The 67,962-nt window shown below is 40.4% G+C and overlaps 3 protein-coding genes and 1 long non-coding RNA gene across 5 annotated transcripts; 1 reads left to right on the forward strand and 3 right to left on the reverse strand.

The window, feature by feature from the left end:
• Positions 1–5,038: 5,038 nt before the first annotated feature.
• On the forward strand, positions 5,039–6,395 carry LOC26530514 (uncharacterized). Of its 2 annotated transcripts, none has more exons than XR_004303267.2 (3): positions 5,039–5,127; positions 5,959–6,036; positions 6,090–6,395. It is a non-coding gene; the product is annotated as an uncharacterized lncRNA (long non-coding RNA). The 2 variants fall into 2 exon arrangements; XR_001449943.3 differs by lacking the exon at positions 5,039–5,127 and adding an exon at positions 5,766–5,902.
• Positions 6,396–10,286: 3,891 nt separating this feature from the next.
• AOX1 (Aldehyde oxidase 1) lies at positions 10,287–16,482 on the reverse strand. Its single transcript, XM_002056246.4, has 6 exons — positions 16,238–16,482; positions 14,628–15,550; positions 14,280–14,513; positions 11,927–13,730; positions 10,775–11,395; positions 10,287–10,693 (listed from the first exon to the last, which is right to left on the reverse strand). The coding sequence occupies exons 1-6, from the start codon at positions 16,275–16,277 to the stop codon at positions 10,512–10,514; spliced, it is 3,804 nt and encodes a 1,267-aa protein (XP_002056282.1). The 5' UTR covers positions 16,278–16,482; the 3' UTR covers positions 10,287–10,511.
• Positions 16,483–18,298: 1,816 nt separating this feature from the next.
• AOX3 (Aldehyde oxidase 3) lies at positions 18,299–23,377 on the reverse strand. The gene is made up of 6 exons (XM_002056247.4): positions 22,967–23,377; positions 22,630–22,784; positions 21,819–22,553; positions 21,516–21,749; positions 19,420–21,223; positions 18,299–19,232 (listed from the first exon to the last, which is right to left on the reverse strand). The coding sequence occupies exons 1-6, from the start codon at positions 23,004–23,006 to the stop codon at positions 18,433–18,435; spliced, it is 3,768 nt and encodes a 1,255-aa protein (XP_002056283.1). The 5' UTR covers positions 23,007–23,377; the 3' UTR covers positions 18,299–18,432.
• Positions 23,378–24,751: 1,374 nt separating this feature from the next.
• Positions 24,752–32,687, reverse strand: LOC116650298 (uncharacterized). Its single transcript, XM_032433659.2, has 5 exons — positions 32,531–32,687; positions 31,720–32,454; positions 31,417–31,650; positions 29,321–31,124; positions 24,752–25,632 (listed from the first exon to the last, which is right to left on the reverse strand). The coding sequence occupies exons 1-5, from the start codon at positions 32,603–32,605 to the stop codon at positions 24,833–24,835; spliced, it is 3,648 nt and encodes a 1,215-aa protein (XP_032289550.1). The 5' UTR covers positions 32,606–32,687; the 3' UTR covers positions 24,752–24,832.
• Between the last annotated feature and the right edge of the window lie 35,275 nt (positions 32,688–67,962).

The following is a 67,962-nucleotide window of genomic DNA, read 5'->3' on the forward strand; positions in this document are numbered from 1 at the left end:
GTTCCAAATAACAATTAAGTAATCAAAAGAACCAGTTGAAGCGTTTAAGATTCGACATATCCTTATGCTCTGATCCATGTAGTGGGATATGTGCAGGCAGAAGGACGCATTCTTGAGACCTTAATCTTATATATAATCAAATTTCTTTCCATGATCCAGAACGGAAGCTGTTAGGAGTTTAATAGTTGACTAGTTTTCTTCAATCCCAAGTAGTATATATATTGTTGATCCGGAATGAGAGGAGAGTCTGTCTCTGTAAGCAATATACTCTCTAGTCATAAAAAGCTTATAATGATTTTATTTATAAATATAGATATTCAGCCATCTTTTGTGAAGCATATCTCTAGGAGCATAAAGGTATGCAACTTCTCATAAAATCGACACATATTGGGAATATCTAACTTTATAGAAACCCGAAGATAAAAAGAGTAAATTCGTATTATTTATCGGATGGATTTTAATTGAGATCTGAAAACAACTATTTTACAGAAAGACGAGAATTTTACTGGAATTCGTTTTAGTTTTTTGGCATTAAGAGGCTGTTTTTTATTACTTTTCCAATTGTTGATGAAGTTAACTAAGATTAAGTACGGCCTTAATATATAGAAAAGGGTATTCGATATTCGTTGATCTCTGGCGCTTTTTTTGTTATATTTCAAGTATATTTATGCTCTACATTTAATGGGCCACTTGAGTTTATCAGCTTATTAGAGGAATACATAAATTGTATTCCAATTGTAATGCTTGGACAGCATTCGGTCAGGAAAGGAAAGGAAAGGAAAGGAAAAGAAAAGCGCTGGAAAAGCTGATTGCCCTAACTTTTATGTGCAATTATTGTTGTTTTTGTTATTATTATTGTTATTATTGTTGTTGGCATTATGCGCTGCACTTTAATTACACACTTGCGGTCATTTAAAATTATTTGGCTCAAGTTGCTTGCCACAGCATCAACAGAAGCAGCAGCTGCCACAAATCGCACGCCCCACTATGAGGCAAGCCCCTACTCAACCAGCCCCCTCTTTTGTTATTGTATTTTCCGCTGGCTCGTTGCGCTTTGGCGCTTATCTGGCAAAATGAATAAAACCAAAGAAATGAAAATGAAAATGAGAATGAAAATGGCAAAGTTAACACTTGTTAAACTTTCGACAAGGGTCGTTGTTGCTGTTGCTGTTGCTCTTGTTGTTATTGTTGTTTTTGTTGTTGCTGTTTGCAAATTTTGTAAATTATACGAGCGGCGCAAACAAAGTTGCCCAAGAGTGCCTGGCGAATAATTAGCCCCGAATATAACCGTGGGGCATAAGTTCAAGTGCAACAATGTGCAACAAAGTTGCCCAGTTGCAGACAAATCAAAAACTAGTTCACAATGTTGCTACTACCACCCCCCTTCCATAACTCCCCTCTTTTCTCATGCCCTTAGGCAACCGTAATGTAATACGACTACAAGTCTCTCTTCTTTTCTCCAGCTCCGACAAACCTTGCCACTGCTCCAACGCAATTGACAGCAAATGCAAAGGCGCTTGGCATGCGCTGCATGTTGCCAGCGAGAGAGAGAGAGAGAGAGAGAGAGAGGGGCCAAGTTAAAGCTGTGGCAGGCAGCGAAGTAGACATCCCAAACGCATAAATTGTTTATAGTTTTTCACAAAACTGCAGAAGGTGGGCGCCACGCAGATTGCGCGGGGTGCAAGCGTGGCTGGGTGGGAGAGGGGTGGTGTAGCAACATTTAAAACGTGTCGCTGTTGACGTCTTTTGCGTTGGCGTTGAAGTTGCCGACACGTCGCTGCCGTTGACAAATGCCCCAACCACATGCGCTGTTAACTAAAAGTGTTGGCCCTGGCTTTATGACTTGGCCAGCCACCTATCTGGCAACTGCCAACTGGCAACTGGTATCTGGCATCTACCTACCTCAAAGCCGCCCAATCAATGCTAAATGCTTTGCAAATTTACAACAAATTGCACCTTATACACTTCCTATTGCTTGAATCCATCTGCAATTTGCCATCAAATATACACAACACGAAATACTTCAATAATAAATATCTTGATATGCAAACACATATTCTCTGTAATTGATATCGATTTCTGTAACCGATAACATGATATATGACGATAAATAATTAAAAAACCTTTATTTCTATTCATTGAATATCTGGATTATTGTTATATAGCTTGAATTAATTGAAAAGGTGATTTGAATCGATAAAGATATTTTGGGACTATGGCTGTCGATAATTGTTATCGATCAATGGAACCGATAACTTGTATACAGCTTAAAATAACTAAAGAATTAATTTAATTATACAATACTGTGGCTATCGACAAATGTCATCGATAACTAAAATAGATGGCTTGTTATAAAACTTTTAATGATAAAATATGTGATTATCGATAACTTGTTTAATAGCTTGAAATATATGAATCACTATATATTATTTCATATGATATTCAAAACTTGTTAAAATTGCGGTTAACGACTATTGTTATCGATAGGCAACGTTCAACTTATTCATATTTACCACATCATGATATGTAATAAAGGAAAATTGAATACTCGCTTCTCGCAATATACATTTGTAGTTAGAGTATTTAAGTTTCGGCATGTATTCACATTTACTACCACTGTCTTTGTTGATTTATTGAGCATTTCTTGTAACTGACTCTGCGAGGCAAATCAATGAACTGCCGTCTCCTGGGATTGCGTGATTATGAATATCCACTTAGCATTTGATTAGCAAACGAATGCGTGGAAGTGGAACCAATGGCACGTGCATTGAACGTTAGAATTATAATATTGATAGAAGAAGGAAGCAATCGAATTTAATGATACAGATTAAAAGGAGTAATTCCATCATAGTTCGTGATTTCCTTAAATTCACGAAGCCTTGCCTTGAGCGAATACCAGTAATGGACATGATAACACCTTTAGTCTTCCTGTAACACTCAGCTCTGAAGCATATATATAATTGAATTCTTTAAAATTTATATCGAAATAAATAGAAAAAATGTTTTCAAAAAAGAAATAGTAAAAATAAATTCTTTCCAATTTAACTTACGATGATTACTGTTCTTTCTTGTACTTATAAATTTTTGACTCTGTTCTTGACTTGTCTATAGCGAAAGCTAAAAGAAAAGAATCCAAAAGTACGAATTTATAGGCAACAGAAATCTAAATAAATATTTTGCTTAATATGTTTGTGTAAATGTATGTAACAGGCTGAAAGAAGCATCTCCGACCTCATAAAGTATATATATTCAAGAATATATATATATATACTGATCAAGATCAGCATCAACAGCCGAGTCGATCTAGTCATGTCCGTCTGTCTGTCCGTTTGTTTGTCTGTCTGTCCGTATATATAAACGCAAGAATCTTAGAACCTATAAGAGCTAGAGACTTGAAATTTTAGCTGTAGATCCTCCTAGTCCATGCGCAGATCGAGTTTCCGATAGTCGATAGATAACTCCGTTTCCAAGCAATCTATAAATAAAAAAAATAATAAGAGCTAGAGTCACCTCATTTATATGTTCCTTCTAGAATAGTATATACACATCAAGTATCTTTCATTTTATACCTATCGCCACCTACCCGCTACCACATCATAGCTATAAATCAAGTTAATAACCCAACATCTATTGCCCACCAATTTGAGCTACAATTATTAAGAGAATTTTGAGAATGAACAAATATTCTACGGTCCAATAAGGTATATTGTACAAAATTTCATTAAGATCGGTAGAAACACGCGTTTGCAGCAGCTAGCGCAAATTCCAAAAATTTCTGTATACATTATCACACACACATTCCTGCCCATTCGCTTCGAATTTTATCAACAACATTGCATTTGCAATTGTATATTTTTGTGTACTGTTATTTTATTTCGTTTTCATTATAACTTTTTTATTGGTGTGGCTGTTTAGTATAGGCGATGGCAAGTGGTCTGGTCTTTGGTGTTGGAATAAGAGAGTTCAGGGTATTCCCTAGTCGACTAGAACATCTTACTTGTTGTATTTTGTTCCGTTCAATTTCCGAGTGCTGCCTGAAACTGTGAATCATCTCTTATCAAATCAGCACATTTAGGCTAACCACCGAAATCCCCCCAAAAAAGTGAGGGAAAAGTGTTTAATGGAAAAGCCGCGCTCGAACCGCAAAAGTCCACAGCAGCTGTGGATGATGCCTCGAGGCTGCAGCCAGTCGTACGTGGGGAGCGACTGTCAAATTAAATTAATAAACACAACAATTGGCACAGGCCAGAACAGAGCAGAACAGAGCAGAGCAGAGCAGGTCCTGCACAACAGGCACCAACTGTCCACTCACACGAGGCTGACAATGGGAACCAGAGCGGGGAGCACGGGGCACGGGGCATGGTGCACAGTGTACCGCATTGGTGATGCCAATCGCAAATGAAATTTTTACTCAAATTGAGTTTGGGGCAAGTACTCAACTTCTGGCATGCCCTGGGCTCGAGGCAGCGTACATGTCGTGCCGGGGTAAGGGCGCGAATGGGAGCTGACGGCACTGAGTCTCGTCCATGGCATTTTGTATTAATTACAACATAGCCGGCGGTGCGAACGCTCAAAAAGTTTCAACATAATTGATTTCATTTTTATTTTTGGTGGATTGCGGGCGTTGTGAATTGTGTGATGAGTGCCGCGGAAAAGGGCCATGGGACGAGCTCAGAGGAAAAGGAAGCGTCGAAAAGTGTGCGGCGTCTGCAGCGCGGGCATTAAATTGATTTAATTATTGGCCAGCCAAAAGATGCGTCCATCAACTTGCTGCGTTAATTTTATTTTTTTTTTTAACTACTTAAATACCCAAGAAAAAGGCAAGTGGATTATTCTACGGTGCGGCATTCCATATACTTGGAAATGTTGTGCAAAGTATGCACAAATAAAATATTTATTTAAAGAAAAAAAAGCGAAAGCAAAAAACCTACAAATATATACAAAATAGTTTAATATATTCGAAAGAACTGTTGCTTACAGACGTGTAATATAATAAAAAGCAATAAAATGACAAACAACAAATAAAAGTTTATTTTTATGACAACTCAATTTAAATTCCACAAATTAAATAAATGGGTTTAGTTTTGGCACAAAACCCGAGTTAATATTTGCAAAACAAACTAATTTGTAAGTAAATACAGTAACCATGGAGGTGAATAAAAGCAAGTTGAATAAATAAGTGTACATACATATTTCATATGACATATGTAAATAAAACTTACATATGAATGCTCCAAAAATGTATTCTAAATTTCGTTAATAACGTAATCCAGGCAAGAGTCGTCCATTCATAGTTATTGTAAAGCAAAACCAAATCGAATTTTAAATGAGAGTGTAGAGTAAGCATATGTGAATATGCACTTTGCGCTGCCGGTGTAGGGTATAACAAATGACAATGGTTTTTAAAATTTTTTTTTTACGCAAATCCTGCTATCATTGTCCTGAGGCAGTGCGTCTGGTTGGGTATTCCTTTTTGCATATTTCCAGATTGAGTTACGGCTGCTGTCGCTGGCCGTTCCTGTTAACGTTGCCTTTGCCTTTGCCGCTGCCAGAGTCCTTGCTGACGCTTCACCGTGACGGCATTTGTCTGGGCAGTGGCGCAGGACTTTGTTGCAGCGTGGCACAAGCTGGATTTGTTATTGAAAAATCGAATATTGCGTACATATTTTAATAATGGTCGAAGTGATTGGTTATTAAGTCCCATTTGGACTTCAATTTAATTAAAATCCCCAGCCGGTGTGCAAATAGTTCCGAGGTATTTCCGAGGTATGTCTCTATAGTCTTGACTTTTCTGTCAAAAAAAAAAAAAAAAATACGTAAATAAAAAACGCCTATAGAGCTCGAATTTTAAAACACAAGAAATAATCTTCCTGGATGAAATTGAGCTGAGTTTCGAGAGCAGGTCTCATAGCTTGTAAGTTTTATACTCGCAACTTTAATAACTAATTTCTCTTTCAGCTAAAATGGTTAACGAATTAAGTTTAAATCAGCAGCTGGCACAGGCTGTTAGCTCATTTGCTACTTTAAACACATTTGGTAAGTTTGAAATTTATTTATTTTATTTAGTTTTTATAAAAATACATCTGCAGCCTTATGGCCAAGTGCGAATGGGTTATATGCTTGGCAGCATATGGCCTTTGGGCCTACAACCAAGCCTTTGTATAGTGTCAAAACTGATATTTCAGTTTGTAATCGAATTGTTGAGTTGAAATACAGTAAAATGGTGCCCTTGTCTATATTGGATTTTCATATGACCGATGCAGATTTATTGGCTCTGGAATTGGAAAAGATTGCATTGGCCTAACGAGCTGCGAATTATAAGAAGCGGTTTGAGTCATGCAAGCAATACAATCGAATGTATCTAAATATAAAACGAATAAAACTAATTTATAATATTTGTAAATTTTTATCATAACAAGAAAGCAAACATATTAACATACATTTTGGAATTCCTTTTATGTTCAAACTAAAGGAAAGAATACAGTAAATATTCTTAATGGAAATAATTTTGTTTTAAAGTTCCACAAATTTTAATTTGTCCGTCCGATTTTTGACACTCGTATTTTTAAGCGTATGCACAAAAATGAAAGCACAAAGTGAGGCAAATTCTTGAATTGAATAAATAAACTTGAAAATAGCTGCACACATGGCCCAGGTTCTGTTTGCTGGACTTAAACTATCATTGTTTGGCCAGACACTTGGGAGCATTTGCTTGCTCTTACCCGGGCACATAACGAGCGTCAACGAAGGATAACAAAGGCAATGGCAAGGACATGCACGGACAGAACGAAATTTTAATGACATGTATTATGAACTATGTGCATACAAACTATGAAATCGTATAAGTATGTATTGCATTTGTCTGTGTGTGTATTGCAGTTGGCATTAAGTGGAAAAGGATATGGCGAAAGGATACACATAGGTACACATACACGCTCACATATATATATATTGTATGTTGGGGTTTGCGTAAATTTTATGTATTTGGCTCACGAATCGAGTCCGTCTGTTGGCCAAAGACGTTCGTTGCGGCGTAAAATTCAACAACGGCTTTCATGCAGGGCCTGTAAATTATGTTGCCCACAGGATATGCGCCAGACACACATGCACACACACACACAAGCACACACACACACACACACACTCGCACACGGCATCAACAAGAAACTCAACTAAAATGATGTACTTAATTTTGGATTTTTCTATTTAATAAACTGCAATACGAATGCAAATGCTTGCTACGAAAAAGCGGCGAGCTCTGAGAGTTACGAAAACCTCGCAATATCCTTGTCCAGGCTGCACCGCAGGACGTCTAGACGTTGACGTTGCGTCCTCGACAGCGATAAGCATACGCCATGGCGCGGCATTATTATAATACGTGGCCATTATCCTGGCAACGCCGGCGATAAATCACACCAGGACATCTTTGTGTGTGTGCCACGGGCAGACATAGTCAGAGCCATCCCAACCCAACCCATCCCCACTGCAGCTCCGTTCGCTGCAGAAACTGGAGCAGTTGGTGCAGAAGCAGACGGTTTCTGGCCATATCTGAGTCGCTGCATCGCGCACACGCTCATAAAATGTTGCGCCCGGCACCCCCAGACGACAAATTTGCTTAGAATTTGAAATGCATGGCACAGACAATAGCACCATAGGATGGGGTGGTTGGAAAGGAAATGGCCAGAAAATAGTTGGTAAAAGAAAAGTGGAAGCTGCCCGCTTGCATTTATGCAAAAGTGAACCCCAGTTGCAAGTTTTGGGGCCGCTCTCAAGCGGACATTATTATTACAGTTGCCAAGTTCAAGTTCAGGATGTCCATTGTGAACGTGCTTGAAATGGAAACCCTTCGTATAAAATGAAGCCGAATTGAAACAGTAAAGATTGTAATAAGGCTTTCATTTTAGAAGCTATGTGTTATTATTATTATTAATATTATTATTATTGTTATTATTATTATTATTATTAATATTATTATTATTATTATTGTTATTATTATTATTATTGTTATTATTATTATTATTATTATTATTATTATTATTATTATTATTATTATTATTATTATTATTATTATTATTATTATTATTATTATTATTATTATTATTATTATTATTGTTATTATTATTATTATTATTATTATTATTATTATTATTATTATTATTAATATTATTAATATTTTATGATTATTATTAATATTATTATTATTATTATTATGGCTATTATTGTTACTATTATTATTATTATCAAACAATGTTGAAGCTCTTAATCTCTGGACAAAACGCATTGAGCGCAACAAACTTTTCATTTCTTCTCTGTGTCACATTCTCTATTCGTAAACGTTTCATTGAAAACACTTATTTTATTCAACGTGTTTTCCATCCATATATAAATCACCTACTGCTTGCATTAAATTTAAGGTGTTTTCGTAATCGTTTCACTGGCTGCATTCATTTTTTCTAGCGTTTTTCAAACGTTTTCTTTTACTCAGTTGCTCTGAGGGAAATTTAAAATGAAAGATAATATGATCATTATTACATAGCACCTATTTTGTCACATTGCCAATTTTTAAGTGCAGTTTCCATGTGGAATACTTGTCGGGTAACTCAACCCCCACTCAGCAGCTGCCATTGGTGCCTCCTTGTGCCGAACCAATGGCAGCCTGGACTGATCCGTGGACACGGACACGGACACGGATACGGCATTGGACTCATGTGCAGCGCCATTTTATGGCATTTTCGCTGCCTTCTGTCTGGCGTCTGCTGATGTTGGCCTTCAGACGCTCATAAACAAACTCAACACAAGTCGCACAATACCAGACAGGAGAGAGCAGCGAATGGGGTGGAGTGCGGCTGAGTAGGGAGCCTGGTCTAATGTGCTGGGCGTGGCTTTGCATTTATTCGTGTGTAAAATTTTAATTGAAATATATATTTAAGCCTGTCTGCCAGACAGAATGTCAGCCGTGCATTTCTGTAAATGTATCTGCAACTGTGTCCCTCTATCTGCACATGTATTTGTATCTGTATCTGCAGCCACTCGCAGTTGTGGATGCGCGTGTCCCGCTAATGTTTTCATTTGCATGCGAACAGCAGCCCCGGCACCATGTCCATATGCAAATGGGTCCTATGATTATCGGCGAGTGCCCCTTGTTTCTGAACCTCTGCCCTTGTCCTCTTTTTTGTGCCCTATGCCTGTTTGTTTTGTATGCGCTGATTTTGTTTTTCCATTCCATCCGTGGGCGTGTCGGACAGCTGGCAAGGGGCATCAGTGTTGAAAAGTGGCTTTAAGTCTATTTGGTATCATTCCGAACTGTCGGAGCATTCCGCTCCTTTTATTCCCTTCGACTGGGCAGCTCCTACCCAACACTAAAGAGTTGTTGGTTTAATTTTGTAAGAACTTTGTAACTGACAAACACTGTGCAAATTAAAAGATTAATTTAAAAGTAGGTTTTTTGCCCGAAGCCTCGATTGCAAATAGTGTATATAAAGTGTATATAAAGATTTCACCAAGGAGGATTTTCCGCAAAATTGTAAAACACATTCCCAAATGCATTAAAACAGGTTTTCGAAAAAGAGTTAGAAGTAGAGCAAAAAAGTTTTGATGCAACCTCTTTCGCCAATTTTCCCCGACTTTGGATTGAATTTCCCAATTTCTTATCAACAATTCTCTCAACCTATAAGAAAACTACAGAATATTCAGTTCAGACTGTTTGATTATCACTCAGTCAGTCAGAACAAAAAGGTTTATATATAAAGACGAATTGTAATGAAACGTTGTATAACTAAAACATAGATAGCTATAGATGGATGGAGCAAATTGAGTATCTGAAGAAAAGTTTTTTTTTTTAAAGTGCACTTAATAATATTTGAAATACATCTCGATCAAGTCCAATCATTATTATAATTAATGTTCTGCTCATTAACAGCCTAGTTGCTGATATTGTAGCTACAAAAAGAAGAAAACCCTATTTGAACTGGCTAACGAAACGAACCGTAACCCCCAACCCAGTATCATTCGCGATGCAACCCCTGATGTAGAACCCCCTGTTGTTAGACAGGATTCACTTAACGCTTCGTGTGGCATAAAATTTCCTTACAAAAATTGTATTTTAAAATTAATGAAGAGCTCGTTGTGCTTCGGGAAAGGGGGGTGTTAAGGTGTTAGGCATTAAAAAAAATAAATAAAATAGAGCAGAGGAAAATAGAAAATGCCACTTGGCCACTTTGGACGATAGCCGGCCAAGCTGTTGGCCCAGACCAGGCCCGGGGCTTTCACAATGAATGTCATTTGGATTTGCGTTGGATAAGTTTCTAATTTATTGTGCATAAAACAAGGTGTGCAATGTGTGTATATATATATATATATATATATATATTTCTATGTATATAACTTGTGCTTATCGCGCGCGTTCACATCGCCACGTGCCGCTTCTCACGCGGTGTCTTTGAATTGGTCTTCCGTAATGGGGAAAAATGGAATGGAGTGTAGAGTTGGGCCGAATTCGTTGAGGCATGACCTTAGCTCAGCCTGAGCTGACCTGGTTCAGTGCCCGCGTATAGCACCAGCAGCTCTGGCGTCATGGGCGCATTTAGTGTAATCCAGGTCTTGGGCAGACCGGCATCATCACGCGCAGATTGAAGCGCCTGCTGCAGGGCAAAGGCCACGGATATGCCCAGACAAATGGCGGGCTCACCAGTCGCTATTGACAGAGGGACAAACAATAATAAATGTTGGTTTGATCTTACAGTGAAACTATAAGAAACAGGACACTCCAACTAACCTTTTGAGCGCATAAAGCCCGCCTTGTTGGGACTCTTGGGCAGCAGCTCGATGCGTAGATCGACGGGTATATCCTTGGCACCCGGCGGCTTATAGTTCCAGGTGCGATTTGTCAGGCATTCGCCCGTCTTCTTGTCGACGACAACCTGCTCGCTAGTCCAGTAGCCGAGGCCCATCATAAAGGCGCCTTCAATCTGGCCAATATCCACATTGGGGTTTAGACTCTCGCCGGTATCCTCCAGTAGATCCACACGTTTCACCAGGTAGTTACCCGTTAGCACGTCCAGCTCCACCTCGGTAAGGCCCAGGCCACACACCGAGTACGGCTCCATATCACCCTGTTTGCACTGATCGCTCGCAATTAAGTTGATCTTTCGATTATATGCCTCATTGATCAGCTGTTGCCAGTCTGCCGGCTTCAGCTCCTCCTTGACCGGTGCCAGACGCGAGTTGAGCGTCTCGCAAGCCTTACGCACGGCAAAGCATAACGTCTCGCTGCCCACAGCTCCGCCAGTGACCATCGAGTTGGCACCATTGATCGTGTCGCTGGCCTCAATGCGCACCTGCTCCAGAGCAATGCCCAGCGTATGGGCCACAACTTGTGCGATCTTTGTGTTCATACCTAGAAGGATCATGTAAAAGCATTTAAAACTATTGCAAAGGTAGAAGGAAACATATAAATATTGAAAATAAAGGGAACAGAAGAGAAGAGAGCATATATGCATTAGAAAGTTATGATTATATTCCAGAATCGAATCAATCAGTGTGGCAAATAGAATGGGATATTTTATATTAAAAGGGCCGTGAATAAAAGTGCACGTTTTCGTGCATTTGAAGCTAGCTAAAATTGAAAAAATAAAAAACCAGGATTGTATCATAAAGTTGGAGGCTGAGGCTTAGACCATAATTAGTTCATCCTAACGCCATAGGGAACAGATACACCTTTCTTTCCTCTCAAAAAAGAAGCATCAAGTTCCACACGGAGACACGGAAGAAATTCAAAAAAAATATAAGTACAAGAGCCAAGAGCTCCACTGTGCAGAAATATGGTCACTCTGACCACGGTGGTGTTAGGGAGAATACGAAGGATAAGATGCAGAGAAAGATATATTAGTTGGACTTGACTATTCTATGTTCTTCTGAAATTGCCTACCTTGACCCATTTCGATGCCGCCATGGGAGACCACAACTGTGCCATCGCTGTGATAAATAGCCACCGTAGCCGGATACTGTCCAAAGTAACCAATCTGGTACTCCATAATGGTCAGGCCCAGGCCGCGCTTGCGCCAACGATGCTCTTTATTGTATGCAATAATTTCGGCACGGCGCTCCCGGTAAAGGGTGCTCTTTAGGAATTTGGGCATCATCTCGCCCATTTTGTGTGCCGGCAATATGTTGGCAAAGCGCACATCTGCCGGATCGACGCCCGTTGCAAAGGCAATATGCTCAATAATATTCTCGATCATGGCAATGCCCTCAACGGAGCCAGGTGCACGGCAGGGCGTATTTGTGGGCGAATCCGTAATGACCATAAAGCCATCCAGCTTGTAATTGTCGCTGAACTCGTAACAGTTCTTCGACAGGAGCACCGTATGCCCAATGGGCGACTCATTGGTCAGATAGCCGGCATCCTCGTAGAAGCGACTCTCTAGACCCACAATTTTGCCATTGGCCTGCACATAGAAGTCATAGTCACAGTGGAAGGACCAACGCTTTCCGGTCGTTGTCATAATGGACTCCAGCGTTTGCACAAATCTCACCGGACGGTTAAGCTTGAGGGCAGCGACTGCGGCTGCCGTCGCAACCAAGTTGCAACGTGTGGCCTTGCCACCATAGCCGCCGCCAATGCGACGGGTCTTCACCTGAACCTCGTTGCTCCTCAGGTTTAGCACTTTCGCAATGATATCCTGCGTGAGATCCATCCACTGAGTGGCTGCGTACACCTGCAGACCGCCCTCGAAAGGTAGCACCACCGTCGTCTGTGGCTCCATGAAATAATGATACTGCAGGCCCAGGTCCAGCTTGCCGCTGCCCTTCACCTCGTGCGGTACCTTCAGTTGCAGCTTGTCGTGCATCGATTTGACCGGATGCTTAATGCGATCGCCGGAGGCGGCGGCCTCCAGAACATGCTTCATGCTGGGCAACACATCCTCGGAGCCGCCCTCGTAGGTCAGCTGCACGAGCTCTGCTGCACGTTGAGCCAGAGCATTAGATGTGGCCAGCACCATGCCGATGGGCTGCTGATAAAACTTAATTTCGCCCGTGGCAAAGAGCTGCTCCTCCTGCGGAAAGAAATGATCGTCCGTCACCTTGGGACGCAACGAATTGGGACCCGGTATGTCCTTGGCATCCAAATAGGCTACCACGCCCGGCAAAGCCAACGCAGCTGTCGCATCCACCTTGCTGACCACGGCGCCCACACGTTTCGCAGGGACAAACCCCGCCCAGACCTGATTGTGCTGCGTGGGCAGATCGTTGGCATAGGTTGCCTCGCCCGAGCACTGAATAAGTCCCTCGTGCTTCTCCGTTGGCTTCGTTACCGGATAATGCTGTTCAAAGGTCTCGAAAATTTGCTGTCCCTTTGACACTGGACGTTGCAGCAAGGCGCCACCAGTTATATGGCGACTGCCTAGCACCTGTTGACGCTGTCCGGCGGCCTTCACCAGGAACTTGTACAGCAGACCACAGGCTAACTTGCGTCGATATTCAGGCGACGCGTCTGGCAGCACCGCATCCGGCTGGAGTAGCGTTGACAGCTTACCAAACACCTGATCCAGCAGTGCATTGTCAAATGGATTGCGTCCGACCAGCAGCTGCTCAATGGCCGTCGCATGCACAAAGTCCGGCCGAATGCCGCCAAAGCAAATGCGAGCATTCTTCACCTTCGACCCTGCATCCAGTTCCAGCAGAAATGCAGCGTTCACATAGGCGTGTGCATTCTGGGCACGTGGCATGATCTGCAGCGGGATGAGGAAAGACGTTAGAGACAAAGATAACTGCTGGTTGGTTACAATAGGAGCACCTCTTAACTAATGTGTCTCTAACATGGAGGGCAACCTGTACGGGGACAGCATGAATATCTATTCATTAAGATCAAGAGAGATGGTCGTTTGCAGACACAGGGCTTAACACATAAAGTAAGACTGTTTGTTAACTTTGTCACCCATTATTGCTTATAATTCTCAATAAGTTAAAGCTTCGCAGTGGTGACAGCTGCTTGCATACCTAGATAATCTAGAAAAATCTGTTGATGTCATATCTGGGAAGCTCTTAAACTAGCTATACGACAACCTGCTCAGTTTTACCATTTATAACTTGCTTGAAGGCACGGATTTAGTGAGGCTTATTTAAAGGAATGTTCTAATAGGATAAGAAGCCCCACTGGAATAAGTTGGATAGCTTGTAGTGGAATCAAGCTTTCGCTAGAGATCCTTCTAAGTATTCAACAATGATATTAAAGACTATTTTATAAGCATTTCATTTCACTTAAAAAAGATAATACTTACCTTATACGAATCGAACAGGACATTCTGCTTCGAATAGGCGGGCAAAACAAATCCACGAATAATTTTACCTTCCATGGGTAGCTTCAAGTAACCGGCCAGGCTGACAGTTTGCTGTTTCTCTGGCGACTCCTGAACGATGACCTGTGCATCCAGAGCTTCCAAAACGATAAACACATCGGAGGGGAACTCGGGGTGCGAGTGCTTAATAGATAAGTTGCCTGCCAGAGTGCCGGCCTGAGTTAATGTAAAACAAATTGATTAGAGAATTGTTAAGTAGTTTAGATAAGATACGAGTGCACTCGGTCCTGGCAAAGCTGATAATACCCAAAATGCAGCCCCGTGACTTACATTGCGCACTGGCACATTGGCAATCCAATCCAAGTGCTGCCACACCTGGGCCAAGTACTCAAATCCAGAGGTCTGCTCCAACTTGCGGCATATGTCCATGGTCTCTGTCAGGCTCAAATTGCCGCCGAGGGTGAGGCACTTATCAGTCTGGCTATAGCCTCTTAGCTCCGCCAGGGCACGCACGTCGATAAAGGCTTTGATCTCCGCACTGCGCCTGTAGATGCCATGCGCCGTATTGCCCGCGACAATCATGTAGGGTAGCTGCTCCTTGACCGCCGCCTGCAGGGCCTTGAAGAGCTCGGCGAGTGTCTGCGGCCAGGACCAGCGACTGCCATCGGCGTATTGCTGAACGCCTCTTGGCTGGCTCTTCTTGCAGCTGCCGGCGCATAGTTCGCCCGTTTTGGGGCACTGCTTGGTGCTAAGATCCTCTATGTCCGCACACTCCGTCGGCACCGAAATATTGCTGTCCACGGCAAAGGACTTCATGGCATCCAGTATGGGCCGGTAGCCGGTGCAGCGGCATATGTTGCCGCCAAATGCATTCTCCACCTCGGCCATGGTCACTCGACCGCCATGAGACTCCAGCAGCGCATACATGTTCATCACAAATCCCGGCGAGCAGTAGCCACACTGGGTACCATTCATCTTGGCCAGACGCTGCTGTATGGCATGATAGCCCCTGCGCTTGCTGCCCAAACCCTCCGATGTGGTCACCTGCAGGCCCAGGCAAGTGTTCAGCAGCGTTAGGCAGGAGTTGACCGCCCAAGTGCACAGCTCGCCTGTCACCGGATGAACGCCGCTCAGGGCACAAACGCAGACGCCGCAGCCGCCCTCTTGGCACATGAACTTGGTGCCCGTGAGGCCAGCATGCTCCCGTATAAACGTGTTCAAGCTGATGTCCGCGGGCAGGATCGACAGATTAACTAAAGGAAAGATAAGAACAAGCAGTTAATACCGAAACACAAGGAGACCTAACCCTAATTGAATATGTTATTCTTTTGATATACTTATATAGAGATCAACTTAATCTCTACGTTGTATTTAATTGTGTGAAGCTTGAAATTTTATTTATCACCGAATCGATCGTAATTGATGTCCTTAAAGTTGCAAAAAAGGTATTCTAAGGAAAATTTCTAATTATCTTATGAATATTCATATGAATTATGATATTATACTTCTGATCATGAAAAATTGTAAAGCCTTCTGTGACTTGCAAATTATTGCATTTAGATAAGGTTAACTTAAATTAAGTCAAAAAATAATTGCGACTGTAATTATGAAATGTCTAGCTACTGAAATAATAGGGTATTCGAAATGAAAAGCTGTTGACAGAAAAGATAAACTAGGTAGAACAAAATTCATTCGAAAAGTTACAATTTTCAAGCGACCTCTAAGTCTGAAATATACTTTTCTATAGATTGTTATCTTCTAAGTTATATAAAATGCGTTAACAATGTACATACATGTTATTAATGATTACATATATATCTATAATATTTGTATATATGTGTGCATGTGTAAAAACTCTATTTGCCACTTTAAACAATTTAAGTACACTTAAAATACGTCGTCATACATATGTATATAGACATACATATATGTATGCATACCTTCATAGCAATCGCCGTTGATAGTTATACTTTCCGACATTATCTGTGTTTTTTTTTTTTTTTCGTTTTATCTGCAAAAACACTTATATGGCCCTTTACATGTGTATGTATTTTGATTGTTTCGTAAATCTATTTATAATACCGCACACCTATTATTTTTACTATAAAACAACTTTCTGGAATGTATTTCACAATTTCTCGCAACTATTTTCAATGTTCTGTCCACGCCGATCTCCGCGATACTGTAGTTTCTGGCCCCTGAGCCGGCGCATTTATTTCCCGAGCCCGTTCATTAACGTTCGCCAAGTTCAGCTGAGAGTGCGAAACGTAACGTTACGTCTTTTAATTACAGCGTTACGTTAACGCTTGCCGCATGTGCTGTGAATGTACCAAAAATTGTTGCTTAATTCATGCGTTGGTACAACACACTAAATATTTATTATACAAAATGGTACCAAACCTTATTTGCTTATTTTAAAAATATATATTAAGTAATATATTACTTTGATAAAAACAATTAGGGTTTGGCTAGTATTATTTAATTTAGGCTTGTGTAATACTTTAACAATTTGTGATTAAAATATTTATAAGAAATAAGAAATCAAAATTTAAGACATTTAATTTTGTTTTAAAAAAAAAAAGGTACATTTTTTTAAAGTTTTTGGTACAACATTCTTATTGGCAGTGGGCATCGTGCTTACGTTGTCGCGTGCTTTGCTTTCCCCCCGCCTCTCCCACTTCCACTCAGCTTTATCTTTTGCTCTCTCTACATAAACTCATTTCTAATCGCAAACCTTTTTCAGGCGCTCCCTCTTTCATTCTCGCTCAGTTTCACTTTGATAGGTGTCGTCGGGCTTATCGCCAAGTGTTTTTTTCTTCTACTCTCAATATAAGCATTTTTTGTTTTGGTTTCATTTCTAAACAAACCAACCCACATGGCTCCACTCTAGCGGGCGCCGTCATGCCTTCTAATGAGCGGGAGGTGTGGGGAGCGTCCGGTTCGGAGAATTGGAAGTAACCAAAACAGAGAATCGGCTGTCGGCAACCGGTTTCGCGTGTCGGGAAATATTTGATATTCAATCAAGATGAAATTCGTGTTCGACTATTATATTAAAATAATAAATCTGTGCTATTTTTGATTCAATACAACAAACGTTGATGAAAAAAAAGGTGTATAGACTTTGTTGTATAGCTATTTTATTCAATTTTACCCACATATAAAATATAATTCACGCCTATCAACGCTGCTTTTTATATACTTACATAGCTAACGAAGTTTGCACACAGAAACTCTATACTCTATTAATTGCATGGGAGCTAAGATTTCGATTTTAGAGTTTTTTTTTTTCTATTTTCGGAGCCCACAGCCAAAAACCAGTTTGAATGTCCTTAAAACCCCAAAGAGGTTTTCATACAAAAAGTCAATTTTAAAATGATTATTCCTATGAAGCTATTGCCACATAATACTTGGTTTTACATTGATTTAATTTTAGACGTTTATTAAGAAGTTTGCTAGCATTTGCCGGCTATCTTCGGCACGACGTGCTGTGTACTACAAAAACAGGGACTTCTGCAAACTTTCATATGGATAGCTTTAAAACTGCGAGACTTATTCGCATAGAAACAGACAGACGGACTAACGGATGTGGCTATATCGACTCGGTTGTTGATACTGATTAAGAAAATATATACTATACGGGGTTGGAGATGTCTCCTTCTATGCGTTACACATTTCACGACAAAATTATAATACATTTTGCAAGGGTATTAAAAAGACTGTGTTACAACGAGTTTGGCCGATCGGTACTATGAAATGTATATAATAAAGTGGTGCCATCAGATGCTCTTATTTCCATTTAATATCGAGTATATGCCAATCTCTAACAAAAGAGCTTTAAAACTGGGCGCTAAGTTTGATCAAGGACACACATAAATATATACCTCATGGAGTCCTGAGTCCTTAAATGCATTGGCAATTTTTGTGACAAAACTGAAATATCCTCTGCAAGGCAGAATGACACGGTTTTGAATGAATAAAGATAGATATATTTGCATAAATACTTCTTTTTGTATATATAAATATATTTATCAGATATAAAGAAAAGCGAACTATCGTCTGTGCAAGTGTACAAATATTTATATACGTATATGTATGTGATGTGATATGCATGTATATATGCATTATGTCTTTTGCTTCATTTGAGCCTAAACGTTTTGACATCATGTCCAGCATTCAATAGCAACGTTTCGGGTGTTGTGGGTGCACCCAGACGCACCCACTCCCTTGGTAATCCGGCATCCTTTCGGGCCGATTGCAATGCCTGCTGCAGGGCAAAGACAACGCTTACGGCCAGGCAACAGGGTGGCTCGCCCGTGGCCTTGGACCGCATAAAGCCGGCACTGCTGGCTTGTGGATTCTGCACAAGTTCGACGCGAAAATCAATGGGTATATCCTTGGCGCCCGGCGGCTTGTAGTTCCACGTGCGATTCGTGAGCAGGCGACCCGTTTGGCGATCATAGATCAGCTGCTCGCTGAGCCAGTATCCCAGGCACATGACGAATGCCCCCTCGATCTGGCCAATGTCAATGTTGGGACTGAGGCTCTCGCCGGCATCCTCCAGCAAATCGACGCGCTTGATCTGATTGTTGCCTGTGAGCACGTCCAGCTCGATTTCGGTCAGCGCTAGTCCATAAATATGATAACTCTGCATATCGCCCTTCTTATAATGATCCGAGGCAATCAGATTGATGGAGGCGGCATAGGCCGCCTGCACCGTTTCCTGCCAAGTGGCCTTGTCCTTCTTTACCGGCTGCAGTCGCGCGTTAAGCGTCTCGCAGGCTTTGCGCACAGCATAGCAGACGCTTTCGCTGCCCACAGCACCGCCGGTGACAATGGAATTGGCACCATTAATTGTGTCCGATGACTCGATCCTGATGTGGTCCAATTCGATACCCAACGTGTAGGCGGCCACCTGCACAATCTTCGTGTTCATGCCTGTCAAACGGAGAGGGAAATGAAAGGTACATCAATTCAATTGAACTGTGAGTAACCCAGTCGAGGCTTCTCGACTAGCAGATGACCTCCAACTCGATTGTTGAATATTGTAGCAAAAGCGGGATTACATAACCACCCATTCCATTGACTACCGGGTATAACTTGAATTACCTATATGACAACCTACCTTGACCCATCTCAATGCCGCCATGGCTGACAACGACTGTGCCATCTATATGATAAATGGCCACCGTTGCTGGAAACTGGCCAAAGTAGAAGATCGGATAGTCCATTAAGGCCAGACCCAGGCCACGTTTGATCCAACGATTTTTTGCATTGTGCGACTCGATCTCCTTACGACGCTGATGATATTCCCTTGACTGCAAAAACTGTGGAAGCAGCTCTGCCATTTTGTGGCCCTTGGCCATGTTGAGCAGCCGCACCTCGGCCGGATCGTGCTCCACTTCGAAGGCTACATGTTCCACTATGTTCTCCATCATGGCAATGCCTTCAACAGAGCCAGGTGCACGGCACCACGTTGAGCTGGGCGCATCAGTCAGCACAGCGTTGCCGTTAACCTTGTAATTGGCATCGGTGAAGTCGTAACAGTTGGCTGCGGTACTTGTGGATTCTCCAGAGATGGGACTCTCGTTGGAATTCCAGCCGGCGTCCTCATAGAAATCATTCTCCAGACCCACTATTTTACCAGTAGCTAGCACATGGAACTGATAGTCGGAACGGCAGGCCCAGCGCTTGCCATTTACATCCATCATGGACTCCAGAGATTGCACAAATCGCACGGGTCGATTCAGCTTGTAGGCTGCCAGGGAGGCGGCACAGGCCACCTGATTCCCGCGCGATATTTTGCAGCCATAGGCGCCACCCAAGCGTCGCACTTGCAGCTGCACATCCTTGGCTTTTAACTGCAGCATGTTAGCAATTACAGACTGTGTGTGATCCATCCACTGTGTGGCCGAATAGACCCTGAGGCAATCCTCAAATGGCACCACTACTGTTGTCTGCGGCTCCATGCTGAAGTGATACTGCAGGCCCATCTGGAAGACACCACGCACACTCTTATCCGGTGTTGCCGAGCACTTCAGCTGGCCCGGCTTTGCGGAGATCTCACGTATAATACGCGACGCCTCTGGCGAGGGTGACATGTCCATAACGTCACTTAAGCTGGGCAGAACTGGTCGCGCTGGATCTGGCTGGCCATAGCTGATCTTTACAAGCTTAGCGGCGCGCTGAGCGCACTCCGCACTCAGAGCCACCACCAGGCCCGCAGGCTGCTCGAAGTGGCGAACCCGAGTCTCACAAAAGATCTCCTCCGGCTCGTAACCAAAGTTTGGATCACTGAACGTGTTCGTTCCGGGCACATCCTTGGAGCAGTAAAAGGCGAGCACGCCAGGCTGACTAAGTGCCTCCGCCGCATCAATTTGCTCTATGCTAGCTCCCACTTTGGTGGCGCCGACAAAGGCGCAGTGCACCGTATTTGATGTAGTCAGCACATCGTTCATGTACGTTGCCTCGCCTGAGCACTGAATCATGCCCTCCACCTTCTGCACCGCCTGCGTCACGGGATAGTATTGCTTCTGCGTCTGGTACACCTGTGTGCCCGAGGAAAGCGGCCGTTGCAGCAGCTGGCCACCGCTTCTGAATGCATCGCTTACGTCCGCCTGGGGAGCCCGCTTCAGCAAAAACTTGTACAGCAATCCACAGGCCAGAATCAAACGATACGCAGGCGATGCATCCGGGAGCACCTCATCTGGCTGCACCAGCGTCGACAGCTTTAGAAACACCTGCTCCAGCAGTGCATTGTCAAAAGGATTGCGTCCGACCAGCAGCTGCTCAATGGCCGTCGCATGCACAAAGTCCGGCCGAATGCCGCCAAAGCAAATGCGAGCATTCTTCACCTTCGACCCTGCATCCAGTTCCAGCAGAAATGCAGCGTTCACATAGGCATGCGCATTCTGGGCACGCGGCATAATCTGCAGCGGGTTGAGGAAAAAAGTTAGAGAAAAATCTATCTAGTGGTTGGTTAGAGAAATAACTTAAAAGTAACCAGGAGGCAGTTGCTCTCCTTGACTGTTGGAGAAAAACTCGAACCTGACAAGTTGTCGATCATCGGATGCGAAAACGTGCTGCGCGGATTCTAAGAGGACCCACATTAAGAAACAGACGGACCAAGAATATATATATATATACTTTAATGAGTCAGAGGGACATTCGTCTGCCCGTTGAGAACATTTGCATTACCAATTTGGGCACACAAATAAATACCTTATATGATTCGTATATGTACTTATCCTTGGGATAAGCGGGTAGCAAGAATGCCTTGAGCAGGAGTTTTCTATCCTTGGAGCTTAAGTAGTCTGCCAGTGACAATTGCTGCTCATCCGTGGCACTCTTAGAGGCTATGACACGCACATTGAGTGCTTCAAAGCAGATGTGGATATCGGATGGAAACTCGGGATGCTGCTTCTTGATGGACAAGTTGCCCGCTAGAGTGCCAGACTGCAATAGAGGAAGAGTTCAAGCTCAAGTTGGAGCAGTTTGTGTCGCACGGTCGAGACTGAAACTCACATTGCGCACGGGCATATTGGCAATAAGATCCATATGTGTCCACAACTGCTGCAGATACTCGAAGCCCACCTGCTTGGAGGCGACGTTCAGTACGTCCATGGCCTGGCTGAGGCTGAGATTAGCGCCCAGCTTCAGCTGTTGCGGCTCGCTGCTGTGCTGCTGCAGCTCTGTCACCGCGCGTAGATCAATGAAGTGTTTAATGTCCAGTGGACGCCGATAGACGCCATGTGCCGTGTTGCCTGCGACAAGCATAAACTGCTCCTGCTCGCCCACCTGGTCCAGGGCCTCGAATAGCTGGCCCAAGGATTGTGGCCAATGCCATTGGGTGCCATCCTTATGGACTAATGTGGAGCCCACACAGTTACCGGCACAGCGTTCGCCCGTTTTCGGGCAATTACGCGCTGACAGGTCCTCAATGTCCATGCACTCCGCCGGTAGCTTAATACAGCTGTCCACGGCAAAGGACTTCATGGCATCCAGTATGGGCCGATAGCCGGTGCAGCGGCAAATGTTGCCGCCAAATGCATTCTCCACCTCGGCCATGCTCACTTGTCCCCCCTGCGCCTCCAGCAGACCGTACATGTTCATCACAAAGCCCGGCGAGCAGTAGCCACACTGGGTGCCATTCAGCTTGGCCAGACGCTTCTGTATGGGATGATAGCCGCTGCTCTTGTTGCCCAGCCCCTCAGCCGTCACGATCTCCAACTGGGCGCAGCTATTCAACAGCGTCAGGCACTGCAAAAGTCAAGCTATTATTGTTTTTGTTGTTCGTTTTTGTTTTTGATTAAGTAGTGTGGATGCCCTTTCTCACCGAGTTGACCGCCCAACTGCGTTTCCCGTCGCGCAACACGCAAACGCAGACGCCGCAGCCGCCCTCCAGGCACATAAACTTCGTCGCTGTCAGCTGCGCGTGCTCCCTGATGAAGGTGTTCAATGTGGTGTCCGCCGGCAGATTGCTCAGATTCACTGCAGAGAACAGGGAGCACTCGAAAATTAAGAATTGCACAATATGTTATATGCTAGAAGGGGTGTTCAATTTTCGGCACTGCGACGATAACTATTATATCTCAGTTCATTTTTCTTCAGTTAAATAAGTCCATTAATATTACTTGTAGGGCATTTATAAGTCGCATTAACTCGAAACTTACCCTCATAGGGCTTGCCATTGATTGTAAAAGTGGTCGTCATGTTGTTGTTTCTAAAAATAAATCCGTTGGAAGTGGCCCGTTACTTTGCTCCTGATGCTGCAACTGCTACTGATGCTTCTTGGCGCTTCGGTTGTTCGCCTTCAACTGATTCTCGATTCACCAGTTCGGCAACAAATTTGCTTTGCTTCTAGGCAGTTGCGATTTTTTTCAAATATATAAGCTTGAGTATGTTTGTATGTTACATACATAGTACGTTGCTGTTGTTGTTCATTCAATTAACAACTATTGAATAAAACTAAAAAAAAATTCGTTGTTGTTGCTCAACTTTAATTGCAGCTTTGCAGTGCGGCAGCCGCTGCTGCGCCGTTCCACGCGGCCTAACGACGCCTAGCTTTGTGTTTGTTTTCCCGCTGTTGTTGCTCAGTTTGCTTTGGTCTGACGTCCGGCTGTCTGTGAAGAGAGTCACGATCTTTGCAAAAAAAGCAACAAAATGTACCATAAATGGGACTAGCGTGAGAGCATACATACATACATATGTATATACAAACAAATATACATGCTTGGAATACATATATATAATTTAATGTAACTTAGTATTTGTGCAAATCAAACAATTTAAATGTCAAATGCAAACAAATTGTATAAATTATTTATACACTAGCTTACATACATGTATGTATGTACATAAAACATGTATGAAGGCGTATGTAATTATTTGCTTCCATTGTAAAAAATAAATTGCAAAGCGTTTTGTGTACATTTTGTTAATCAGCTGGTAATTTGCCTCAACAATGTGATCAAATATTTAATTTAACCATATAATAAATAATTGACAATTTTTAGGTAATATACTTCATTTTAGAAGAAAAACTACAATCGTTGCGCACACGCACACACACACACATACAACGTTCGAGAACAAAAGAGAGCAAGCCGGCCGGCACGCGCAGCATTGCCAGATCTAATTGCATTTTTACGTGTTGCTTTTTCAATCGTGCTCCGAAAAGTTTTGCAATTATCCGATAAAATATCAAACGTATGACTATTTAAATGGATTTTATTTGTAGCGGATTCATTTAAAAGTGGTTGTTGGTGTTTTCGAATATCACTCAGGGAAAATGTAAATAGTGCACTTACATTTATTGGGACAAGTGAAAAACAGTGCAAATGAAAGAGAAGCTAGCCGGCGGCCCGACCAGCACAGCATTGCCAGTTTGATTGTAGTTTCACGGGTTGGCTTTCAATAATTTTGCAATATTTGAACAAAATGATAGGTTTATGCTTATTTAAAATGATTATAGCTGTGAATGGCTAATAATAATTGATTGTACAATCCAATTCAAGTGAATGCAAATGTGTTGAGTGTTTTTTTATGTGTTGTGCAAATCTCGTGATAACACGCAACTGTCGAAGTTGTTTTTTTTTTATTTAACACGCTAATTGGAAGTTAATGGTACGTCAATTTGAATATTTATATACATATATGTATGCATAGTTTATAGTTTTCCTTTGTCAATATATTGTACATAGCTATAACGCTTAGCGGTAGTCAACGGATACTTGTCAGTTTCGAGCTGACACAGTACTTTTGCAAATACTGATCAAGGCTACATATAAATACATAAGTATGTCTGTCTGTATGTACAAATATATGGAGTTCTGAGAAGTCTCATTTAATGCATTTGCAATTTTCGAATTAATAAAGTTATGTAGGTATATTTGCATGCATACATATTTTTGTATTAAAAAATATATTTATCAGATATAAAGAAAATCGAACTATTTATAAACGTGTATGTACATATGTGATGTTAAATGTATGTATGCATATGCCCTCCTCTGCATATGCTCATATGCCCTTTTGCTTCACTTGAGCCTAAACGTTTTGACATCATGTCCAGCATTCAGTAGCAACGTTTCGGGTGTTGTGGGTGCACCCAGACGCACCCACTCCCTTGGTAATCCGGCATCCTTTCGGGCCGATTGCAATGCCTGCTGCAGGGCAAAGACAACGCTAACGGCCAGGCAACAGGGTGGCTCGCCCGTGGCCTTGGAACGCATAAAGCCGGCACTGCTGGCTTGTGGATTCTGCACAAGTTCGACGCGAAAATCAATGGGTATATCCTTGGCGCCCGGCGGCTTGTAGTTCCACGTGCGATTCGTGAGCAGGCGACCCGTCTGGCGATCATAGATCAGCTGCTCGCTGAGCCAGTATCCCAGGCACATGACGAATGACCCCTCGATCTGGCCAATGTCAATGTTGGGACTGAGGCTCTCGCCGGCATCCTCCAGCAAATCGACGCGCTTGATCTGGTTGTTGCCCGTGAGCACGTCCAGCTCGATTTCGGTCAGCGCCAGTCCATAAATATGATAACTCTGCATATCGCCCTTCTTATAATGATCCGAGGCAATCAGATTGATGGAGGCGGCATAGGCCGCCTGCACCGTTTCCTGCCAAGTGGCCTTGTCCTTCTTTACCGGCTGCAGTCGCGCGTTAAGCGTCTCGCAGGCTTTGCGCACAGCATAGCAGACGCTTTCGCTTCCTATAGTACCACTGGTGTCGGTGGCATTAGCGCCATTAATTGTGTCCGATGACTCGATTCTGATGTGGTCCAATTCGATACCCAACGTGTAGGCGGCCACCTGCGCAATTTTCGTGTTTATGCCTGCCAAACACGGAGAGGGAAATGAAAAGAATATTAATTCAGTTGAATTGTGAGTAACGCAGTCGAGGCTGCCCGACTAGCAGAATGCATTCATACATAACACAAAAGAGAGGGCTATCAGTTGAGAGTGATTGACGTGTTTTACCTGGGCTCTAAGATTATTAAATATGTATTTTAGCGCTTTATCCTGCTTTTTATTTATAAGTCTTTCGCTCTTGTACTTTATTTAAAAAACGTTTATAAAGTGTTATCTGCTGTGCAGTTTAAGTCTGTTAATTATTGAATTTATTAAACGCGGCGACAGTTCGGTGTTGTTCTAATTGACTGCTTGGATTCTTTTGCTTTGGTTATGATTCTTTTTTTGTTTGTGTACGAATAGTTTTTTCGAACGTGTTGTAAACTGTGATTCGTCTCGTCCTGCGCTCTCGCAACTTCTGCTTATCTTTGAACGCCGGTAGAAATTATGTCGTGCTGGAAGAAACTTTGCACGTTCGAGCAGGCTGATAATTAGGCACTGTCGCAATTTGTTAATTGCTGGCTGTGTAAGAATATGATGCATGCTAAATGTGCTAGATCGCTTCCATTGTCAAGAAGGGTTGCGGGGGCTTGTGTTGGTTGTGCTCAGAATGCATCGACAAGCAAATTGATTCCTCCAGAATATATAATTCTGTGAGAAATCTTAAAACTGATAAATGTGGCTAAGCAGCGCTCGAGTAACTTTGACTTGAGTTTTGAGTTGATAAGCAAATATATTTTTCGAATCTCCACCCAATCGCCAATTTTTGCAGTCTGTCCAAACCCCAACACCTCTTTTGACCATGCCTAGAAACTTGGATTTATCTCCTATGTTGTCACTATCTCCACTCCTCGTGAAATAGCATCTTCCAAAATTAAAGTTTTACAATCATTAGTGATGATTGTTCACAAGGTCCAGCCAAAAAAGCGAAGCCAGCCTGTCACCCTTCCAGTATCTTAAATCAGGCTATTGTTACTGTCGCAAAAAACTAACTTCGTCTTCCGACCAAGTTTAAGGTGGTGGGTATTAATTGCCGCCTACTGACGCTGAGATTGTCTTTGTTAAGTCTTTTCCATCACGTTATATTTTTATCACTTACTGCTAATGTTACCAGGTGGCCTCCTTTACTCCTTCCAGAGTATGTATATCATCCTACTTTAAAGGTCGAAATTTTCAATTGCAATCTTATTTCTCATTCACCGCCTTTGCTTTCGCAAAGAAAACTATTCCGTGCTTAATCAGCGTGTTCATGCAGCCGATTGGTAATTGTCATATGACTAATATGAATACCGCTATTAACTTTTTTTATGAGACACTGAATTCCCTCTTAAATATGTATATTTCCAATTCAATTCCTTCGACTGAATTTACTGACCCACCCTGGCTTACTTCCAGACTATCAAGCCTTTAAAATATAAAATATAAATATTTTAAAAAGTTAAATAAGTCTGGTTCCAGTACTGACATGGCTAAATATTCCATAGTTAAGTCGAACTTATTTTTCCTGAATTCTCAGTGCTCTGAGAATTATCTTAGTCGTTCCCAAAAGCAGTTTTCCCGAAATCCGAGACAGTTTTACAATTTTTATATCCTGAACCCATTGAAAATGGATAAATTTGTACAGTGTATTTGTGCAAATGAGTGTAACTGGCAGAAGGAAGCATCACCGACCGCATAAAGTATATATATTCTTGATCAGCATCAAAAGCCGAGTCGATCTAGCCATGTTCGTGTGTCCGTCCGTCCGTCCGTATGTATGAACGCAAGGATCTTAGAAACTATAAGAGCTAGAGACTTGAAATTTTAGCTGTTAGTCCTCCAAGTCCATGTGCACATCGAATTTGTTTCCGATTATCGATAACTTATCGTTTCCAAACAATCGATAAACATCGATATTGTAATCCGGTTTTTTGAGCAAATTGGGTAAATAATAAGAACTAGAGTCACAAAAAATGATATGTTTACTCTAAATCATTTACTTTTATCAAGTATCTGTCATTTTATAATTACGGCATCTCCCCGCAATTACCTCATAGCTATAAATCAAGTTAAGTGTAGTTCTTTCCTTATTTATCCATGGCGAAAGCTTTTTAATCTATCTCTTGAATCTTCTGTCTTTCCATCCTTTTAGAATCCATTTACATTGCACAACTGTCCGCTTTTCCTAAATTATTTGAAAAAATAATCATATAGAATTTTCAGCATTTCTGTAAATCAGTCGTCTCCCCTGTTCAAAATGGATTCATAAAGAATTTGTTAACTACGACCAATCAGCTAGATTTTAATTACTCGGTAAATGATTCTTTCCTTTCTAAAATGCAAACTTATGTCATTTACACTGAATTCACTTTTTAAACTGGACTGATTAGGTTTCCCTCCGTATTTTTTGCTTTGGATTAGTTCTTATTTAAAAAGTAGGAACCAAATAGTAATGCTGAGGCTATCTATCTATCTATCTATCTGAAAACAGGTTCACGTTACTTCTGGTGTTCCTCTTTACTCTTTTTATAAATGATCTACCCCATGTTCTATAAAGTGCTCGAGTACTTATATATGCGAATGATGTGAAACTTATTCTATCATACACTAAAATCATTCTCGTCTACAAAATGATTTGAACGCCTTGCAACTTAGGTATTTGGCCAATCATCGACATCATAATTGTTTAAAGTGTAGGCTTATGACTTTCAATCGCACTACACCTTATCTTATTAGATATACAATCGACAATAATCCATTGCAAAGTATACACAGCTAAGGATCAATGCGTTCTTTCTGATTCTAAACTTTGCTTCAATCTTCATGTAGACACCATCGTTAATCAAGCCAAAAGTGTACTTGGATTCATTAATGATGGTCTAAAGAGCTTAAGGAGCCTTTCTTGTCCTCCCTATCCTTGAATATCGCTCTTGCTTCTGGTCTCCGCAGTATAACAATAGCCAGGAACTTATTAAACCAGTTCAGAACCAATTTCTGCTGTTTGCCTTACGAGGCTCAAATTGGGACCCCAATCTTCGATTACCATCCTACTGCAGAAGGCTTCTTCGAACCAAGTTAACCCACCTTAGGACAATCCTCGGTGTTGCCTTCTACAAAAGTTGATTGTTGGCGACATACACTCGTTTTTCCTGTAAGAACGTCTTCAATGCTCTGCTCTCTCTAGGCCTACCAGGAATTATCGCCCACCTACTTGCGCAACAGACCACGCTATGCACAATTTTTTTCCCGAACTCTGCAAAAATTACAATAGTTTGTTTTACGTTTTCTCCACCGAACTTTTTCTACCTTTAATATAATCGTTGCTTTCAGGATACATTCCCAGCTATGCCGGACAGGCTTTAAATTTCTCTATCTCTATCTATCTCTATCTCTTTACCCTATCTATAAATTAAAATTATTTTTAATTATTACTTAAAATCACTATGTTCTCTATGACACCCTTCTTCATAGCTGTAGGCACTAATAGCGTCCCTGACAAAATTAGCCGTGAAAAGGCGCATAGCTGGCCGGACGGTCAAATGAAGCACCTCCATCGGTCGGTGATGCTATTAAATAATGATGTATTATAATAAGCCTTTTAGCACTTCATTTTTATCATTTGATATTTTGAATAATTAGGAAAACATTTGTTTTCGTCGACCATTTAATTAATAAATAAATAAAACAACCTACCTTGACCCATCTCAATGCCGCCATGGCTGACAACGACTGTGCCATCTATATGATAAATGGCCACCGTTGCCGGAAACTGGCCAAAGTAGAAGATCGGATAGTCCATTAAGGCCAGACCCAGGCCACGTTTGATCCAACGATTTTTTGCATTGTGCGCCTCGATCTCCTTACGACGCTGATGATATTCCCTTGACTGCAAAAACTGTGGAAGCAGCTCTGCCATTTTGTGGCCCTTGGCCATGTTGAGCAGCCGCACCTCGGCCGGATCGTGCTCCACTTCGAAGGCTACATGTTCCACTATGTTCTCCATCATGGCAATGCCTTCAACAGAGCCAGGTGCACGGCACCACGTTGAGCTGGGCGCATCAGTCAGCACAGCGTTGCCGTTAACCTTGTAATTGGCATCGGTAAAGTCGTAACAGTTGGCTGCGGTTCTTGTGGACTGTCCGGAGATGGGACTCTCGTTGGAATTCCAGCCGGCGTCCTCATAGAAATCATTCTCCAGACCAACTATTTTGCCGGTAGCTAGCACATGGAACTGATAGTCGGAACGGCAGGCCCAGCGCTTGCCATTTACATCCATCATGGACTCCAGAGATTGCACAAATCGCACTGGTCGATTCAGCTTGTAGGCTGCCAGGGAGGCGGCACAGGCCACCTGATTCCCGCGCGATATTTTGCAGCCATAGGCGCCACCCAAGCGTCGCACCTGCAGCTGCACATCCTTGGCTTTTAACTGCAGCATGTTAGCAATTACAGACTGTGTGTGATCCATCCACTGTGTGGCCGAATAGACCCTGAGGCAATCCTCAAATGGCACCACTACTGTTGTCTGCGGCTCCATGCTGAAGTGATACTGCAGGCCCATCTGGAAGACACCACGCACACTCTTATCCGGCGTGGTCGAGCACTTCAGCTGGCCCGGCTTTGCGGAGATCTCACGTATAATTCGCGACGCCTCCGGCGAGGGTGACATGTCCAAAACGTCACTTAAGCTGGGCAGCACTGGTCGCGCTGGATCCGGCTGGCCATAGCTGAGCTTTACCAGCTTAGCGGCGCGCTGTGCCCACTCCGCACTCAGAGCCACCACCAGGCCCGCAGGCTGCTCGAAGTGGCGAACACGGGTCTCACAAAAGATCTCCTCCGGCTCGTAACCAAAGTTTGGATCACTGAACGTGTTCGTTCCGGGCACATCCTTGGCGCAGTAAAAGGCGAGCACGCCAGGCTGACTAAGTGCCTCCGCCGCATCAATTTCCTCTATGCTTGCTCCCACTTTGGTGGCGCCGACAAAGGCGCAGTGCACCGTATTTGATGTAGTCAGCACATCGTTCATGTACGTTGCCTCGCCTGAGCACTGAATCATGGCTTCCAGCTTCTGCACCGCCTGCGTCACGGGATAGTATTGCTTCTGCGTCTGGTACACCTGTGTGCCCGAGGAAAGCGGCCGTTGCAGCAGCTGGCCACCGCTTCTGAATGCATCGCTTACGTCCGCCTGGGGCGCCCGCTTCAGCAGAAACTTGTACAGCAATCCACAGGCCAGAGTCAAACGATACGCGGGCGATGCATCCGGCAGCACATCATCTGGCTGCACCAGCGTCGACAGCTTTAGAAACACCTGCTCCAGCAGTGCATTGTCAAAAGGATTGCGTCCGACCAGCAGCTGCTCAATGGCCGTCGCATGCACAAAGTCCGGCCGAATGCCGCCAAAGCAAATGCGAGCATTCTTCACCTTCGACCCTGCATCCAGTTCCAGTAGAAATGCAGCGTTCACATAGGCATGCGCATTCTGGGCACGCGGCATAATCTGCAGCGGGTTGAGGAAAAAAGTTAGAGAAAAATCTATCTAGTGGTTGGTTAGAGAAATAACTTAAAAGTAACCAGGAGGCAGTTGCTCTCCTTGACTGTTGGAGAAAAACTCGAACCTGACAAGTTGTCGATCATCGGATGCGAAAACGTACTGCGCGGATTCTAAGAGGACCCACATTAAGAAACAGACGGACCAAGAATATATATATATATACTTTAATGAGTCAGAGGGACATTCGTCTGCCCGTTGAGAACATTTGCATAACCAATTTGGGCACACAAATAAATACCTTATATGATTCGTATATGTACTTATCCTTGGGATAAGCGGGTAGCAAGAATGCCTTGAGCAGGAGTTTTCTATCCTTGGAGCTTAAGTAGTCTGCCAGTGACAATTGCTTCTCATCCGTGGCACTCTTAGAGGCTATGACACGCACATTGAGTGCTTCAAAGCAGATGTAGATATCGGATGGAAACTCGGGATGCTGCTTCTTGATGGACAAGTTGCCCGCTAGAGTGCCAGACTGCAATAGAGGAAGAGTTCAAGCTCAATTTGGAGCAGTTTGTGTCGCACGGTCGAGACTGAAACTCACATTGCGCACGGGCATATTGGCAATAAGATCCATATGTGTCCACAACTGCTGCAGATACTCGAAGCCCACCTGCTTGGAGGCGACGTTCAGTACGTCCATGGCCTGGCTGAGGCTGAGATTAGCGCCCAGCTTCAGCTGTTGCGGCTCGCTGCTGTGCTGCTGCAGCTCTGTCACCGCGCGTAGATCAATGTAGTGTTTAATGTCCAGTGGACGCCGATAGACGCCATGTGCCGTGTTGCCTGCGACAAGCATAAACTGCTCCTGCTCGCCCACCTGGTCCAGGGCCTCGAATAGCTGGCCCAAGGATTGTGGCCAATGCCACTGGGTGCCATCCTTATGGACTAATGTGGAGCCCACACAGTTACCGGCACAGCGTTCGCCCGTTTTCGGGCAATTACGCGCTGACAGGTCCTCAATGTCCATGCACTCCGCCGGTAGCTTAATACAGCTGTCCACGGCAAAGGACTTCATGGCATCCAGTATGGGCCGGTAGCCGGTGCAGCGGCAAATGTTGCCGCCAAATGCATTCTCCACCTCGGCCATGCTCACTTGTCCCCCCTGCGCCTCCAGCAGACCGTACATGTTCATCACAAAGCCCGGCGAGCAGTAGCCACACTGGGTGCCATTCAGCTTGGCCAGACGCTTCTGTATGGGATGATAGCCGCTGCTCTTGTTGCCCAGCCCCTCAGCCGTCACGATCTCCAGCTGGGCGCAGCTATTCAACAGCGTCAGGCACTGCAAAAGTCAAGCTATTATTGTTTTTGTTGTTCGTTTTTGTTTTTGATTAAGTAGTGTGGATGCCCTTTCTCACCGAGTTGACCGCCCAACTGCGCTTCCCGTCGCGCAACACGCAAACGCAGACGCCGCAGCCGCCCTCCAGGCACATAAACTTCGTCGCTGTCAGCTGCGCGTGCTCCCTGATGAAGGTGTTCAATGTGGTATCCGCTGGCAGATTGCTCAGATTAACTACAGAGAGAAACGAAAGCAATATATTGAAAAAATTATTGGAACAGGGATCACTTGAAAATTAACAATTGTTCCGTAAACAGTATGTTAAATGCTGGAAAGGGTGCTCAATTTAAGGTACTGCGATGATATTTCAGTTTATTTTTCATCGGTGAAAGTAGTCTATTGATAAACTTAATTGGCAATTAAAAATAATCCCTATAGTTCTCATGGTGCCAAGCGGTGATCCTATACTTACGAAAACCCCCAGAAAAATATGTCTTCTAATGATGTTATGCATTGCTAGTCGTTGAAAAATTCGTAGCGAATGTTCATTCTATGCATGCCGATCAAAACGAAAATGTTAAGGAATTTTTTTATTATAAAATGAAGCTGAGTTCCCTTGCAATCAAGAACTGTATAGCGCTAAGCCCAATAAGCGGCGCGCGCGTCTTTTGTTAATTGTGTAGTTTCTTATTACTAAACATTCTGTCTGGCACGAGGCAACTTCAAAACGTGTCATTTATGCAGTGAAGTTATGAGTTGCAAGTGCAAATTTTATTTGTATTATTTATTTATTTGGTGTTAATTAGTATGTATTATTTAAAAAAACCGCAAGCATTTGAAATAAAACATAAACTTTACATTCTAGAGTCCATGTCAAAGGAAAATGCTGCTTGATCTCCAGAAAATAAACAGCTTTCATCTAAATTTGTTTTCCCAATTTACCACTGTTGCGCGTGGAGTTCCCAAATCGTTTAAACACGTTTTTATTAATATAAAGATAAAGATATATTTAAGACAAATCGAAAAAAATTAAAACATCACCAAAAAAATCTGTGAATTGCACTTTTTACCAAGGATGCTTCGATTCTGCGAAAAATGTAAAGCAGGTCTCAAATGATTTTTCTTATGTATCTTTGGAAATGAATTTAAGCGCGAAACGTCACCCACCAAGAAGCGATGGATTTTCCAGAAATTTGCTCAAATGAATTTGACCAAAGATCCGATGGTTAACAAAAATCTTTTATACCAACGTTTTTAGCTAATTAACCACTGCTGTGAGTGTGAAACACGAATTCATTAAGTTTTTAGTAGAGCTTTGACAATAGATTTGAACCAAATCGGAGACCACACAAACTGCGCCCAAAAAATCTTTGAATCGCATATTTACCGAAGGAGTTAAGATTTTGCAAGAAATGTGAAACACGTCTCAAATGATTTTCCATATAGAACCTTGAAATTTAGTTTGAGGGCGAAACGTCATCCACCAAATTTTTGACCCCCATTTTCGCCAAGGAGGAATACATTTTTGGAAAAGTGTGAGACTCCAAATTAATTTGCTTAAAGAACTTTAAAATTGAGCTTGTAGCCGATCAGAGAGTAAACCAAAATGTTTCATACACACGTTTTTCGCGATTTTCCATACTTGCGGGTGGTACTTCCCAAAACCCCGCCTTAACATGCACCTTCATCGCATGTGGCAACTACAGTGAAAATTTTAGCTTCCTAGCTTTTACGGTTTTGGCCGTACGTTGATCACCAATCAGTTAGTCAGTCAGTCAGGATAAACAGTATTATATATAGAGATTAGTTTGTAAGTTAAGGCAATTGTTTAAATAATGTGTTCATTTTCTTTACTTACACTAGCGATAGAACAAACCCCTTTGCACTAGCTTTATCGGCAGAGTCTTTGCATCAAGTAAAAAGTGCTGGCAAAAAGGCAAACCCTTTTGGATCAGAAAAATCACTTGCATCTTTTCTATGTCAAAATCGCTAAGTTAAGTATACTAACAAAATACTCTCTTGCACCAGGTAAATCGCTAGGTCAACGTCGTAGCGCTCGGTACGCGTCAATGACATTCGTTAGTTTAACGAATTGGTATATCCACCGTTTGGGACCAGTACACCGGTGGACCCGAAATCCAACGATAAAGTTAAGCATTTTGCAAATGGAGGGCATTTACTAGTCGCGTTTACTTGAAACTTACCCTCATATGGCTTGCCATTGATTGTAAAAGTGGTCGTCATATTATTCTTTCTAAAAATAAATCCTTTGCGAATGCCCCGTTACTTTGCTCCTGCTGCTGCAACTGCTACTGATGCTTCTTGGTGCTTCGGTTGTTCGCCTTCAACTGATTCTCGATTCACCAGTTCGGCAACAAATTTGCCTTGCTTCTAGGCAGTTGCGAATTCTATACACTCAACCCATTAAAAATGGGTAGAAAGAGTATTGTGTTTTTGTGCAAATGAATGTAACAGGCAGAATGAAGCATCTCCGACCCCATAAAGTGTATATATTCTTGATCAGCATCAATAGCCGAGTCGATCTACCCATGTCCGTCTGTCCGTCCGTCCGAATTTAAGAACGCAAGGATATAAGAAACTATAAGAGCCAGAGGCTCAAGCTGTAGGTCCTCATAGTGCCTGCGCAGATCGCGTTTGTTTCCGATATTCGATAACTTTCCCCGTTTCCAAGTAATCGATAAAAATCGATATTAATATAATCGTTTTTAAGCAATTTTGTTAAATAATATGAGCTAGAGTCCCTAAATGTTATGTTGCTTCTAGAATATTATATATATATCAAATATCATCTTATACCTATCGCCACCGCACCGCTACTCCGTCATAGCAATTAATAGCATAGAATAGCAAGTGGTGCGATCTGTCGCGAGTTCAAGCCCTACCGGGCAAACTGTTTTTTTTTTATAATTTTTTGGCTGGTGTTGCTGTTGATTAGAGTCGGCAGCAAGAAATGCGTTTAGTTGCGAGTTCCAACAATGCCGAGTGAACTTTTTTTTCATATTTATCTTTATTACTTTAAACGAGCACGTTGCGCAAACTGCATTTGGTGTTGGAATAAGAGGGTTCAGGGTATTTGCTAGTTGGGAGCTCCCGACTATAACCTCTTACTTGTTTTAAATATATAAAGTATAAAGTGTGTGAATTGACAATTTTTGAGTAAAAATAAAATAAATCGTTGTTGCTCAACATTAATTGCAGCTTTGCAGAGCGGCAGTCGCTGCTGCGGCGTTCCAAGCGGGCTAACGACGCCTTGCTTTGTGTTTGTTTCCCGCTGCTGTTGATCAGTTTGCTTTGGTCTGACGTCCGGCTGTCTGTGGAGAGAGTCACGATCATTGCATAAATAGCAACAAAATGTACCATAAATGGGACAAGCCAAGCAAAGTACTAAGAAGAGTAACGCCAATAGATTTGCATGCGACGCAAAATTTCTAGCTTGGTTTCTCATCTGGCTTTTTCTATTACACGTGACAGGTCAGCCGATTGGCTGTTCGTTCTTTAAAAGCCAGACGATTAAATGCCAAAGTCGCGGCTTGCTGATGCTGACACGAGCAATGAAGTAAATCGCCAGCCTGCTTTCAGAAATGGCTCTTCGTTTCGCTTCGTTTTCGAAGTACATTAAGCCAATAAGTTTTGTACTTACGATCGTATTGTTAGTTTTCTAGCGCTGATCATGATTTGTATTCACATATGAATGCATGTATATAACTTTTCCTTTATCAATATAAAAACGTTATAGGTATTAGCTCATATAAATAGTCGGCATTTTGCCGGTTTTGAGCAGCTGAAATACTTTTGCGCAGCAATTGTTTCATTTTTGCTTTTGTTTTGCTTTGTAGAATATACAGGTATGTGTGCGTATGCAAATGAAGGCATTTTAACCTATAGATGACACTTGTCTTCAGTTTTAATATGCAGTTGGGACGTTTTTTTGGAGTATTCTCTCTTGTCAACCTAAATTGTTCGATTGTTGTGTTTCTTGATATTCTGGATATTCTTATCGTCATTTTTTGTTTCTTTTTTGCGTTTTGTTTGTATCTTGACGCGAATTAATTAATTAAATACATGCTTGTTTGCCGTTACCTGCTGCCAGCAGTCAAAAATATTTACACAGGCTTCATTTTTATTAACTCCTAAGAATTCCGTCAGCTGGCTGGAAGGTGAAGAGAAAAGTGTCCACTCATTTAGGAATCATTTGTCAAAATATAAATCGGGAGAACGAGAGAGGAATGGGTGTAGGAAAATGTTACATAATCATGCATAAGGCGTACAGAAAACATGCCCCAGAACAACAACAAAAAGTACAATAAAGGGAAATGTTCCGCCCGGCAGCTTATCGATATTCAAAAATCGTATTCGAACGTTAAACAAGTAAAATTAAAATATGAAAAACGCAATCTTTTTTCACATGGCTAAGCATTCGGTTCGGTGCCCCAAAAGGCCGGCAACCCGCTGTCAAACAGGTACCCAAAACCCGCTACCCATTTACCCCTCCTCCTCTTGCCAACAAATGTTTGACTTTATGCCGGGGTAGTGGGCGTGTCTGTTGTTGCTGTTGTTGTTGTTCTTCTTCTTTTTGGAGCTGTCATGCATAATAAAATTCGAATATATATTCGGGCGCACGCCTTCGCCTTGTCTTTGGTTTTGGATTTGTTCTCGCTGCGGATCCTTATCAAACACGAAAAGTGACGTGTCCAACTACCAAAGATGATGATGCACACAGGTCCAAGTTGGCGGACAGACAAACAAAATCTGTGCCCCTTCTCTACCGGCTTAGCTTGATGAGCTTCTCGTCGCTCTACACTGATCCACAAAAAACATCGACCTGCCAAGCCCAAGTGAAATTATCTGTTCCTTGTAGCCAATTTCATGCCATAAATATTTCGTGTTTCGATTAGTTATAACACATTCCCATATTTTATTTACTTATGCGCTAAGTTTTTCGCTAGAAGTCTTCTATTCGATTCTCTTAAATATGAGGAATCAATAGAGAAAGCATATATATTAGACTCGAAGCTCTTACGTTTCAACCATAAAGATAGAGAGAGATATGTGGCTGAGGTGAAAGCCAACATAAATACATTTTATATATAATTCAAGCTTGAGCATACATTTTTAATATGTATTTCCAACAATAAACATTGTTTGATGCATTGAGACCCTTTGCTAAAAAAGAAGAAAAACCCTGGGTAACTACTCGATTGTGACACATTTAACCCTTTGTCACAGCCATTGACAGTTCAATAAAGCCACATTCGAAGAGGGATCCCTCCTATTGTCCATTTGTTATTGATGGGCGACGGGTGCGGGGTCAAGAGGAGGCGAAGCAGCGCCTGCGTAGGGATAAGGTGTCACACATCAACTGCCAGCAGCCGGGCAGGTACCAAAGGCGTTTGTTAACACTAAGCAAACATGACTTTGTTATCAAAGTGTGTTAAATATTGCTTTCGATTTATTGTGATCTATGGTTATAGCATACAATCCCTTGGAATCGCAGAATATTAGATCATGTGTATTGAGTTTGGATTTCGAGGTTTGTTAGGATAAGTAAGTGCATATTATACCCTTCTAGAGGTTGTTAAAGTTTTGTCATGAAAAGTGTAACACTTATGTATATGGGGACAGGGTCTGCGAGCTCATAAGGTATATAGCTATAGACCAGTATTGACTATCTGTCTGCTTCTATACAAACTAGTCTCTTAGTCTAAAAGCTTCCGCCATTAATTTCATGCAAAAATCGGGTTGGATAGGACTACTGTATTATAAAGATGTTTTTGGAACGATCGTTCGACAATTAAGTCAGGGCTTGAATAACTTTTATGCTTAACACATTTTGTCGTGGTGCTAACTTAAAACTTTGAATCACTTCGGTCCACATTAACATTTAAGTTAACTTGACCACAATTTTTATTTACTTGCCTTACCAGGCATTCTACAGGTAAGCAAGGTCTTATCAACACCGGACTTACAATGGCATATATCATAAAAAAAGCGTTTTTCCCAGATGCATTTACGGTAGGCATCTCCCTTAGTTCAATTACAAGTATATATTATTTATTCATCAAAGATAATACCTGCTTCTAAAAAGCTTCTTCATCGTCACATTTAAGGCTGATATTTATAGGGTGCCAACACTTCGTATATGCTCAATTGCAGTTTTGTTTTAGTCGTTCGAAACGCTTTGGGTCGCGAATCGCGATGTTCGATTTGTGGGGACTGTTGTCGCCTGTCGGATGTCGAATTAAATTCCCATTATTTGGCTGAAATAATTTCCCGTTTATCTTGCGCCTGATGCATTCGCATTGATAAAACCAGCGACGCATTTTGATGGTGTTCGCTGCATTTGTTGGCAGCTCCTTTAAAACGAGTGATAAATTTGGCACTGTGCAAACGCCGCAAATGTGGGCAAAAACTTAAAACCAAAGTCAGGTATTCGGGTCTGGCTAAATGTCCTTTTAATTGATTCATTAGTCAATCGATTGTTGAATTACTCTCTGGGTGGGTCCAACTGGGTATCGGGTTACCCAGTAAACCGCTCGTTGTTCTGCTTGGTTGCAGCGCGATGTGCCGTTCGTTTGTGAGCTGCACCTGTCACGCCCCCGCCTATTGGAGGCAAGCAGTTAACTGTCGTCAAAACCCATTTGTGGCACAGACACCAACTGAAAACTATAACATTTCTATTTTTACGAGTTCAACGAAAACTTAATAAAACCCAAAAAAAGAACCCTAGACACAAACTGTTCATAGTTATTTTATTTGCTACAAACAAATAACATTCATTGTGATACCCTCTAAACATTGGAGAAGCAGGGAAGGCCAAAGAAAATAATGGTGTTAATATCAGTTGAATGTAATTTGGACTCCATAGAGCTTATATTTTACTGAGGTTAAAATCTTACTTCATTTCGACTGATTCAGCTTAAGCTATGTGCCTGAGCGACCGACTCTATTGACCCCAGACATTTCTTATTTTTTAAGGTTTTTAAGCTCCATTCCTTCTATTTCTTTCGAAATTAAAAAAATAAATAATGAGCATGTTCTTCAATAATTATCTTTTCTTTGTTCATTATTAGTTCTGCGTGCCATTTGACTACAGGGCAACCACAAGTCGAGCATTCGCACTCTAACACATATCTACTTGTTATTTAAGTGAAATGAGCTTTTGACAAACTAACAAAAATAAAGAATAAAACCAAGCGGAAACCTAATTGAAAGTAGGCACGCAAATTGAGTTAACCAAGCGGAAAACCAGACCATTAAAATTGGATTGCTGGGAGGGTGTCCAAGCCAGACAGGAGAGGGAGAGAGAGGGTAGAGAGAGTAAAGAGAGGGAGGGATAGGGTGACCCCTCTGACTATTGGACATTGGTCTCGTTGCTGTTCAATTTATGGCATTTTGCAATTGTCAGGCAATTTAATAGCAATTTGTCCCTTCGAATGAAAAAAAAAAATAAAAACGGACGAAAATTTGACGAAACGCAATTGGAAATAGTCACGGCTTGAATGACAGAGTTCACTCAATAACCGACTGAATGACTGACTGCACAGCGTAACAATGGCAACAAATTTACCAACAACAACAACAACTACTTACACCAACAATGACAAACTATTGAAAGCCAAAAATGACATTGCGAGTTCCGTTCGGATGGTGAATTTCAGTTTGATTTTCAGCACAAGGTTAGAGGACAGCGGTTGGGCAATGAAGTTGCAAGGATGTGCAATAATGCGAGCTAAATGCATTTGGTTAGGCGTGAAGACAATTTTATGGGTTAGTTTACATGTGAAGCCAAGAAGAATGTGTTAGTTACCAGAACACGACTAGTAAATGCTCTGTAATTATGAATGAAGTCAAAAACTGCATTTTTTTTTATTAAATTCTTGAGAAAATACGTTGCGCCCTTTAACCCAAACCTGGGTTCAAGGCTGTGTACGGGAGGCTAATCTAAGAGCAGGGAGTTGGTTTAAACCGAAAGCCGAACCATCAACTTTCGTCTTATGGCTTGTAGACAAAAAATAGTTGCATTCAAGAATTCAGTGTTTGCTTGACAGCTTAGATGACTCTCGCCAGTCCTTATGTGAGAACTTATATGTTTCATATGTATTTAAAAATAATTATATTATTATTATATTATATATATATCAATAAGAATATATACCATACAAATAGAGTATATATACATATATAACATTCACTATGTACACAAATACATTTCAGCTGCTGCTCTTTGATTTGATACATTCATGTTTAAATATATATATATTTTTTAGGCGAATGAAAAAACCAAGCTCTTATCTTATTAAATGATCTTGTTGTTAGCTATGAAACAACTGGACAAAATATAAGGGCTAGTCAATTTTTTAATAAATATATAGACGTACAACATCATTTCAATACATTCTAGCTCTTCTAGGTTCCGGGCTCGAATAAAAAGTAAAAAAGAAAAAATTACTAGATCTAGATTCGAAAATCTTAGAAATGTTTTACCTTGCATAATTAGAGTCATTATTTACTTGAAAACTGAGGCCAAAGGTTTTTTCTTTAATTTTTCTATCTAAATAATGTAATTTAAAATAAAGATGATATTGTTTATGACGCGTTCAAAACATTTTTGATGGACCCTGTCCACCTTTTGTCGGCTTTCTTTATCGTTATTTCAATTTTATTCCAGCAAAGCGCCTACCTGACAGATAAATTCGGGCGTTAAGCTGTTGGCGAGAAACAGCAAATCTTGAAGATAAACTCCATAGATAAAGCGTAGAGCAAGAAAAACATATATATACAAAAGGTAGGCGCGATAAATTATAAAGTAAAGCGAAAGGTTGCTGCACAGCTTTAACTGTGAGGCAAGATGTTGCCTTATCCTTATCTTCAGATGACGGGCGTAATATCAGGCTGTTGTTGTTGTTAAAGTTGCTGTTAAAGTTGTTGTCACCCGGTTGGTTAACTGTGGGAGCCAACAACTTAATTTGCAATTTTTTTTTTTTGACAAAGTGGCAAGATTTATGCCGCATGTGAGCTGCTTAATTTATATGAAGCTACGAGAGAGGCATACTGAACGACTGAGAGAGGGAATGAGCGAGGGGTAGCTAAAAATTAACTGACGCTGATAATAAATCAATTTCCTGCCTACACATTAAATTATACAGTTAATAATAAGTTGGAGTTACCAGCTCGCGAACAGCCCACGTTTAACTCTGGAGTCCGACTGCAAGTCTGCGTCTCTGGCTCTACCTTGTCTCTCACCTGGCGCCTTATCGCACCAATCCATTTGCATCTCATCAGCTTTCAGCTCAGCACAAAAAAAAAAAAAGGAAAAGATAAAACTGGTCGAACGTTCAACGCGGCGATTCCAATTGCGTGTCTTCCACAATTTGTTGGCAGATTAAACAAATTTCCTGCCAACAGCCACGCAATTTATTCACATGCCCCCCTTTGGGTACTCAACGTGCAAACTTTGAATGATTGTATTCAGTTCTCTTGCCTTAAAATACCATATTTCCCGGCTATTATAATTTATATAATTTACTTAGAGTTTTATTCAAATAAACGATAATACGGTTTGCAGATATGTGTCTAGCCAAAAGATCGTAGTGGTTGCACAAACTGGCTGTAGCTTAAGATAGTTAACTTGCCTTTTGCTGCAGCTGGTACATATTAAAAATTCGACCGGATCGAGGCACTGTATCATATATGTGAGTGTTTCCTCATTTTCGTAAGCTTAAATTTGTATTCAAGGATCTAAAATCCACACATACAGATATTAGGTTTTAGGTTTTTTCGATAAACTTTAAATTTATTTTTATTTAAACTAATCTTCAAAGAAACTCACTTAAAACCGTGGAATATTGGCGTAAAACCAAACATCTTTGTGAAAATTCATTTCAGACGTGCAAAACGCTTTTCCCAAAATCTACGCTGCATCGAAATTTTCACTATGAGATTAAAATAGGCGGAAAACAATAATTCTAAATTTTGGTCTTAATTCAATGAATTTAAACTCCATTATTAGTTATATTTGCAAAATATAACTAAAGGCGTGGAGCTAAAGATAGTACTATTGATATCTAAAAGTCAAACCAAAAGACGTGGACCGTTTAATACGTGTTATTATTATATTTGATCTTTGGATATCCAAAAAAAAAAAAAAATCCAGCATAAGAATTGAAATTTCGAAGGTTTTATAGCTTAAAGAACTTTGAAGCTACATTAAGCTTTAAGGCGCACTTGGCTTTGTCTTCTCACCTTATTCAAGCTGCTTAATGCACACTCGTGTCCTTTTTTAATTAAAAACTTGCAGACTGTTTAATTTTGTTTGCGGCCAAAATCCCAGGACTACAATGAAACTTTTCGCACTGCCTAGCGGCGGGATACCAAAAGCTCAACAAATAAAAAAATTACAAGAAAAGTGTAAAAGGGAAGAAAACGAAATGAAAAGCTGGACCAGCATCAAGTGCGCTTTTCAATTTGAGTAAGGTAGAGTTGAGAATTTTTAACACTTTGCAAACGTTACTTTTTTTATTTTTACTTTTATATTCTCATTTTTCGCTTCCGAAACTACTTACGATGCCTTGAACTTCATTTCCTGCGCCTGCCACAGATCCTTTGGCCCTTTTCAGGTGTTGCCCTTTGGCCATAAATCATTGAGCCCAAAAAAAAGGTAAATTTTATATGAAAAGTCGACTCAACTCGACTCGACACGACTCAGACTGTGGCATGTGGCAAGTGGCAAGTGGAGCAACAAGTTTGTTTTCATCTTTGTGTGCAAATAATACGTAAGCCTTTGGCTGTTTTATTATTAACCTAAAGTAAATACATAGCAAAAGGCTGAAAAAAGGTCATGCTACGATTTCTTCTTCTCCGTTCTCTTCCTCTTCCTTTTCGAGTGTCTGCCTCCTCAAAATATTAATGAGTTTTGGCGTTCAAATTAATTGCATCTCTCTGGCAGCACAACTTAAAGGACTTTCATTTCATTTCCAGTTGAGGGTTGAGGTTTATCCAAAATTGAGGCACGTCGGGCTAATAGTTTTGCCAGCACAGCAATACCCTTCATGCTATTAAGTGGGTTTGGGGGAGTTTTGACTGCTTTCCCCGGACAACTGTCGTCTCATTTCGTGCTGACGCAGCGGGCGGCATCAAAAGCTCAACATTTATTTGTGTCTGAAAACCGAAAATGTAATGCGACAAGTGCCCAAAACTGGCCGTAGACACGACTCTAGTCTTGCCTGTCCTTTGAGCCAAATGCAACCCTTTTTCAAGTGGGCGTCTAATGAGCTGCTCTCTAAATAACTGGGCGTGGCATTATTCTAAATGGCAAACAACAGAACGGCCAGCAGCTTAAAGCGCTTTAAATAACATTTAGAATGTGCTGTGTGGGTTTTAGGAGCTGAAGAGCAATGGCATGAGTTGGTCAGGAGAAAGTAATGTGATTTTTCAGGGGTTGCATAAAGCAGAGTTATCTTTAATTGAAAGTAACTGCTCAAAAATATGTAGGACAACAAATAAAAATTTAAATATATAGATTGAAATGTATGCTTGCGTCGAGAGAAATCGACTAGGAGGTATCTTGGAACCACGAGAAACGTGTTATTATTTATCTATATATTATATTTATGCTTTGTCAATTTGAGTTACCAACAAAACCGGTCTGATGGAAATGTATCTGAAAAAGGACCAAGGACCTCTGCAGAACTCCTCAAGTTCAAAGACTGCGGGACTCTCCACTTATGTGAATCTCTCTTTACTCTTTAAATTAAAATGGGAAATAAAATTAATAGAAACTTCATTTTATACTGTGCACAACAAAAAAACAAATGAATTATCGCAATAGGCAATGTACCAGAGCCAACCTATCGGTAGCCCAATCATTCCCCCTCAAATATGCTCACCTCGCCTTTGGCATTTGTGTTTATAGTTAATGAAAACAGGCGACGTGCTAAGTGCTTTTGGTGTCTGCGCTCAATGACCGGCATTATAATGAAAAGCCCACAGCCTATCCGACATACTCGCTCCCCTTAACACCTGGTGGGTCTTGGGAACGGGGGCTGGTACACGAGGCCGTATGTATCCTGGTCGGCAGCATAATTTAAGAGCTTTTTAATTTGGCTGGCAAAATGCAGCAAGAGCGACAATGAGGCTCGGTCAACACATCCATATAGACAACATCCATTCCGGGATACATTAAACAACCTTCCCCAAACTACAATCCTCTTGAAAACATCTAAAACAAGCGCTTTTAAACTAGGCCTCCGGTTTTAACAGGTCTCTTGATGACGTCGCGTTTCTCATTACAAAAGCTGAATCAATATTAAATTTATTTTAACAAGGATGGGACGTTTGTAGCATGAGGGTGTGCCCCACTGTTTGTTTGTTGTGGTTGCCTGTCATAATTTAAAAGGAAGTGGGTGGAGCTGGGTGCTCAGGCAAGAGCAGTTTGTCTGCGGAAATGCCCAGACAACAGATCAGGTGATTGCAGTGAGTTTGCAACCCCAACCACAAATGAAAAAACTCCGAACCTCAGACGCGGCAACTCCGAACCCCGCAAGCTCTCCATCAGACTGCCCTCTAATGCCTGCATATAAATTGGCTCACGTTTCCTTAGCTTTGAGCAGGATTATTACACTTAAATTAGCAACTTGGGAGCCGCGCGTGCAATGCTAAGCAGAGCGGGTAGGTTGGTAGCTGGAATGAAGATTGCATGAAACATGCGTTTCTACGTGGCGGAGAGGTGGTTGCTCGGCTCTGTCGACCATTGTGTTCCGACGCGTTGTCTGGCCGAAAATCTGACAAAATCAAATTGTTGCCATTTTTACGCATTTCATTTAATTTGAAGAGCTACTGAACGGGGGGCAGGACCACTGGGTCTGGGTCCGGGCCGCTGTTCGAACACACCTGTGGGACCATGGGACGTGCTCTCGTTTCATGCCGCACTACAAATGGACCACCTTAAGTGCCACATTTGACTTTTATGGCCTATGGGCGCCATTCGGGCAGTTCGGAGCAAATGAAATGTGTGCGCTTGTAATGAAAATTTTTTGTTTTTTCCTGGCCCTTGTTTAGCTTTGATTAGCCCAAAAGATGAGTCTCAAATAGATGGCCGTGCATGCAGGGGTAACGTCTGATTCATGTGTGATTAAAATTGATAGCTATGCGGGTGCTTGATGTCACATGTCGTGTGATATTGCTTAAAAAAACAAAGGTAATCCATGAAAATAATAAAATTAAACTAATACCTTAAGCAAATTAAATCGCTTCGAGTCCAGAGAAATTCTGATGTAATCTATAAAAATAATAAAATTAAAAAAAAAAATATATCTTACGCAAATTGATTTGTGTTAAAAGAGGAGTCTGAGTCTTAAAATTAGTTAACGGAAAATGTGTATAATACAAATATTACAGTATATAAAAAGCAACAAAAATCTTCTGTATTATTAAAGACATAAGCTATTGCACCTATTTTTTTGTTAAAGAGACTTGCTCTTACGAAAATAAACAAAAGAATTCAGTGGGTTTGGTAACTTTGTTGCCTTTTCGTTGCTTACAATTCTCAAGTGGTTTAAGCTATCTATAGTAGTAGCAAAGTCTGCTGGTGTTTTTCCATGAAATAATTATGCAGACATAGCACTCACTCCTGGTTATTTTATAGCGTGCTGTTGTTAAGCGATGTGGCCAATATTGACCTTTGGCAGACCGGCTTAAGAATTTTTGAAAAATGTTTTCTTATTTAATTAAATTTTTAATATCAATAGCTGGCACCTTTTCAGAAATAATATATAAAATTTTTTAAAATATTGGCGCTTGTAAAATTGGGAGCTAGAAAGTTTAAACTTATTTGTAGTTCCCTTATGTGATGAAGGTGCACTTGGGGTTTTGGAATATTTCACCCGTATGTGTGGAAATATCGCGAAAAATGTGTGTATTAAACATTTTAGTTTACCATCCGATCGGCCTCAAATTCATTTCAAAGTCATTTGTGTGAATTTATTTGAAACGTTCTTGGGCGGATAATGCGGGACAAATGTTTAATAAACGACAATTTATTCTTCAGCTTCAATATTCTCATCGCTAGACTAACATGGGTGGGAACAGCTGGTTCCAACACTTGGTTCTTTATTCGATGCATTTACAAAATATTTTTAAATGAAGGTCTGTAGATTTAAATTTTCCAAGACCGTGTACTTAGTGAATTGGTAATATTTACAATCTTTATCAAAATAAATAATGATGTAAAATACCTTTAACGCCTAATATTTTTTTTACACAGGAAAAAACTGCGTTTGTCATATAAATTGTTTATTTGATTTATGTTGCGCTGTCTAATTTTTTGGCTTTTGTTAGTTGATTTCTTTGAATTCCGACCTGCAGTACGCGGTGCGTATGCGTAATTTTCATACAGCCATATATCTCTTGCATTTCAAGCTGAATTAACTGATAATTCAGACACATGTAAATGACATTTCAGAGCGCAACAAAACAAACAATCGAAAAACTCGAGAGAACCAAGGCAGACAGAATAATGGGGAAGTGTTTGTGAGTCCTTTAAAGCAGCTCCTCAGCTGAGATTTCGTGCATGCTTTGCTTAAAAGTCAGCGACATGCGAGTATATATATATATATATATGTTTGGATTGGGGTTCTAACAACCTCCATTCGTATTTCAGGCGAAATGTCAAGAATTTAAATGATTTTGTAGAGCAAAGCAATGTTGTCAAAGCTTTTGGGGTTCGCTTTGTGTCATTACTTAATTGAATGGAGTGCAAATACTTTGCTTTGTTTTTTCTTTTCTTTTCTTTTTTTTATTTTTTTTTATTTTGGGTTTCGCTTCCTTTTCAGACGTTGATTACAGTGCACATCCAAAGGAATTTCTCATTATTGACCACAAAAGTCGTCGTCCTTGCCCGCTGGACAAATGTTAACAATATATTGCCACGTTTCGCACAATCGAAGCAAAGATAGAAACGGCGATAGGAAGATAAAGCTGGAGAATGGTAAATGAAATTAGAAATCGTTTGATGAAGGCGTCTATCAGTAAATTGAAGTAGTGCTCCCCGCAAGGCACTTGAAGCATTTGCGAGATTAATGTTAAATACAGTACAAATCAACATGGATGCTAATGGATTGAGAAAGTAGTTTTAAAAAAACAGGGATAATTAATTAAAAAAAACTTGATGGCATAAAAGGAATTGATCTGAAAGTGTTCTTGGCAAATGATTTCTTGATTCATGCTTAATGAATCTCCCTCTGTACACAGTGGCAGCAATTTGTTCAGTCTTAGCTAAATAGAAGCTTAATTAATGCAGGCAAATGGAGCTTGAACTGGATGTCGACTGTCATAGACACATGCAATGAATCACATTGTCGAGCACTTGATTTCAACAGCATAGCTTGGACTTTTTCTAAGGCATAGTAATTGATTTTCTATTCACACGTTTCATAATTTGTGTGCTAATCTTTACAGCACTTACACATTTTCTTGACTGATTGCTTATATACTAAGCAAAATAAGCTGGGACTTATCATTTAATCTATGACTAAATGTTTTTCATACGCTTCTCGCTTCTGTTTTCTCAATTCTAGTCTTTTGTTTCTCTTTCTTCTTACTTATTAGGTAAATTATAGAATTTCACTTAAGCCATACTTATTATGTCATTATCTTCTTGATTATACATCGATTCCCATTCGCTTCTTGCTTAACTTCCGTTGATTTTCCTTCTTAGCGTTTAGACTTTCAAATATATTTTTATTTTTTACTTTGCTCCATTGCTTCCGGTTTTACTTCTACCCTTGCTTTTTGCTTTTTTCCTTACATTTTTTCTCATTTTTCTTATCACTATGCTTCTCACCTTGCCTTGTTCTTTGTCTTTCAGCTTGCATGTCGATTTGAATTTGGCTTTGCTTTCCGCTTTGCTTCTCGCTGGGCTTCTGCCTATGCTTCTCGCATTGCATGTCGTTTTATTTCGCGCATTATTTCTCCTTTTATTTATAGGTTGACTTCTCTTCTCTCTTATTCTGTACTTATTTTTCCCTGTAAACGTTGCTGTCAGATATTATTAGAGATTTACTTTTTGGAGAGTTGCCCAGCTTCCCTAAAATTGTAAACAAGGAATGTTTGTCCCGAAATCTGGTTTTAAGACACATGATGATGCAATATTAATGGTCTGAAAATTTTATTAAGATCGGACCATAGGTACGCAAGTTAATCTGGTATGTATTTTCGATAGTGAAGAAATTCACATCGGCAGGGTAAAATGGGCAGCATGTAAAGAAGGAAGTATGAATGATTGTAACATCTTCAAGTCTGGAACTCTTACCTGATTTTATTATGTTTCACTTCCTTTTCAATTATGCTGGCAGGCCTCATCTATTCCTCCTTTTCGTAAGTTCGCGTATCACCAACAGGTGGCGCCAGCGGCAATCAGCTATTGTTTCTGTCAATACAAATATATTTAAATCTCAACTATTTTGGGTCTGGGCTGATTGGGTTTTATGGACTCAGCGGCAGCTTAATATTGTTTTGAATCTCTTGGTTACTTTATGCCGTCACTTGGCGCCTAATTGCGCAGACAATTAAGTCATTAAAAGCAATAGATGTAGATACTGTCAAGCGTTTAGCCACGAATTCAATTTGTATTTGTTTTGGCCCCAAATCGAATGCTGTGGAATTTGCGGCTGATTGCGGGTCTTCCGCTAAAGTCGCTAACAATGTGAGGAACTTCTGCGCCAAGCAGCGAATTTCAATTGCTAGCGACAAAACTTTTAATCAAATTAAGTCAAAAGCAAGCCGGAAATGTCACTGACACAAGGTGACGTGTGGAGGAGGAGGCAAGGGTGAGTTTCGTTAGAATTGTAGAGGCGGCAAGAGAATGAGTGAGACAGAGAGAGTGCGTGAGGTGGCATGGGCAAAGTTTGACCTGTCAAGCGGCGACAATTGTTGGCGACAACTGACACTGTGGGCAGTTGCTGTGTTGCGAATACTCAATGCGTGTATTGCCACGCCCCTCCCCCACCCACCACTCTGGCCTAACAATCCGCAGAGCCGCACAAATGCTCAATTAATCGAATTTCGCAGCGTTAATGAAACGAGAATCTTGTCGGATCATGTGGTTTAGGCCGTTTTGGCCTCGTGTCTTGGCAGCTGCTGCTGCTGGCGGCTAATTGAATCAAAGCAGTGTCCTCGCCATGCTCTAGCTTTGTCCTGGTTGTGTCGTGGCGCACGCGGCGCTTAATTGCAAATTGAAAGCATACTTTTCGGGGGTGCGGCCGCTTCCAGGCGGCTGTCAAAGCCATTCGATACCGCTTTGACCAGGTTGCCATCGGCTTGTTTTCTGTGTTTCTTTATTTTTGGGCCACCTCGATATCCTTTTTCGTTTTTGTTAGTGCAACGGCCCAGCATAAAATCCTTTGACTCGCTCGCCAAGTGCTCAACGTTAAAAACAATTAAAATTACAACCTGCAGGCAAATTATACTTATATATAAACCCCTACCCCTACCCTCTCTATACTGTCTGCGCTTATTGCCTGCCATTGACAACACTCGACGCAGCCATCACACCCACACCCATACACACACACACACATACACACACACACACATACACACACAACAAAGTTGGTTTAGAGACAAGGCAGCCACTTGTTAGACAATCAAGCAACCCTTTGCCACACCCTAAAACACTTGTTTTGCAGCTAAAATCTGCGCTTGTGCCTTCTAATGCTTTGACGTAAATAAAGAAGTTCAGAAAAACTAAGCAATAGAGTGTATTTGGGGCTGGGAGGCATTTTCTTGGTTGAGTTACAAGCGTTTAGCTCGTGCCTCGTATTGCCCTTGGCTTGAATACCTTTTAATTATGCGCTTGTCTATTAAAGACTGCAAGGCGCTTTCGTTTTAATAGATAAGACAGGTGTAAGGCCCTTAAATACTTACTTAAATCTCAAGTTCTCTGAGTTTTATCTACCAAAGAGGACTAAACAGATTCAGAATTAATATAGGGGATTTTTTTTAAACAATATACATTATTAATCAAAACCATATGAAATTTGCAATTTTAAAGACTAATTTAAACTAGTTGCATTAAATACGTTAATAATGTATGATAAACAGATTAAATGCTAACTTGTATCAAATAGAATATAAAATAATTAAATAATGATTTATAAACAGATAAAAGATTATTTTTATTTAAATTGGCAACAGAGTAGGCTCCAAAACTCATTTATGCACTTTTGATAAGCCCCTTGTTATTACGTACTGCGATGTCTCTCTGATTATACATAAAATGAAATATTAAACAATACATCAAAATTTAGCTTGTATAAAGTTTAATAAACATTTGTTCTCATATAAATAAATATTAATCGGATTATTAAATATAAATATTATCGGATCTCGAGCCAACCAACTAATATTGTAAAATATTAATAATAATGAAAATTGATAAAAGAAATTATATTCTGCAGCGCAAAGCCTTTATATACATATATAAAAGTGTCTTCCAAGGCATTTTTATTCAAAGAAGAATTAAAAGTATTTACAGAAGACCTTAGTCATTTAAGGCAATTAAACTTTTAATCAAGCTTAACAGGACTTAACTCGCATTTGTTAAGGCTGTTTATAAATTTTATTAACTTGAATGAAACTTATTTGTTTATTCTTTTTTGGCAATTCCGTGAGGTCCTAACACCCTGTTATGACAACACACTTAACAATGGAAAGAAACTAGTTCTGTTTGCCCCTTTTATGTGGCTAAGCAGCTTGCTCATGTTCGTAACGAACTTGGTAGCCTTACATTTCATAGGGCAGACGCAAATAATTGGCATCGTGCCTTGTGGCAAGTTGAACGTGCAACTTTCTGTTGCACTTAGCCAAGAAGGCGAGAGGATCCGACAATTGGGCGTTGGCCATATGATATCAATTAAGAATTTGTCTAATTAAATTTCGGTAACTTGAAACAATGCCGCTGGGCGTTTTGGTCGCTTGAACTCTGTACGGGCAGGGATAGATGGAACAAAAGAATCACCCACTCAAAACTAATGAAAGTTGCATAAAAGAGCTGCCAAGCAACTGAGCAAAAGTAAGACTCGAGTGGCAAGTTGCTAGTAGCCAGTGGCAAGTGGCAGCTGCTGCCGGGCTGCTAATTTGTAGTAAATTCTCCAACAGACACGCCCATAAGATGTCAATAAATGCTGAAGGTTGGCTCTAGAAATATGCGCCGCACATTTGACTACCCATCGACAGAGGGTTGCCTCACAGTCTTGAGGTTGCACTGCAAAAAAGAAAGAAAATAAAAACACAAAATGAACTAACTTTCTGCCTCTCCGAAAATTGCAGTTTAGAAACCTTTTGCAGTTGCCAATTAGGCAAACACACTGCACTTAGAGGCTCTGTTTGACGTAGCTCTTGATTTTTACTGCTGCCCAGCTGCCCAACCACACACACACATACACTCGAACACACACACACACACACATATGTACCCATTAAAAGTTCGTGTTGAGGTTCCTGCTCTTGACTGGCTGATGGTCAGTGCAGGGTCAAGTCGAGTGACTGTCGACTTGCTGCTAATGAAGTTATTGTCAGACCAGACGATAACAAATAAAATGTGGTTTTCCTGGTTGGAAGCGACTTACAATCTGATGACGCCTAAAAAACATTAAATCTATCAAAGTTCAATACGTTCAATAAATCTATCAATGTTCGAAAGGGAATAGATTTGTTTGAAGCATAGCTTTTAAGACAAAATATATCCATCTACCAATTGAGGCATCCAATTTATTTCATTTTTTTTTTGTTTCTCTTATTAGCTAATTTATTGATACTTAACTTGACCATATTAACCTAGCTTTACAATAATGTGAGGAAGTTACTAAACATTGCCTATTAAGTTTTCAATTATTTGGTTCATATTTTCTCTATCTAAGTACTCGGCTTGGAAGGTCGATAGGGTGGATCCTGCGAACTGTCCGTCGTTTTCTTCTGCAAAGCCTTCTTGCCAATATACTGGGGCAGAAATACGGACCATGTAACTGGTGGATAGCTGCCGTAACAGGTCACCCACCAAGGGAACTTTTAGGTCTCTTTCTAAGGCCCGGTTGCGAATATACCAGAGGGCCCCAGTACTAAGTCTCAGCACCTGAGATTGAAAGATACTAATTTTCCTCCAAAGGGACTTTGCTGAAGTGCTGAAGATTTGGCTTGCATAGCGCCAAACTGGGGCCAGTAGGGTTTTGTACAGCACCACCTTGTTGCTCAGAGAAAGCTTGCTCTTTTCCTTAAGGAGCCAAGTCATACTTTTAAGTTTTTGTCGTAAGCTATGACATACTGTTGTTATATGTTAGCTCCAAGTTAGGCTGCGATCGAGGTGGAATCCAAGTAGCGGTGACCGTCTTTATGCTCGATGAGTTTGCCTTGGTGAAACACTCCTGGTGACGTATTTCTGCGGATCGCGAACGTTAAGCATACCGATTTTTGCCTGTTGATGGGAATTCGCCACTTTAGATGCCCACGTCTCAAAATCGTGCAGGTATTCTTGGTATACACAGCTAGCTTTGGAGAGGATGCTGTGTCGTCCGCAAATGTGGCGATGTTGAAGCTATCGTGATGTTCCACTGTCATCGAGTCTTCCGGCGGCGTGGTGGCTGTCTAAACAGTGTAAAGCCACGGAGCAAGGCCGCTGCCCTGGAGGACTCCAGCTTGGATTTCTGGGACTCCTAAGAACGTGCCGTCGACTACTACAACAAATATTCTATTTTCGAGGAGGCTGTGATCATATTATAGTGTATACATTTTATGTATAGTAAGAATTTTATATATTTTTATTATTTTTTAGATATATATTGTATATTAATTTTTGGAAAAAATCATTAACTGATATTTGCGTTATTTAATTTCCTGACTAAAATGAAGTCTCCTGATCGCCACGTGGACTTCAAATTCCCAAAATTCTGTCAAAACCAAACCAACTTTTATGTGAAATAGCTTCTTGTCATGAAATTAACAAATATTTCGGAGAAGTATAAAATAATTAATATTCTTAATCTGTATCAACAGTCAAGTCGATTCGATATAACCAACTTTGTCTTATTCTGTTTCTTTTTTTTTTTTTTTTTTTTTTTTTTTTTTTTTTTTTAGTTATTGTGCTGAAACGTAGCTTATGTTTAGATATATAATTCTTATCTTTATTATGAACTTCGTTCAGATTATCGATTGGTTAAGTAGTTAATTTGCTGCTAATGGGAAAGTGAATCAGTTGCCATCGCGGCAAAATCATTTGCTAGTTTCCACCAAAACGGAATCAGCTCATGTTTTATGGATCAATGCGCCTGAAACAATGAATGCAACGCGGCTCTAACGAGCTCTGTGAGTTGTGCGGGCGGTGTCTGCAGGACTTCTGCATAAATATTCTGTCAAATGGCGTATTGGTCAAGTTTACAGCAGGGAATTTTTGGGGGCCCCTGGCCAAAGGCTAAACACATGACGACGACGAGAAGCATGTTGTGATTTTCATATTTGCGTGCAAACAGCAAACGCAACGGAATGAGCCGTAGACAATGCGCGGCACTGGCAGCGACTGTGGCAGTGGCAACAACTGACTAAGTTGTCTCATGGGGCTGCCAGTTGAGGAATATTTGACGAACGGCAGCCATATTCAGCGACGTTGGCAATAAACGAATTTTGGCTTTGATTTTCATTTTGTGCAAACTAGCAAAAGACTGGCCCCCAGCTTTAGCTCCAGTTGCAGCTGCAGCTTTATCATGCCACCAGGCACCAGGCGAGTGATCTAAGACAGTTCCCAGGAGAAGACAAGACCAGAAACAAAAACACAACTTGACGAGCAAAAATATGCAAATGCCTGAGTGCATCAGGAGCTGTTGTCTGGGCCTGGCATGGACTCGCCTGTAAACTCCTGTCTACCAATCTAACAACCATATTTGGCCACTCCGCTTGACAGACAATAAAAGCTGCCCCAAACAGTTTCCCCAAATGACCACCAGACACCACGAAGCTTTCAGACCTTTTGGCTTTTAACTTTGCCACTTTTTTTCGTGGGGACAACAAACTTGTTGTCCACGTGAAGAGGATGACAAAACTTTCGAATGAAGTAGGATACGTGCCGCATATGTGCTCAAATGTATTTGCTACACTCTTGTGAATGTGCTTGTAAATCTAAAATATTTTAGAGGATGTGCCTGATGATAGAGCCTCAACTGGGACCGGTTGCAATGCGTTCGAATATTATGCGAAAAAAAAAACAAGTTCGTTGATCTTTTAAGCCAATTCATGGCGAGTAGATTTGTAACCAATGATACTTCAGTTTAAAAATAGTTTCATTTCATTCATTCAGAATATCTATGCAATAAATATTGTATCGACTTGAGAATTCATTTAATGTGATAGACAGGGTTTCTAGACAGTGTTGTTTAATTAAGGACCTGGTTCAATAGGTATGAGCCGGTACACAGCTATTAAGGTCGAGCTTAAACTATTTAAAGATGATCTGCACCATTTTAAGTTACTTTCTTATGTTAAATGGATGTCAACCTTAGCTAGGTTTCGGGCTAGCTAGCTGCAGTACAATTGACCAATTAATTAGTCCCTGTGCTGTGATCCTCTTGTTATTTATCACTTAACATAGCTTAAGTTTAAATCTGAACATAATTTAATTGAACGCTTTATTTATTTAGTTCAGCCTTTAATTTTAGTTCATGAGCTACTTAAAAATAAACCAATATTCTAATTAGTTAAAAGAGCATTAACATATCGACCTGTCTGCACTTGAGAATACTTGTATTGTATCTATTTTTTGCGGATTCTTAAGTTAATTCTCTGCGGCATGCAACTTTTGCTTATGTATGCAACGCTCTGTGTGCTCCTATGTGCGTGTGTGTGTGTGTGTGGGTGTGTGTGTGTGTGTGTGGGTGTGTCCGGTGCAAGTGCCTAACTTGATTTACTACTCAAAACCCAAAACTCCATTTAGTCTGTCAATATGTCGATTTGGACCGCATCGTTTCCCTTCTTGCTTTTGGCCACTTTTTGCTTGCTGCTGCTGGTTTTTTTTTTACATTTTTTTATATGCCATTCGCATGGAAAATGCGCGTTTTGGTTACAACACAGACAACAACACCAGCAACAATGAGACAGTAACAACTTTTGCTTTTCGTCGTGGGCTTGTTGCTTGGGTCTCGTGGCTGTCGTTGTTGTCAAGCTTGTTGTTGTTGTTGGGCTACCAGAACTAGCCAGTGCGACCAGGCCAGGCCAGGCCAGACCAGCTGGGAGCAGGCCAGGGTGAGCCTCCCGAGACCCGCACCTTGCATTTTGTCCGATTTTGTCCGCCTCGTCTGTATTGCCAGCAACGGCCATAATTGACTGGCTGTAAAATTCTTGTCATTTTTTCTTGTTGTTGTTTTTTTTCCGTTGCCATTTGGGTGGTTTGCGGGTTTTGGTTTTCTTCGTGTGGTTGCCATGTACGGGGCGTGATTTGTGGGCGTAACACTTTACTGTCTGTCTGACTGTATGCTTGTCTGCCTGACAGTCAGCTAGCCAACCTGCTCTGCTGGACAAGTTCGACCAGAAGGAGCTGACCTTTTGTTGTCTAGCGTTTGCTTGCGGCCTGAAAAACATTTGGCCAAGCTAATGGCTTGCATTCTTGCCCTCAAACAATGTGAACTGTGAGTGCTGTGACAGGGCGTAGTCTCAGTAGCAAGTTCATGGGGCAGACCGTACTGTGATTGATATTTTGCATGGCATTCATAAAAACCCATTTAGCTTTATGTTCGTATATTGAATTTATATAAGCATATTTCAATCAATTACGTCAATCTGATAAATGGATAATATTATTTATAAATATACTTTCGTTATATAGATAATTCTTATAAAAATAAAAATAATATAATGTGATATTCGACATTTAATCTGATAATTGAAAACTTTGAAAACTTGAAAAATTATAAAATTTATAAATTTACTCTCGATTTTCTATATAATTTTTAAAATTCTACATAAGTAGTTTATATCGACGGATATGTCGATTATATTTCTAAAAATAAATTTGACTTGATGTTAAATTCCTGAATTTATAATATGATATTCGAAAGTTAATCTGATAAATGGAAATTATGATTTATCAATTTACTTTCGATCTTTTACATCATTTTAAAATTTGTATATTGATTATATTGATAAATATGCCGATTGTTTTTATTAACACTGATTTAACTTTATTTTAGAATATTTAAATTAATAATAGCATGCAGACATTAATTTGGATAAATGGAAAATTTCAATTTTAAATTTTTTAAATTTAAATTTCTACATTGATTACATCTATGGATATATCGATAGTTTAATATTTATACTTTCCATTTGTTTGTAAACCAAGTCGATCTTTTCTCAAACCGATAACATTATCTTGCTGCTTCTTGCTTATAAAAGCTAAAGAAGCTCATAAAGTGATCCCTAAGGCTTACATCAGTTGACTCAAGCACTTCAAGTATTGCAAAGCTATTTATGATAGTTAACATTTTTTTTTACCGTTAATTTTAATATGATCCTGAGTGTTAATTGACATAATTGATATTTTCATTCGGTGAGCTTTCAGTGTAGCTGAGGTTTTGAAAACTTACAGCTCTAAAAAACTTTAAGTAAAATATATATTTAAGCATTTTGCCTTGCGGAAGTTTTCAAAGTCCTAATAAAACTTAGAACTTTGTAGAACTTCCGCATTAAATCAAAAACACGTCGAGCTCTTATGGTTCTGTTCTGAATAAGCTTGCATTTATTTTCTTTTCACAGTTTTTCAGCCTATTTCCCTTACTTTTTTTCAGTGTAGGTATTAGCCTTTCATGCTTTGTTCAACTGTGTATATTTAAGGCAATCACCAGGATATAACTGTTGATCGCTTCAATTCAAATTGTTAGCCAACTACAAGAACCGCCCAGTCCTCAACACCGCATCATCATCATCATCATTATGAACATTCCGCTGCAGGAACTTGGGTTTTATGAAGCGTTTTGAAGTTGTTTGGACAGTCGCCTCATTCGGTGGGTGGGAGGGGAAGTGCTTGGAGTGACAGTCAACAGCATGAAGAACAGGCTCATGTTAAATTCCAAGCTGTCCATTGTAGTCGTAGCTGTTAGTTTAACGCTCATGGGACATGCCAAAAATTTGAATAATAATTTTATTTGCCTGCATTTGCATATGTCCCTCTGTTGGCTCGAGTTTTCTTTCTTCTTTTTTGTGTTTTTTTTTTTTTTTTGGTGTTTCATGGTTGGTGCTGTTGCTGTTGTACCCTGTTCCACGTTGGCCGTTGGGACTGACGCTGTTTGCTTACAATGTGCTGGGCATTTAAGCCATTTGACTTTTGGCCATCAAGTTGTTAACATGTGTTGACTCTGACTGTTGTGGTGTTGGGTGGTTGGTGTGTGAAGGGGGTTATGTGGGGGCTAACTAGTCAAGTGACTTCGGTTTATTTATTCATGCACTTAGTGAGGCATTCACCACTGGCGTCTGTGCATCATCCAACTGAAACTCCAGCTTCAGCTTCATTTCAGACCTGGTCAGGGCCAACCCAGCTAATTGGCCGGGCCTTGTCTTTTGGCCAATCAAAGCTAAAGCGTCTGCCTGTCTTCTCCTTTGCATTATTTACTCCTGTGCTCAGCTGCGGTGTCCCATTTCTGTTCCCTGGTCAAATCAGTGCGTGCCATTGTTGTTTGTCTTTCAACTGTCTAAACCAACTCACCAACTCCAATTGAGAGAGCCCTCCCCCGTCTGAGCTAAATTGAGCATGTTCTACACTTGAACTGACTTTACTTTCAATGCCAGTCAACATATTGAGCTCTGTGATTGTCCATCGTCTCCAGCTGCTTCAGCTTGGGCAAATACACACAGCCAGATGCAAATGAGTTGTCTCCTGGCATTGCAGTTGGTACATTTATTGAAAATGTAAGTGCTAATATTTGGACAACAGAAACCGTAACTTAATTGCAAAAACACGTTGCCATGTTACTGTAATTCTGTAGGAATCTTTCATTCATAGGTTTATTACTTTGATTCCATTTGCTTTGAATGATATTAGATTTTATCAGTGATTGGCTTACACACAAGTTGTGTGTGCTTTGTCCATGTTTCATAATATAACAAACCATGCATTTATATTTTCATTAATGTTGGATAAATTATGGCAAATGTTGTTTGAATTTGATATCTTGGTTTTTGGACTATTCCAATGCTTTAGCTCTAAGTGCAATCAATTACAACAACTTTAACAACATTTGTGTAGATAAGATATATTATAAGTATTAATAAGACTTAGAGAGAAGAAAAGACAATATATAATAACCACTTTATTTGGCAACCTGTATGCGAATGAATCTTAGTATATGAGAACGCAGACTCCCAAATCAGGTTCTCGGATCAGTTCAGTTCTCAGTAAAAAAATCTTACCTTGGATTGGCACTTATTTATATTAAATAAATACATGTTTACTATGTTATATGTTAAAATGAGTCCTTCAGCACTTTAGGATGTATATAATATATATTGATATATAAATTTTCAAATATGTGCCTTTAAAATGAAATGTCTTCAGAGCATAACAGACTGAACTTATGTTAAAGTTTACCAAGCATGAGATCTGTTTGCTTTCCCATTCGAATCCTTTTCAGTCTGGCCGAGGTTTTCTCTCTAAAGTACTATTTAGAGGGCAACTGCTAGTTGTTGGCAACCTGCTGCTTATTCTGCCCTGGGAATGTTGTGAAGTGCAAATTAAGCATACGCCACGTGGACAAAAGGGGAACGTTTATCAGGTGCTTGACTCGCAGCTGACTAATGGAAAACATCATGTGAAGTAGCCTGGGCACAATGTCTGAAAGCATTTTCAAAGTGACATGCAACCAAATTGCAACTTAAAAGCGCAAAAGACAACGCAACTAAAGAGAGGGAAAGACAGGCAGAGGGAGGGACACAAAAAGAGAGATGTAAGGAGAGAGGGTTGAGCAGAGACTCCACCTACATTCATATTCCCTCCATGGGATGGGTGTGTCAATGCACAGACTATACCGACTTTAAGCGACTATTCAACTGTCTGTAGCATGTCAACATCTATTTTATTTTATATACTTTCCGAGAGCATACTCCCTTGATTTTGTAGTGTGCTATGTTACGCTGAGAGGAAAGTATTTTAATTGATGATAGTATATGTATATTTATGTATATTTATTTATATTATTATAAAAATAAAAAACAAATAAAAAAAGATTTACATTAATACTTTTCCATTTTTCTTATTATACATTTTCATTTTGATAATTATAATAAAATATTATAATTAGGATTAAAAAAAAGGGTTAATTTAATAAATGTCTAGTATTTTTTATTATTAGTTTGAATTGAACAAATAGTAAAATATAAAATACAATGAAAGGTAAAAAACTTTTTGATAAAAAAAATTAAAAAACGTAGAAAAAAATATATTAAAAAATGTATGTTTAACTTGAATATTTTTTTATATCTTTTATTTTTATATTTAGTTAAAAAAATATATATGATACTTTATTTTTAGACTTGTTGCCCTAAGTATTGTCTTTGTTAATTAACGCTTCAAAAATTTCTTTATTATAATTTATGCAAGGGTATTTAAGATTCTTGTAAATATAAAGTTAGGTTTTTCATCATGTTTTGTATAATTTAGCTAACGTTAGTCTTGTGAGTCCTGTTTTTTTTTTTTGGAGCCAGCGGGGGGCAGCGGGTTTTCTTTTTTAATGCAATTAGTGAGCGCTGCAAAACATTAGGCGATAGACGCTTACACCCGCAGGCACACGCACACACTTGCATATGTTTTGTAAATATTATACTATATAGTCAAACTGAAGAGTTGTATGTATATATTTTTTTGTCGCTCGACTCGTAATTGACGCTGAAAGGCAGCGCAAATGAAGTCAACGCCAAAACGTTGTAAAATTTTGGGCAAATGCAATTACTTAATCAGCATTCGAGAGACATAGAAATGTCCGTGGCTTAAGCGCAACTTGGGATAAACATCTGGAAGAGTCGAAGAGGTCGGGGTGGGGCGGGGCGGTGCGGAACAGAGCAGCAAATACATGTAAAAAGTGATTGCAACTTAAAATCTATTTATCTCAAGTGGTTTGCACAAGTCTTTTGGCCATGTCTGAAGATGATGGGCCCAGACCCTGAGCCGGAGCACATACGCATCCTGTCGACGCATCCTGTTTGCGTTGTAGTTTGTTTGTTAGTCCTTGTTGTTGATGATAAAATGTGTTTGACTAATTGAAAATTTGCATAAAATCAATTTTAATTGAAAATCATGTTGGCCAGCAACAGAGCATTCAAATGAACATCCAGCCATTCATTCGAAGAGACTCATACACTCACTCGCACTCGTTCACTTGTCCATTCATTTAACTCTGGCCACACAAATATTGGCATTTGGTTTACTGCTAAGATGCCATAGACAAGTTTTCATGTTGTACCATGTGTGTGTGTGCCGGCGTGTCTTTATTTATTTATGCTGGTCAAAACTTAAACATGAAAAATTAAATTAAAGCTCTTAAGTTTTTGGCCCCAGCTGCATTTTGCATTCAGCATTTTGCATTTAGCATTTGGCAATTAGTAAATTTCATTATTTGATTTATACTTAAGGCAAAAGTGTTGCTTGCCGCAGACAGATAAATGTTGTCATCATTCGCATCATAGTAATTAGTTATTTAATAGCTGCAATTTGTCTACAACGAAAACTACAACAACTGTTGAAGTAATTGATTTAGTCCTTGTAGAAAATACGAATTGACTAGCCAGCACAGACCACATTAGAATTAGACTCCATTTAGAACTGTGCGCATTAAATTCAATATCGATTCTAAGCTACAATAATCACTTCTATTTAACCTTTTATTAACTTGTTAAGTGTACTTAGCTTGGCTTCAAGTTATGTATTTATATAAATATTTATAAACAACTAATTCTAATGTGTTTAAAATAGGACATTAATAAGACTATAATATATTTCATATATTATTTTTACATTGTTTTTCTTAAGTTCTAATTTCAAGTGAAAGTATTTTGATTTATTGTTTTGTTTTTATTCTGTACCCATTAACAGTAGGTCAAAAAGTTATACCAGTTTTTTGCAAATATATGGCATATCCGTTTCCATAAATTATATATATTCTTGTTAACGCGACGGTCTGAGTCGATTTTTTCGAGCCATGCCCCACTCTCTCTTAAATCATCGATTTAAATCGATAAAAATTATAAATCTGATTGCACTATACTTGTACTTACATGCCAAATTTTATGTATCTAGATTTTTAGTTATCGAGTTATGCTTAAAAAACAAAGAGTCTGGATCGATTGTTACCTATATTTCTTATACATAATTTTTGGATGCCTCCTTATATTTGGAATAGATCATAGATCATAGCTAACTGTGTGAGTATGTCTGTCTGCACTCTACAGCCCTCTTATTTGTTTTATAAAATATCGTATGGGTTCGGCCTAAATTTATGGTTTCCAAAAGAGCAGCTTCTAACTTTCCTATAGACGAAGACATGTGTTGGCTCAGAAGCCAAGGGAACAATTTGGCATATCAATTAAAAACCCTGGGTAGAAAATGCGAACGTAGCTCTTGACGCTTGAGCAACTTTCGCTCGTTTTGAAATCCATAAGAGCCTAATATTTCCATACGCATTTGCATTTTCACTTTCAACGTACAAAATAGACAAACGATTAGCCTGCACCTAAATTAAATATATATATTTTTTTTGGGCGGCTTACACAAATTTTTTGCGAGTGGATTCACGAAGCGCTCTTCGAATGGGTCGAAAAAGCTTCACCAAAATCCTTCAGTGACATAGTTTTCTTTTTTATTGCAGAGCTAAGGCTAGGCGGGAGCGGAGAACAAGAACAGCTTAGTTGGGTCGTTTCGAACGGAAATTAGGCAAACTATGTTCAGTAAAGGAGAAGGGGATTTGCCTGGTGCTCGGCATTGATATGTGTTTTTATTTCCCATCCATTCCAATGGTTCCCAAAGCATTAAAAAGCAATTTTTCAGCTTAGTTTTATTGAAACGTTTGCAGCTTGTGATTGGCACTCAGTTATTTGGTTTAGTATTTAGTAACTGGGATTTGAAAGCGACACTTGTACCCATTTAGCTGGAGAAATGCGGGAAAACTATTTGTAATCCCCCATCTCCAATAATGAAGCTATTAGAAAGTGGTTAAGAGAGATTTTTATCTGTGTAAGTTTGCAAATGTAAATAAAAATAACAAACAAATTATAATACCCGCTGCAAGGGTATAATGAATAGTTTTCATTTGGGATTGGCTTAAGTAATCAGCTTCTTGTACCCTTCCAGAGGCTAGGAAAATTGCCTTGAAAACAACTTACAATTTTTTAGATAAATTAAAAATATCTTCTCGCCAAGTTGTTCCGTTCTAGTCTGTATTTAATAGACTGGCAAGGCATGTAGCTGTTGTTGTGGCTGGCTTCAATTGGATCAACACGGGCAGGTGTAAATTACGAAAGCTTAACAAAAGCCACTACAAGGCTCCATATAGTCAACCTAAGGGGTGGGAGGAATAAGCGCAGTACCTTCATTTTCTGCCAGTTGTTGTCGCTGGTGTGTGTTTAATTAATTTGACAACAGGCCCTGACCCCGCCCAAGGCACACACACACATATGGTCACACATTCGCATTGGTCTGGCAACGTCACTTAATTAATTTGCTGCTGTGTGCACTTAATGCCGGAAGTTGAAGAAATACGGCCGCATTTTGGCTTTATGGTATGGTAAATTGCAGCAGCAGTAGCTCATGGCCAGCAACAAGATGAGCCGTTTAGAGAAGGAAGTCACCGAGTTCTCTCAGCCACTGCACTTGTTACATGTGTGTATGTGTGTGTGTGCGTGTGTGTGTGTAAATCAATCAAAATGCTTCCGCCAACAATGCTGTATCCGCCCCAGCAACTACCCCGCCGTCTCCTTTTCCATCAGCTCAATTTATGGCAAATCTGATGCAAATGTCTAAGAAGCTTACGACGCCCAAAATCGTTTACGCATTTTTAACCCATTACACAAGCCCTCTACGCCTGGGACCTCAAGGCCGGTCCCATGGCTTAAGCTGTCGACCCCGTTTCCATTCCCACAGCCGGCAGTCCGCCGCACCAAACTGGTCTCAGCGCCCTTCATATCCCTGACGGATGCCGACAAACTCATTAGTAGCCAAAAGCAAGCCATAAATTTGCCACCAGTCTAAGCTCTAAACAAAAGCACTCGCTTGCTACCATAGCCAACTCTCTCTCTTTCTCTCTCTTTCTCTTTCTCTCTTGCTCTTTTTATACCCTGAACCCATTTAAAATGGGTATAAGGGTATATTGTATTTGTGCAAAATCCAAATGTATGTAACAGGCAGAGGGAAGCATCTCCGACCCTACAAAGTATATATATTCTTGATCAGCATCAATAGCCGAGTCGATCTAGCCATGTCCGTCTGTCTCTCCGTCCGTTCGTCCGATGTATTAACGCAAGGATCTCAGGACCTATAAGAGCTAGAGAAATTGAAATTTTAGATGTAGGTGCTCCTAGTGCCCGCGCAGATTCAGTTTGTTTCCAATAATCGATAACTTACTCCATTTTCAAGCAATCGATAAAAATCGATATCGATATCCTGTTTTTTGGGCAATTTTGGTAAATAATAAGAGCTAGAGTCCCCAAACTTGACATATAGCTTTTAAAATAGAATATATATATATATATGCATTTGATGTTGGAAGAAGAGGGTTCAGGGTATCCGCTAGTCGGGAGCTCCCGACTAGAGCCTCTTACTTGTTATTTATGTCTTGTCTGTGTCTTAGCTCGTATGCCCTTTGGCCACATGGGAAATGCTGTTAAGCCTGACTTCCTTGAACTGTCAGACAGTGTCGAAACGAAGTTAACTTCTGTTCTTTGAAGAAGCTGCTAGGCGAAAACTCCTTGCAAATGTTTAAAAGCAAAAATAAATATAAAATTATGTCTAAATATAAGACTATATATATATATAGTCTAGATATATATATATATATATATATATATATATATATATATTGGTTATAAATTCATCAATATATTAGTCTTTTCCTAAAAATGTGCTTAGCCAATTATCTGACTAACACACATTACAAAATGCCAAACAGAAGAGCAAGTCTTCAAATAGGTCTTCATTCTCTTACGAAACCCTCGACTAGTTGGCCCTTTTAATGACCCGTCCATTATGAGAAACTAGAGACGCTGCAGAAAGGATAACCCACGCATCCTGCCTACATTCAACGATCATTCCCTTCCTTCTGCTCTACCTGCCAAGTATAAACCATGCATAACTCACGAGAGCTAAAGTTGCAGTCATATCCCTTTTCCATTTACATCAGCAGCAAAAACAACAACATGAACATCATCGTCAGGCAGCGTTGAAAAATCACTTCAATGCACTAAAATCCTATTAAATCTGTGCGAATAAAGACACAACAGCAACAACAGCAACATGAACATGGCACAACATTAGTCAAGTATTTTTAGCCATTTTTGGCGCAGCAAAAATGCAAATAAGTCAGCCAAACCGTCAAGAGCTAGAAAGGGAGAGATTGAGTGAGTGAGCGAATAAGAGAGAGAGAGGTACATCGCGAGTATGTGCAAGTGAGAGAGCAATAGTATAGTATAGCATTGGCATAAACATAATGAATGCAATTCGTTGCTGCGTGGATTTCTGTGTGCTTGAGTGTGTTTTGCGTGTGTGTGTGTGTGTGTGTGTGGCTTAGCCTGAACTTTGTGGTTGTTATTGTTGTTGTTGTCGCTGCTGCGTCACCTTTTGGCTTGCCAAATCCAAAGTATCTGAAATTTTAAATGCAGCAACAACAACATCAACGACTACGCATAATTTAAGCCCCATACTCCAAGAAATTGTAGGATAGGAGGGTTGGGCGGCAAATCGTGCAACCAGCGCCTGTAAAAGGCAATACCGAAATGCTTTTTCGTACCTGACTTCTTCACGTTAAATGCAACGCTCGCTTTTCCGTTTTCATGTCGGTCGAAACCTGTCAAATCATCAGCCCATGGAAATGTTTTATTTGCGCTGCACGAAGAAAAGGCCAAGTGCGTTTTGATTTTGAAAAGCAAAGCTGCCATCTTTTATGGGTGGGTGGCGCCTCCTTACTATTGTTGTTGTCTTGGTTGCCGCTGTTGTTCAAATTCCACTAATGATTGCAGCAAATGGCAGCTGAAAAGCAGTTGGCAGCCTTACAAAAAAATAAAAAGCGCCCAACAAAGCAGCTGGCAATGATTGACTAGCCAAGCAAAAGGAATCTGTTGAGAACAAAGTGCAGCTTAAAGTTTTTAAATTTCCTAAGCAGGTGCTTCGAAAAAAGTTGGTAGTTGGAAACAAATGTGAATTGGAAATAAATAATATTTGAGCTTTAAAGAACTGACTGCCCAGCAGCTTTTACATATATAATTATGCTAGCCAGCATTTTCCCTTTTTATACCCAGAAACTATTAAAAATGGGTATAAGGGTATATTGTTTTTGTGCAAAATCCAAATGCATGTAACAGGCAGAAGGAAGCATCTCCGACCCCACAAAGTATATATATTCTTGATCAGCATCAATAGCTGAGTTGATCTAGCCATGTCCGTCTGTCTCTCCGTCCGTTCTTCCGTATGTATGAACGCAAGGATCTCAGGAATTTTAGATGTAGGTACTCCTAGTGCCAGCGCAGATCGAGCTTGTTTCCGATAATCGATAACTTACTCCGTTTTCAAGCAATCGATGCAAAATTGATATCGATATCCTGTTTTTTGGGCAATTTTGGTAAATAATAAGAGCTAGAGTCCCCAAACTTGACATATATCTTCTAAAATAGAATATATATATATGCATTTGATGTTGGAAGATGAGGGTTCAGGGTACCCGCTAGTTGGGAGCTGCCGACTAGAACCTCTTACTTGTTTACTTTTGCCTTACACTCTTAATTCCTCCGGTCATTTTCCGGCCGTGGACAATTTAACTTATACAGCCTTAAAATGGGCTGTACACTTATTTTCCATCGATGAGGAATGTGAATTTTCACATAAAAGGTTACAAAAAATAGAAGCACTATTTTTCCAAATTTTGAAAGAGAAAATTGTCGTGTTTGTGCATACCTAAGCTTTGAGAGCCTGGCAATAATTCAGAAAATCAGATCAAACTCATTTTTCTTTGATTAGTTTGCCTCCTTTTTGCCTTTTATATTTGACAAAAAGTTTGAAAATTGACAAGGAATTTCTGTGTTCTGACCTGAGAAAACAATGCAATATCATTTTATTTTGCTTTAAGTGACCTTTGTTGTTTTACAAGTGAATTTACGAAAATACCTAATATACCTTTTCTTGATTTCTGCTTTGCCAATTTGCTTTGCTTATTTATTATACAATTTGTGTTGCAACATTTATATAAATTGTTTATTAACTAAACTCATTCTTTCTATTTACATGAATGAATTCCAATTAAAAATAAAAATCGCTTTAAAATTATCTGCAAAAATGATTTCATTTCGTGTGAGTTAAGTTATGTGATATAAATTTTAAGCTTTTCACATAATTCATAAAAATGATAAAAGAGTGGGTTATATAACTGTTGCCCAGAGTTTATGGTCTTACGTTAACAATTATTGAGATGAGTGCAAGATAAATAATTTAGATAAATGTTTTAAATTCATTTAGTATTTAAATCACAATTTTCTTCTGGCCAACACATCCGGTCAGGCATAGCACTCACACGCACACACTGAGAGAGCTAAGGCCCTAAGCTGACCCAATTAGCCAGGCCTTAAGGCTGCAATGCATGCCACTCGACTGCCAGATTACTCACATACTACTCGGTACTACTTCATCCTTGGTCCATTTTCCATGTAGTGCCCCGCTCTTCCCTCCTTCCCTTCTCGCAATCTGCAGTTACCACTTGGCATTTGTGTGGATTCTTCGTGTATTCCATGCGGGTCAAGTGGTTCCGGTGGCTCTCGTTGTCGGGTGCAAAAATTACATTAAACATATTTTATTAAATTCTCCTATTTATGCCACGCCCACACTTGCCTGACTCTGCCGGCTACTCGCCCTACACTTTTCATATATAATTCAATTTTATTTTTTAGCCTTTTTAGTTTTTATTGTTGCAACATGTACATGTTGGTATCTGCTGCTTCTGGCCAGTTGCCATGTCCACTTCTTGTTGCTGCTCGGTTTTCCAACAAACTCTGTTTTCCCTCTCATTTACGCGCCGGACATTGCATTAGCTCTTATTAATTAAGTTATACGCTGGGCATTACTTAAGCTTGGCCTGGCTTACAATAAACAGTTCATATATATTCCACATGTGGCCGTAAATACTCGAGGCTAAAACTACAGCAAAACAATATAGCCCATGGCTGAGTGTTCTTCTGGGGTATAGCTAGAGAGATGGGATGGATATACCCAACAAAAAG

This window comes from Drosophila virilis, chromosome 2 (genome assembly GCF_030788295.1).
Source record: "Drosophila virilis strain 15010-1051.87 chromosome 2, Dvir_AGI_RSII-ME, whole genome shotgun sequence".
NCBI lineage: Eukaryota > Metazoa > Arthropoda > Insecta > Diptera > Drosophilidae > Drosophila > Drosophila virilis.

Bases quoted from the DNA above. Each gene is read 5' to 3' on its own strand.
- AOX1 (XM_002056246.4), bottom strand. From the start codon at position 16,277: ATGTCGGAAAGTATAACTATCAACGGCGATTGCTATGAAG. The intron at 15,551-16,237 runs GTATGCATACAT...TCTTTCCTTTAG, and splicing joins CAACGGCGATTGCTATGAAG to TTAATCTGTCGATCCTGCCC. The intron at 11,396-11,926 runs GTAGGCAATTTC...TGATCCTTCTAG, and splicing joins CGGCATCGAAATGGGTCAAG to GTATGAACACAAAGATCGCA.
- AOX3 (XM_002056247.4), bottom strand. From the start codon at position 23,006: ATGACGACCACTTTTACAATCAATGGCAAGCCCTATGAGG. The intron at 22,785-22,966 runs GTAAGTTTCGAG...TGTTCTCTGCAG, and splicing joins CAATGGCAAGCCCTATGAGG to TGAATCTGAGCAATCTGCCG. The intron at 21,224-21,515 runs GTATTTATTTGT...AACCCGCTGCAG, and splicing joins ACATATACGAATCATATAAG to ATTATGCCGCGTGCCCAGAA.
- LOC116650298 (XM_032433659.2), bottom strand. From the start codon at position 32,605: ATGTGCCTGGAGGGCGGCTGCGGCGTCTGCGTTTGCGTGTTGCGCGAC. The intron at 31,651-31,719 runs GTGAGTTTCAGT...CCTCTATTGCAG, and splicing joins CCAATATGCCCGTGCGCAAT to TCTGGCACTCTAGCGGGCAA. The intron at 25,633-29,320 runs GTAGGTTGTTTT...CGTGTTTGGCAG, and splicing joins CGGCATTGAGATGGGTCAAG to GCATAAACACGAAAATTGCG.